Below are 72089 nucleotides of genomic sequence, written 5' to 3' on the forward strand. Positions count from 1 at the left end.
TTGAAGGTAAATTTATATATTAGTATAAAATCCTAGCAAAAGTTTATCAAGCTAGTTTTTTTAGTTGATAAAATATGGTACACTTTTGTATATTTTCTTTTGGATTTTGAAGTAAAAGATGTAGATCCTGGCAAAACTTCAAAAATTTTCACGAAAAAGTTTCAAATCTTGGCAAATATTTCAAACATTTATTTTTATAAGGGCATAGAAACTTTTGACACCAATATAAAAGTCTTGCTTCTTAATGAAAATAACATGAAGAAATCATCCCTGTCCCCAACTAACCACACAAAGTATCCATTAGGACCCCCGTCACATCCGGTGCGCTCCTATGGAGTACTTTGCCATAGTCACACTTGACCAAAATAATAATGTCCAAAGTAAGATATATCAAAAAGCTCTTATCATATCCAGAATAGTACTACTTGTAACTTCAGTTTATCCATTCGATTCCAGATGAAAAGCTCATGTGAAATCTAACTTAGTGCCTAGATTATGAAATAATGCAGTCTAGAAATTACTGCAAAACTTCAAATCTCGATTAGACACTACAATCTTTGGCAATCCATGATGAACAAAGATATGCTTGATGAATAAATGTGCAGCTTGCTGAGCCGTTAAGGTCTTCCTGCATGGGAGGAAATTGTAAGAAAAGAATACAACGTCTGTGCTCAACAGATAATAGGATCTCGTATGCAAGAGAAAAAGCAGATAGTATGGAGAATCAAAAAATTTAATTACTATAGAACTGATACAATAGATGGTGCTGCCTCTCCCAACCATGCGCTCCTGTGAAAGAAGCTTCGATGGCATGTTGGAAACAGTAGAGGACGGAGGCTGGATGCTAACGAATCAGGGTTGTTGTAGCTAGATGATGAAATGGGCTTCACGAGCTTGCTCTTATATAGCCACCAGTCGTAGTCGGTTAAACCCAATTGGGTGACTGACCCAATCCACCCAAAACGGTCGACTGGGAGTCGGTCCCAAAATAGGCCACCGACCACACGATAGAACCAGTGCACAAAATAGAGCAACCAACCTACGGTATCCGTTCGGCCCATAGCCATCCGGGATCATCTGGGGCTCCAAACGGGCCCCGTACCCCGAGAGTGGGCTGCCTCGACAAATGCTCCATCTACCCTCAGTGCGGTCAGTCATGGGATGCCTTCCCACACTTGCATGTAGCCTCGTCGGCAGTGTGCCAACTAATCTAGCCATCAATCCACACATGGCCCCCATCTGGTGTCCAAACTAGGACCTATCGGATAACCGAGCTACTCAAATGCCTTCTCCTCATATGGGGGGCTTACAAGTAGAGTTAGTTGGTTCCTGTGTAGTTACACGAGAGTGGAGCATTGATATCTAACACATGGCCCCCATCTGGTGTCCAAACTAGGACCTACCGGATAACCGAGCTACTCAAATGCCTTCTCCTCATATGGGGGGCTTACAAGTAGAGTTAGCTGGTTCCCACATAGTTACACGAGAGTGGAGCATTGATATCTAACACCCCCCCTCAATGTCCACCCGCAAGTGAACTTAACTTTTCGGTCCAATGCCAAGTCGATGAAGATGCCTCTCCAGCAAGTCTCTTCCAAGAGCCTTCGTGAAGATGTCCGCAACATTCTCTGTAGTCAGACAATACACCAAGTTGACCTCTCCATCCATGATGAGCTCGCGTACAAAGTGATAAAGAATCTCAATGTGTTTTGTGCGAGCTTGGAACATAGGGTTCTTTGCAATCGCCATGCAACTCTGACTGTCACATGATAACTGCGTAGGCTTGTTTTGCACTGCACCCATGTCCCCTAAAATCCTCCTCAACCACACTGCCTCACAAGAAGCAAAGCATGCTGATTTGTACTCAGCCTCAGTAGAAGAAAGAGCAACTCTGGGTTGCTTCTCGCTGACCTATGACATAGCTCCAGATCCAAGTGAGAAGCAGTAACCTATCACTGATCTCCTGCTGTCCACGTCTCCTGCCCAATCTGAGTCACGAAATCTGGTCAAGATGTTGCCCTTGGTATAGGTGATGCCATAATCAAGTGTGCCTTTGATGTATTTCAGCACCCGCATCCCTGCCCTCCAATGGTTCTCCCAGGGCTTATTGGAAAACTTGCTTAGTACACCAGTCGCAAAACTGATGTCCGACCGCGTGTTGCACAAGTAAATCAAGCTACCCACAAGCCTTATGTACTTCACTTCATCCACCAGTGGTGATGAATCCTCGTTTGAGAGCTATAGGGGTACCAACTGTCTTGCACTCAGCCATGCCAAATGCCTTCGGTATCTCTCTAGCATACGTCAGCTATGAAATGAAGATCTGTTTCAGCTCTTGCCAAACTTATATCCCCAAATAGAAATGCATTAGTCCGAGGTCTGTCATTTCAAACTCTCTTCCTAGCAAATGCTTTGTCTGCGAGATCTTCTCTTCATGGTTTCCTATTATGACAAGGTCATCCACATAAAGGACCACGATCATACACTTGCCTCCTTCTCTGAAGATATACAAATTTGCATCACATGGGCTCCTCTCGAACCCGTTTTGTAGAAAGTAGACATCAATCCACTGGTACCATGCTCGTGGGCCCTGTTTCAGCCCGTAAAGTGCCTTCTTCAATTTACAAACTTTACCTTCTTCTGAACTGGGGATCAGAAAACCTAGTGGTTGTTCCATGTATACCTCCTCCTTGAGATCCCCATTCAGAAAGGCAGATTTTACATCCATCTGAAACACAAGCTAACCTCCCTGGGTAGCTAAAGCCAAAACACTGCGAATTGTGCTTAGTCGAGCTGTGGGAGCAAAAGTATCTTGATAATCAAAACCATGTACCTGTGCGAATCCTTTTGCCATGAGCCGAGAGCCTTGTACTTATCGAACGTGCCGTCGGACTTGTACTTGGTCTTGTACACCCACTTAGTGCCGATTACCTTGCATTTTGGTGGTCGATCCACAAGGTCTCTAGTGTACCGGCTGATTCTTGTCCATTCCACTTGTCAAATTTCTTGTGCTCCTTTGATGAGATAACAGAAGTAGTACTAGAGGAACCAGATAAATCTCCTTGTGTAGGAGTTGCAAGCACATCAAGAGGATGAGTCTCCTCTCTCATCACAAATTCCCAAAGACCTTTACCACTGCATAATTTGTACCATCCAATTTGTCATACTCTGAAAAGTAAAAGGAAATCTCCTCTGACATGATTGTGGAGAGACATACACAAACAAAAAATTGTGTACCCAACTAGGAGGAATAATTTAAGATGGAACTGGCAATATAACACTCCCAATAATTCGCAGATGGGACTAGAAATCTAGCACTAGAAATCCACTTCGATTTGCTTCTCCCTCTTCTTGTCAATTTCATTCAGGATGGGGGAGCCGTAGTCATTGCCATCAATAGACAATATCCGGGCCCAACCATGTGTGCTCATGCTAGGGACACGATTATTGTCAAGTTGCAGAATCTCATACCCCTCGAGGGTTTGGTTATCCATTGGCATGAAATACAGCATATTGGCACACCATGGTTTGATAGGACTGTGTCTGTTTCTCAATGTGCCATTGCTCCAGGGAAAACATTCGTCTACAAGTTCTTGGTCAACAAGGCTCATTGATCATGGAAGTGCAAGAGGAATGAAGGAGCCGTTCAGCTATTACTACGACGGAGAGCTGAGTGTGGTGGTGAATGAGTGGTGGCACAAGAACTGTTGAAAGCTATTTCATCACCCACCCGTCTCCATGCACGTCTCTGCCATCGATAAGAACACCCTGATCGACACTCTAGCCATTGCGAGCAGATGAGAAGCTGAGATCTACGACATGAACATGCCATCTAGTGGCATATATGAATGTAATGCGCTTTGTGATGCTAGTTAGGGAACCCCTACAATCAGTTCAAGGTGATGTTTGAAGCTATGGAACTCTGGCTTGCAGATCACGTCATTCTTGTTATGGAAATTATATTTTCTGATATATCTTGCTTTGGACATTATTATTTTAGTCAATTGTGACTATGGCAAACTACTCCATAGGAGCGCACCGGGGACGTGACGGGGGTCCTAGTGGATACTTTGTGTGGTTAGTTGGGGACGCCTGACTAGCTTGTGTTTTGCCATGCTAGATGGTCGGTATTGTGGGTGATTCCATGTTAATACTGATGTCGCTAGTGTTATTGGTGTTGTGCTTGATTATTGTGCTTTGAGCACGGTTATGTTGGGATCGGTTGATTGGGTGATTCGTTCAATTGATTGCTAATAACTAATGTAATTGGCGGCTTGAGTACAAGTGATGGAACTCATAGTGAGGATTGGAGTTAGTGCAAGGGTACCGATTGAGGTGTCTCATAGCGCATTATATATGGCCATGGGTCAATTTTTGTATTTGCTTTATTATTGCAACTTTGAGCAATATATTTTACAGTGGACATAATTCATTTTTGGGACCTAAGAAGGCTATGTAAAGCAAATCCATCATTTTTGGATGAGAGGGATAATTTTGGCTCCTTGGTGCTTTTATGAAATATCATAAATACTCTAGATGAGGAAGCGTGAGCCATTCATCTAGGGGGGAGATTGTACGCAGTCTGCTGTCAATCTCGTGGTGTGTTTATGCTCTTCTTCTCCAATTGATTAAGTAGTGAATTTGTGTGTTGAAAAGAATACCTTTTGGTTTTAGTGGTATCAGAGCGCTAGTATGCTCCAAAACTTGGGGAGAAGGAAGCTCCAAAAGAAAGTATGGTTTCTGAGAAGGGGGAAGCTCTGCATCAAAATTTGAACGAGGCTCAAGGTTCACTTGAAGAGTTTAATGCCCACAAGCTATATATACGGATTATTCAGTGGTACTTTGAACCATCAAAAGAATCTCCTTGAAAAGAAAAATCGTGAACAAAAACCCCCTTGACTCTGTCTCCACTGTTGCTCATTATTAGAGCTCTTTGGTTTGCCCCGCTATAGCCAACTATCTAGTCTCCTGCTTCTGCTCAGTACTAGCTCTCCAGTCTGCTGCCACATGCAGAGCCATAAACTCCTCGGGCGTAGAGTAGCAAAGACTCTCTTGGGCATCGAAGAACTCTACCCATCACCTCCAGCCCTCCATAATCTACACAGCAGCCACCTTTGGAAACGTTGTGACTCAAGAGTTTTTCATTTGCGTGCCCGTTTGTAGCCTGCAGACCTTCAGTTAAAGGTAGTTGGCTCATTAAGATAGACCGTTGCCCACGCATAGTCCCACACTCCTTCACCCACACGTAGTGCAACCGTTTGCATAGAGGCCACCTCTATTGCATCTTCCTACCTTCAGTCGCCGGCAGTAGCAGGTTCTGGCTCACGGGCCTCTGTCAACATGGTGTAGCCCTGCAGTCTCATCATAGCGGCCACCTCCTTTGTCTCTATCATCGTGCAACACAGACGCTTCACTGTTTCAAGCGAAAGTTCCTTTTGATTTTTTTCTATAAAGAAAAGGACCCCAAAGGTTCAAAGGCCCTCTAAGGATTTTTTTTTTTTTTTTTTTTAAAAGAAAAAAAAAAGAGAGAGCTCTAAAGTTCAAAAAAGAAGCTTTCTTCTTGGCGATCTGCAACGCAAAAGTGAGAGGCCACTCCACCAACTAGCAAAGGCATATTAAAAAGAAAGAAAGAGAGCGCAAAGCAAAATCAGAGAAAGCTCGAATGAAGAAGGCGATTGGAACCACGAATTACCGAGCAATTAATTGGAGATCAGTCGAGCACAAAGACGACTACGAGCGACATCATTGGTCACAAATCTCCCACTCTAGTCCTTTCTACCTTCAATAAAAGAGCGAGATAAGTGATTTCTTTTGCTTTATATTTCATAGACTTAGTATCTTTCACCATCCATTTCTTACCATACACTCGAATTACACTTTCTCATTTGTTTAATTCTCATATACTTAGTATCCTTATTTTCCTCCGTTCCACTTTATTTGTACTTATCGCATTATCATGGCACATCAGCCACAACCACCCACACTCCAAGAGCGGTTAGACACACTTCAGGCACAGTTGGCCAATGAGCGTGAGCACAGGGAGAGATTGGAAAAGAAAATCAATGGTAAGAAAAGGAAGAGACATTTATCTGACGATGAGTCATCCGACGATGATTCCAACGATGATACTATTATCAGGACAGTCAAAGCCACACTGAGAGCACAAGATTCGAGAAAGGAGAGTAAGATAAGTAGAAAAGCTTTCTCATTTCAAAATTTTGATGGAAAGAAAGAAGCATGCACTGTCTTGTCCTGGATTAGTTAGCTAGATGATTATTTTTCAGGGGAGAAATTCTCTGAAAAAGACAAGATTAAATGTGCTGCAAATCATTTAGTAGAGAGTGCTGCACTTTGGTGGAACATCACTAAGCATAGTAAAAGGCGACCAAAATCTTGGAAGTCAAGAAAGATTTTCTTCCCTCACACTTCAAAGCAAAAGCTAGAAAACACTGGGATACTTTCAAGCAGTTCAATAAGGAAACAATCTCCACATATACTGATAGATTTTGGCAAACATTGATCTAATTACAGTCCTTAGAGAAAGTTAATGAGTGAGATTTATGTAGGAAGTATGTGGCAGGTCTAAAGTCTAAGTTGAGAGCCGAGATTAACATGTTTCATCACTGAGCTCTACAATTTCTCTTGCAATGAATTATGAAAGAAAGAATGGGATCCCAAAAGAAGGGAAAGATTTGGAACGGCATGTACCTTTCCATAAGAAAAAAAGATTTGATAAAAAGCCTTTCTTTGAATCTAAAAATGGTTTTGTTTCACAGAAGACAGAACCTTCTTCGAAGCCGAATGGTGGAAATTTTCCAAAGAAAGAAATAAGGTGTTTCAAGTGCAACAAGGTGGGACACATAGCCATTGAGTGTCCCAAAAGAAAGAAGACCCTGATGGTGAAAGTGCACATGATTAACGATGAAGCAGCCAAGCAAGAGGGAGGTAAGTATAATTATCATGCTCTTCTAAAGATGAAAGGTTTCATTAATGGCAAAGAGGTTGTTATTCTGCATGACAATGGTAGTACACATGATTTAATTTCGGAAAGAACCTTACCAAAGCTAAACCTAGAGTCTTTTCCATCTAACTATAAGGTCAAAGTTGCTTTTATCAAAACAAAGTACAATTGCACTAGAGAAGTCAAGAACCTTGAAATCTCAATCAAACCCTACAAGGATACACGAGACTTTCTAGTGGCACCCCTACAGGGAGTGGACATCATCTTAGGAATGCCATGGAGGCATCAATATAATCCTAAGATAAACTATGATTCACATCAGATGTGGATTGAGAAGGACAGACAAGAAATATGTCTGAAAAGCTCAATGAAACATGAGATCAATCCTTTACTCAACCACACACAAGCCAAAAGAGCAATTAGAAAACGTGAGAAGACATATCTGATTTTGGTGAATATGGTAATAGCTACTCAGCCAAACACTAAGCCTACACACCAAAGGTTTCTTTCTTAATTTTTTGATTGTTTCTTAGAGGATTAACCGCTTGGACTACCATGTTCTTGACGTGAAGATCATAAGATAGAAATCTTACCGGGCAATACTCCACCTTGCAAAGCTCCTTATAGAGTCAATCAGCTAAAACAAAAGAAAATTCAAAAGCAAATGGAGGAACTGATAAAGAGAGGATTGATAAGACCCAGCAGTTCTCCTTATGGAGCACCTGTCTTATTAGTCAAAAAGAAAAATGGAACCTATCGAATGTGCATAGACTATCGTGCACTAAACAAAATCATAGTGAAGAACAAATATCCAATCCCTAGGATTGATGATCTTTTGGACAAATTGAAAGGGGCTAAGGTCTTCAGATTCGGCTCTCATCAAGTTTGTATGGTAAAAGAGGATATATACAAGATTGCCTTTAGAACTCAAATGGGACATTATGAGTTCCTTGTTATGCCTTTTGGGCTAACTAATGTTCCAGCTACTTTTAGTAGAATGATGAACTGAATCTTTCTTAAACATCAAGATTGTGTGGTAGTATTTTTCGATGATATTCTGTTGTTTAGCAAAGATGTTGAGGAGCATAAGGAACATCTAAAGCTAGTCTTTTCACTCTTGAAAGAAAATCAATTGTACATAAATCCTAAAAAAGAGCAGTTTCTTTCAAGATCAGATAGAGTATTTGGGTCACATTGTATCCACAGACGGGATTCGAGTAGATCCAAAGAAGATTGAGTGCATAGTCACATGGCCTAAACCCTGAGATATACATGAATTAAGATCATTCTTGGGATTGTGTAGCTTTTACAAAAAGTTTGTCAAGAATTTTGCATACATTGCACATCCATTGACAGACCTTCTTAGAAAAGCTAAACATTCCTTATGGTCCGAGCGTCAAGATAAATCTTTTACAATTTTGAAAGAAGCTCTCACACAAGCTCCCGTGTTGCAACTACCTGATTTCTCTAGACCATTCTTTGTAGTTGTAACCGATGCTAGTGGATATGGAATTGGAGATGTGCTTATGCAAGATGGACATCCAATAGCATATGAGAGTCGAAAATTAAAACCAGTGGAATGCAATTATAGCACATATGATAAAGAATCAACCGCTGTTATGCATGTGCTACGAATGTGGAAATATTATTTGATGGGAGCTGAGTTTCTTATCAAAACCGAAAGTATCAAGCATTTGTTGACTCAGCCACTAATATCCGATAGGCACATCAAGTGGGCATCATTTATACAGAGTTTTCAGCCCATGATTCAATATCAACCTAGAAAAGAGAATGTAGTAGCTGATGCTCTTAGTAGAAAGCCAAGTATTAATCACATCACTCCTATGGAGACCCAGCCTTTTGAAGGAATGAAGAATTATTATCAAGGGGATCTAGACTTTTTCGAAATATGGAACAAATTAGAGGATAATAATTGGAATCATATGTTGGACTATTCATGCAATGATGGATACCTCTTTTATCAAAAGAAATTATGCATCACTCGACCCTTTAGACAAATTGTAATGGAGGAAATGCACCAACCACCATATATGGGACATAGGGGAGTGACTGCCACTTTACAAGTGATAGAAAGAGAATTTCATTGGCCTACTATAAGAAAAGATGTGGCTAAGTTTGTGGCCGAATGCATCACTTGTCAGAAGATCAAGAGTTACAAAGGAAAGACCCCAAGATTGCTAATGCCTTTGCCTATTCCCACAACCTTGGGAACAAATATCTATGGATTTCATAACAGGTTTTTCTACTACAGCGAATCAAAATGATATGATTTGGGCGATAGTAGACTGCTTTAGTAAGCAAGCTTATTTCTGTTAGATATCAATGCTCCACTCTCGTGTAACTACGCGGGAACCAGCTAACTCTACTTGTAAGCCCCCCATATGAGGAGAAGGCATTTGAGTAGCTCGGTTATCCCGATAGGTCCTGGTTTGGACACTAGATGGGGGCCTTGTGTGGCCTAATGGTTGGACGGAGTTGGCACACTGCCGACGAGGCTACATGCAAGTGCGGGAAGGCATCCCATGAATGACCGCACTGAGGGTAGACAGAGCATTTCCTAGGGTAGCCCACTCTCGGGTTGCGGGGCCCGTTTGGAGCCCCAGATGATCCTGGATGGGGCCGAATGGAGACTGTAGGATAGTTGCTCTATTTTGTGCATCAGTTCTATCGTGTGGTCGATGGCCTATTTCGGGACCGACCCCCAATCGACCGTTTTGGGTGGACTAGGTCGGTCACCCAGTTGGGTCTAACCGACTACGACTAGTGGCTATATAAGAGCAAGCCCGTGAAGCCCATTTCATCATTTGGCTACATCAACCCTGATTCCTTAGCATCTAGCCTCCGTCCTGTACTGTTTGCAGCATGCCATCGAAGCTTCTTTCACAGGAGCGCACGGTTGGGAGGCAGCGCCATCTATTGTATCAGTTCTACAGTAATTAAAATTTTTGATTCTCCATACTATCTGCTTTTTCTCTTGCGTACGAGATCCTGTTATCTATTGAGCACAGACGTTGTATTGTTTTCTTACATGGTATTAGAGCCTGGACTCTAGCAAGAAGATTTGGTAGTGTGTTTTTGTTTGCAAGCAGATTGTGAGAGATGGCCCAGCCCACAAGACTGCGAATCCCACTATTCGGCGAAAGCGGAAAGTTAGACGACACTAACTATCCACTCTGAAAGTTCAAGATGAAGACCATCCTAAGCGCATACGAGCTTTGGGATACCGCTACTGGTGTGGATCTGAAAACGGTTCCGAGATCGAATTCGGCCAATGCAGCACAATAGATAGTACCAACTGCGAATGAGATTCTCGCGTGGACAAGAAGAAATGCAGATGCACTGTCTTCTATTGTCTGCAGTGTAAGTGACTCTGTCATGGCGTTAATTCAACATGTCACCATAGCGGAGGAGGATGGATGGTCTTGAAAAATCAGTACGAGACCACGAATCAGACGCGGATTTAGAATCTGGAGACTCAACTCGCCAACAAGAAACTGTTTGAGTCTGAAACGGCAGAGAAGTTCATCACCAGGGTGAAGAATCTGTGCGATCAGATGACTGCGATTGGCATCACCATCACTAGCGAGAATCTAGCACGGAGGTGCATACGGATTCTCCCACCAAAGTACGACGGTCTTGTTACGGCGCTGAATACGCGGAATAGAAATCCGCCCCTCAACTTTGAGGATTTTAGCGCAATGCTTTTGGAGAAGGAGATGCATCAAAAGACGAGGATTGGAGAAGATTCGGCTTTCTATGCTGGATCAAAGAAAGGTAAGGGTAACGACTCTGGTAACCCATCTTCTTCTGATGATAAAAAGATAAAGAAGAAGATCAAGTGCTTCTATTGCAACAAGGCAAAGCACAAGCAGAATGAGTGCCAGAAGAAGATTGCACATGAGAAGAATGGAGTAAAGAAAGAGTCCAGCAACAGTGCGCAGGCAATACCAGTAGAGTTGTTCGTAGCAATTGAGGAGATTTGCACGGAGGTAGTTCATGTACCTGCGGATGAACCGTGGATTATTGACAGTGGTGCATACGCCACATGACCAGTCGGAAGGATTCGTATACCTCTCTATAGCCGGTAGGGAATGGCATCCTGGTAGCAGTCGGCAATGATGCAAAATGTCCAACAAAAGAAAAAGGTACGATTGCTCTCAAGTCAAATGGAGTTGTAAAACAGTTGTCCGATGTTCTTTATGTGCCAGATATCAAGAGGAACTTGTTGTCTGTTTCTGCGATCACGGATCGGGACCTCAAAGTTCAATTCGATAAGAATGGTGCACAGATTGTGGATCTTCAAGGGAAGGTAGTTGGTAAAGGTACATGGCGCAACAACATCTACAAACTCTCAGCTTTCAGTGCTCGAGCCGATGTGAAGAACACTAAGCTGTGGCATGAGAGGTTTGGTCATCTAAACCTTAGTTCTTTAAAGGAGATGCATAAAAGTGGAATGATTGCAAACCTACCAGAAATTACAGATCTACCCGATGTATGTGAAGCTTGCATGATGGGCAAGCAGCATCAGCATCCCTTTCCTAAAGAGGCCAGTAGGGCAAAGGCTCCTCTAGAGCTCGTTCACACAAACCTCTGCAGAAAGATGGAGACGGAAGCTTTGGGTGGTTCCTACTACTTCATGACGCTAATCGACGACTATAGTAGAAGGATATGGATATACTTCCTGAAGACTAAAGACGAGGCTTTTAGTAAGTTCAAAGAATGGTATGTAATGGTCGAGAAAGAATCGGGGAGGAAGGTGAAGAAGTTGAGATCGAACAGAGGTGGAGAGTTCACATCAAATGAATTCGAAAGTTACTGCAAAAGTCACGGGATCAAGAGGCAGAAACCCCTGCAACATACATCATAGCAAAATGGAGTAGCAGAACGCAAGATGCGCGTCATTTGCGAAATGGGCAGGAGTATGATGAAAGGGAAAGACTTGCCAAAGGCTTTTTGGGATGAAGCATGTAACACAGAAGTTTACATTATGAATCGTAGCTACACGAAGGCTATGAACGAGATGACTCCACTGTAGGCCTTTTCTGGTAAGAAACCTTCAGCTGCACATTTCAGAGTTTTTGGATGTGACTGTTTTGTGCATGTCCCTGATGCTAACAGGACGAAATGAAAACTGAAGAGCCGGAAATGTATTTTCTTGGGCTACAGTGAAGAGCAAAAGGTTACCGTCTCTATAACCCTGTTACCAAGAAGGTAATAGTAAGTCGCGATGTGGTCTTCTCAGAACAGCCGCATCAATTGCAGGAGGATGCTTCCTTCCCAGACAACCAGGACTAGGATATCCATCCAATACAACCACCAACAACAAACTGATCTCCCCCAATGGTGCTTGGGAGGATTCAAGATAAAGAAGATGAAGAAGAGCCTGCAGAACCACAACGGCAACGGCCATTCCCGAAGTGGGTAAAGCAGCTTTTGGATGGCAGAGAACCTCCACCCATTGAGGAGGAACAGGCAAATGTTGCTATAGCATTTGATGATGTTTAACTATCACCTGAGCAAGCACACACTGTCATACATGACAAGGATTATGTGTTTTTGTTCAAGAAAGAGCTCCTATGCAGGGGGAAATGACTCTAACAGAAAAAAACCCACCTGAGATACCAAAGGATGCTCATGATGCACATCCAACAAGTGGTCAAGTCATGGTTGTAGTACAGGATGCTGATGACACACATGCAACTCGTGGTCAAGCCATGGTTGTAGTGCAGATGCCTGATGTATTGATAGTGGAGCTACCAAACACATGACTCCCCGCAAGGAGTGGTTTGAAGACTTTCTCCATCTGTGGAAAGATTTGTGACATGTGCCGATGATACAAAGCAAGAGGTATCTCGGATTGGTGATATTCTATGCGGTTGCCCAATGGCAAAGCACAATTCATTCGCAATGTGCGACATGTGCTAGGACTTAATACGAATCTTATTTATGTGCCTACACTTGCTGTTCAACAATGCATGCTAGTTGAGTTTCACGATTTGCAATACAAGATCAAGGATCCAACCAAAGATGTGGCCATGGTTTCCATAGGCATAGATACTGATGGTGCGCATACACTTGATGTTGAACCCATTTCAGCTCAAGCTATGGCAACTACTGTTACAGTTCCAACATCTCTTTGTCATGCATGGTTTGGGCACATAAATATTCGCAACTTGCAATACCTATCTAAACATAACATGGTGCAGGGTATGCCCAAGCTTACATGCACAAAATCTAAATTTGGTGAGGATCGTGTTATGGGCGAAACGCATAGACAACCCTTCCCTTTGGATGGAGCAGTGAGAGCTACAGAGAAACTTGCACATATACATTCCGATGTCAATAGGGCCAGACATGCAAGGAAGAGATATTTTGTGACATTCATTGATGACTTCTCACGTGTATTCTTGATGCAAAAGAAGTTTGCAGTGTTTTATTTCTTTCAAGAATATAAGCAATCGATGGAAAACAAATTGGATGCCAAGATTGCTTTCAAATAATGGAGGCCCGAGTATGTGTCACATGCCTTTAATGACTATTTGAGACAGTAGGGCATAAAGCATCAGTTTATGACTCCATACAATCCTCAACAAAATCTTGTGGCAAAGAGGAAAAATAGGTCTCTCTTGGAGTGCATGCTTTCTCAAAGGAATTTGTCTAAATCTTTTTAGGGAGAAGCTGTGGCTACAACTGCATATATTCAGAATAGATGTCCCACCAAGGCTTTGGTAGACATCACACCCTTTCAAGCACTATATGGCAAGCCTCCCATGGTTGGACTCTTCTGTATCTTTGGTTCAGTGGCATATGCTTTAGTGAAGGACAAAAACAGGTTTGAGTTGGAGAACAAAGGGACTAAATGCAAGCAAAGGCTACAGGTTCTAGAATTCCGCCACACGAAGTATCATTGTCAGTAGAAATGTTTTCAATGAAGCTGAGGGCTTCACTGACATGAAAGATATTTCAAATTTGGATCCAACTACTTTAGTTGTCATTGACTTTAGTGAGGCTATAGATGATGTGTTGCAACTCCAAACAGAAAACTCAAGACAACAACAGATGTGCACGCAACCGGATGAAAATGTGGTTGGACAGCAAATCATCACTTATCAAAGGAGACCAAAGTCTCAACACTTATCAAAGGAGACCAAAGTCTCAACCTGCTCCAGTAGCAAAAAAACCAATAATTTTAGTTCCCAGATGGGCAAAACCCACTCTCCAAGATGTTGGCGATCAACCCACTCTTGGCAGGACCAGGGGTGCCGCAACACAAAGTCAACTATGCATTGATGACCATAGTCATGGAAGCTCCAAAGGAGCCTGCTAATTTTTAGGAAGCACATACTAATTCTCTATGGTTGGATGCAATGAAATAAGAAATAACTTCTATCTAGAAGAATGCAACATGGAAACTAGTAGATCTACTAGTGGGTAGATCCATCATTAGCACAAAGTGGGTATACAAGGTGAAGTGGTAACATAAAAGGCATGCTTGGTTGTACAAGGATATTCACAAGCAGAAGGCATCGACTACGAGGAGACATTGGCTCCTGTGGCCAAGATGACTACTAATAGGTGTCTTGTGGCCAAGATGACTACTATCAAGTGTGTTGTGGCCATGGCTGCCTCATATGGTTGGCCAATATATTAGTCAAGATAGCCTTCTTGAATGGAGACCTCAAAGAGGAGGTATACCCCCAAGCTTTAGTGTTGCAAGACAAGAACACAAAGTGTGCAAGTTGCGAAAAGCATTATATGGTTTAAAACAAGCACCATGTGCTTGGTATCATCGCATACATGTTGTGCCTACTATCACATTAGTTTTGCAATACTCCAGGTTAGTCCAACTTGTATGTTTTGCAAAAACATGACTACAAAGTCATCCTCATTTTATATGTGGATGATATTATACTCACAGGTAATAGTGCAGAGAAGATTGCAACCATCAAGACCATGCTATTTTAAGAGTTTGACTAATCTAGGACTGCTACATTATTGTTTGGGACTTGAGTTTTTGCAAAAGGCACATGGCATTGCAATTACTTAGCCTAACTTAGCAAGTATGATACTACTAAGAAGCTTATTAGGTAGCTGGTTCTATTTGTGCTCTACTGGACAAGATCTTTCTTATGCCACAGGCTTGCTATCACAATTTATGCAATCTCCTACTGTCACCCATTGGAATGCAGCCAAGACGGTCCTTCGATACATATGTGGGACTATTCACCGTGGTTTGCATTATGCTACAGGTAATGATGTACATCTCCATGGTTTTATTGATCAAGAATGCACACGAGATTGTGATGACAGAAGATCTACATCGGGATAAAGTTTCTTCATGGGTAACACTTCTATTTCATGGCAAAGTAAGAAACAACCTAGGAACTCACTCTCATCCAGTGAAGTGGAGAACAAGGCAACAGTTGCAGCCACTACAAAATGCATGTGGTTGAGGAAACTCATGTATGACATTCATCATTCGCAAAAGGATGTTCCCACATCTACATGATGTGGTAGTCAGTCATGCATCACCATTGCTCACAACCCAATGTTTCATGCTCGCATGAAGCATATTGAAAACTACTATCATTTTGTTTTGATGATACAATTTCAAGAGAAGCTAGGGATGAGGGACATTTCCACAATATCAAGAGGGTAGTCAAATGACATTATGACCATGTATACACTACCCCTAGGTTGCTATATCCTTTCATGGATCCATGTGTGCAACCATGGTACTTTAGGACCCTAGGTACTTCTGAGACATTTCCGAAGTATCACATTCATACGATTGAGGGAGGGTAGGTAGGATATTTTATGTCAATGGTATGGACATGTAGGCTAGTCTCGACTTTTTCTTGTTATGTGACATTGTGGGTCATATATATTACCCAGAGGTCACTAGATGTATGGCTACTCATAGTGTTCATTCATTATCCACACCGTACGCGCTCTTGGTTCTCTCACGCATTGTGTTCCTACATCACAAAGACTACCCCAAGATAGATGTACGACTGTACAATCTCAACCGGATCCCCTTGGTAATTGAAACTGTCAGTGAAGTACTACCCGTGCCATGTTAAAGATCATAACCTTGATCTTACCAAGGTTTATTGTTAGGTCTCTCTCTTTGTAAAACACCTCTAGGACCTCTCCTATTGTTGAAGAGGAAATTAGGACTATCATCTGCATACAACAATATTTGCATCATTAGACCACCAAGCAAAGATCCCCTCTTCCATGCGATCAATGAAAGTCATGATCTCATCAATGTAGAGCCCAAAGAGTATCTATGAAAGGAGACATCCTTGCTTCACTCCGATCGTGCTCTCAATCCAATCTAACAAGGCTCCAAGTCCCGCACTCTCCCCCTGACAGACTCATATAGACTCATCACCCCCTAGATCATGTCCCTTGGGATTTGCATCTCTTGGAGTCTCCTAATCATCAGGTTGTATTAAAGGCATTCTAAAAGTCTACAAACTATGTGTAGGCTTTTTGGGATCTCGATCTCACCTCCTTGATGATGGCTCGTAGGGTGAATATTTGATCAAGAGTGGAATGTTGCCTCCGAAAACCATCATGATGTATATCTAGCATACACTGAGATTTTCAATTGATGTAATTTCGGCTGCCTTGTTGTGAGGTTGCTAATTTTGTAATATAATCAATCAAAACTTTTCACTAAAAAAGTGTGTGTGTGTGTGTGTGTGTGAGAGAGAGTGAGAGAGAGAGAGAGAGAGAGAGAGAGATGAGATGATATGATATGATTGTATTAAAGTCCGTGTGAGACCCTTCAGGATCTATGGGACTGGTGTGTGTAATTTAAATGGTGTTAAGTGGAAAAACAATTTCCAAGAAAACTGAACAGATTTTCATTCAGTCCATTTATTGTATTCTAAATCCAGGCCACCTAAATTTTTATAAAAGCTGAATCCATGCCTCTTCCCCCCCAAATGAGGCCAGCTTTCCGGAAGGGTGCCTTCCTCACCCTCTTCTCTGTTGGATCCCAGCAGCACATCCAGCTGTGGCGTGTATCCTTCATCCTCTAATAATCTTCTTAATCTTGTTATCTTAGCAAATATCACATTGCCTGACTTGTCAGTTTCATCACTCACAACAAATTCATGCACTTTGCTGCTAACCTCAATCAAAGCTCTCCCAGGCTTCTTCCATGCATTTATAAATCTTTTCAGCTCTTGTATTTTGTAGGCATCTTTGCACATCTGAGCATCAACGTAAATATTGGACATGAACACATATGCAGCAGCCACATCAGGATCCAAGCGGACAATTTGGTTGAAACAATGCCTACCTATCTCAGGATTGCTAAATTTCCTACATGCAGTAAGTAGAGACATCCACCCTGCAATATCGGGTGGAATTGGTATAGTTTCAAGAAGCTCTGCAGCCTCATTCAAGTGACCTGTCCTGCCAAGAAGGTCAATTATACAATTAAAGTGCTCTATGCTGGGTGTGATGCCATGATCTTCTTTCATAGCTTTGAAGTACCGCCGACCTTCCTCTACTTGTCCTGCATGACTGCAGGCTGCAAGCATAATGGTGTAGATCCTATCATCTGGCTTGAGACCTTGGCCTTGCATATCTTGCAGACATTGCCCAGCAAGCCCCCAGTTTCCATGCTGAGCATATCCAGCAATCATTGCACACCATGACACCTCATTACGAGTAAGTAATGAGTTGAACACTTTGCGTGACTCCTCTAAGCTGCCACATGTGGCGTACATATCAACAAGGGTGGTTCCTACAACCACATCAAACTCCAATCCTTCTCTGAGTATTTGGTCATGCATCAGCCTGCCCTTTGCTGTGGCTCCCAGGCTGCCACATGCTTTCAAGATGCATGAGAATGTCATTTTGTCTGGCTTCATTCCCTCTTGTTGCATTTTTGCAAAAAGTTCCAGTGCAGGAAGGCCATGCCCATTTTGAGCATATCCTGCAATCATTGCATTCCATGAGACACTGTCCAGATTCAACAATTCATCAAAGACTCTGCGTGCCTCTTCCAGGCTCCCACATCTAGCATATACTACAACAAGGGTGTTGCCAATGACCACATCTGTTTCAAGGTTATTCTGAATGACCTGATCATGAATGAGCCGACCCTGGTCTATGGATCCTATGCTTTCACATGCTTTCAAAATGCATGAAAAAATCACATTGCTTGGTTTTATGCTCTCTTCTTGCATTTCATTAAAAAGTTCCAGAGCTGGAAGGCCAAGGCCATGCTGAACATATCCAGCAATCATGGAGCCCCATGACACCACATCTCGGTTTTGCAAGGTGTCAAACACTTTCCGAGCCTCCTCGAGGCCCCCACATTTGGCATACATGTCAATGAGGGTGCTCCCTATGATCACATCTGATTCAGATGCACTTCTGATGATCTGGTCATGTACCAGTCTGCCTTGCCCTATGTCTTCTATGCCACCACACCCTTTCAAGGTACAAGCAAAGGTGACAATGCCAGGCTTTTTCCCCTCCTCTTGCATTTTGTGAAAGAGGTCAAAAGCAGAAAAGCCATCACCATGTTGGGCATAAGCTCCAATCATTGCACTCCATGTCACCACATCTCGATTCAGTAGGTTGTCAAAGACTGTGCGTGCCTCACTCAAGCTGCCACTTTTGGCATACATGTCAATCAGAGTACTCCCAATGACAGCATCTAGTACCATGCCAGTGCTGATGATCTGGCCATGTATCAATCTACCCTGCTCTATGGCTCCTATGCTCCCACATGCTTTCAAAATACACAAAAAAGTGACCTTATCAGGTATTATCCCACCCAACTGCATGCTTTCAAATAGTTTGAGAGCAGCAACGCCCTCTCTATGTTCAGCATACCCTGCAATCATAGCGCCCCATGATACTATAGTTCGATTGGAAAGTTCGTCAAAGACTTTTTTGGCCTCCTCAAGGCTCCCACACTTCACATACATATCAATGATTGTAGTCCCAATAATTGCATCTGATTGAAGTCCAGTTCTGATAATTTGGTCATAAATTAACCTGCCCTGCCTTATGGCTCCTATGCTACTACACGCTTTCAAGGTGCTTAAAAATGTAACCTTGTCTGGTCTCATGCCTTGCTGTTGCAACTTATTAAATATCTCGATAGCAAGAGGACCACATCCACGATGTGCATATGCTGCAATCATGACACCGAACGATACCACATCTCTATCTGGCAACTCGTCAAATAGTTTGTGAGCTTCCTCCAAGTTCCCACATTTAGCATACACATCAATGAGGGTGTTTACCAGCACCACATCTGCATCCAGTCCACTTTTGACGATCTGTTCATGCATCACCCTGCCTTGCTTTATGCCTTTTTCATTGGCACATGCTTTGAGAATGCCTAAGAAAATACATCTGTTTGGAATTATTCCCTCTGATTGCATGGCATGAAACAATTCAAAGGCCCTATCAGTTTCTCCGAAAGTGGCATGTGCCGAAATGATGGCTTGCCAAGAGTAAGCAGTTGGTCTTGAGATGTTACAAAACACTAGATTTGCTTCTAGTAAACTCCCACAGGAGGCAAATAGCCGAATAAGGTGATCATTTAACATGTTCACGGGCGTAAGTCCACTGCTGATCATTAGGGAATGCACGTGCCGGCCAGTTGCCAGATCTTTCGTTTCAAGGTCCCCCTTTAAAAGCCGGTTAATGATGTCTCTTGACACATGCATCCCCCGGCTTTTAAAGGGGGACCTTAAAATGAAAGATCTGGCAACTGGGCGGCACGTACATTCCCTAATGACGTCTCTTGACACATGCATCCCCTGCAGGAACACCACAATACATTTCAGAATACTGTACAAATATATTTTCACCCATGGGCCCGAATGAAGATAACTCATACCCACATTTAGAACATACATGTAAGAGTCTAATAAGAGAGCCTCCCCTGTCAAAACCCCCCTCATTTTTTCCCGACAGCAGCACTCCTGTTAAATGCTATCTTGCTACAGCCCAACCACGCAGCAGAATCACGCAACATGCAACGTCTCACCCTAAGATAGACACAAGTATACCCAAAGAAGTCACACACAAATCTAGAGGATAACACACAATGCAGACAGAAAACTGAAGTCTTTATAAAGCTCTATAGTAGTGGACTAAACCAAATATAAAATCAACCTTCTAGGTACCTCACACCTGCAGCCACAAGATCAGTACAAAGACGTGTGCCTGATGCTGCTACTCAGCTCTTGTCTTCCTCTATCTCCCCCGTGCCTTTCATTGGGGCTTCAGTGGCTTGCTAGCTTGGGAGTACAAGGACTCAAGACCTTTATTTTTATGGAGGGTGGGCTGGTATTTCTCCCTCCTCTGGTTCTAGTCAACTGGGTTTTGTAAAGCAGACCGATTGGCCTCGTTACTGGACCCCACTGCTCTGGTGGGCCTATCCCCATACGGACCCCCTCCTGGGCCCCCCAACCTGTCTTGGCCAACCCGAATCTCTTGGCTGACCAGGCCCTGGCCCAACCTGGGTCTGTTTCTGACAGATGTAAATGCTCTTCTTGCTGGCTCATAAAAGCCCCTCCAGCCCTGCACACTAGCCCCTCTGCTGGGGCACCCCAGTCCTCATGGATGTGGCTATGAAGGAAGCTGGTCATATGGCAGCCAAATCCCACATGGATGCGCTGCCCTTATACAGTCCTCCATGTACTCCTTCATGCAGCCCCTAATGCTGCTTATGTGGCAGCGAGCATGTTGCCCACATAACAGCCTCTTGCTTGTCAGATCTGCTGATGTGGCACCTTGTACACGTGTCCACATCCAGATAGACAGCCTAATCATGTGTAAGTATGGTCCGAATTGGGAGTACGAAAGTAACCTCTCAATCATGATTCATTACCACATGGACAGCCAATGCTGCTCGACTGGTGTCAGTATCAAGGCCTCCAGATGCTTCCCTATCTGCTGCTCTCTCAAATAGAAGGCTTCATTGGCCTTAAAAGAGTCCAAAAGGTAGCTCAATTCTTCATCTTGGAGCTGATCTACTGAGGCTATTCTCTTCCATACTAGGAGGAGGCTCCTCACTATTAGCTCTCCAATCCCGAATCCAGTCACTTGCCTTCCTACCCCCTTATGGTCTGCATATGAGGCTCCATAATAGGCCCTTCAAACAGACTCGGGTAAGGCTGATAAGAGGTGGCCGACCCCCCTTTGGATCTGATCTGACTTTCGGTCTGCCATGGCCAACCAGACCTGGCCGATCAGGTTTGCTGGGGTGTATAAAATCCCCCACCCATCCCTTAGTCCATTGCTGGTCTTTGCCCCAGCCCTTGTGCCCATCCTTTGGGCCATCTCATGCCCTACCTCTATGCCCTTTCCCATTCAGGAAGCCTTAACAGCCAAGTGTTCCCTTCCACCTCCACCTTCCCCTTTTTTCTCTTTGCTAGCACGAGCAGGTCTTGTTTCGATTTTGTGAATTGTAATCTTGGTGGTGACTTTTTTGATCTGGATAGAGGGGCTTTGATGGCAGCTCCCTCAACCTCCCCCAACCGTTCAGATTTACCTCTCCCCAGAAGACAAGCAATAGGTGCAGACATGCAAACCGTCCCTTCAAGGCAGAGCAATGGTGGGCTGCATCCACTCAGAGCTAACTTCGTGATTGTATCCAGGCCAGTTTGGCACTGAGGGTGACCACATCTAAGACATCACCATCTATGGGAGAGGAGTCTTCCTTTTCTAGCTGAGTTCCCCTTTCACCACGCCCTTGTGGAGAAGAGCCCCATCTTCCTTGGCCTGCATATGGTTTTCTCCATACCTTGGTACCACAGTTTTACAGTAGATGACAGGGAGATAACGCAAGTGCCGAGGTTTCTAGTGATACTATGCTTCTCAAGATTTCGATGGCACATCGTCCCATTTTGTCTTCAATTGGAGCTTGCTTTGAAACCGTGCTGGAGTCCATGCCTGTAGTAGACTGGATCCTTGCACATCATTGTAACTTACGGCTCAAGGTCATCATGGAGTTTCTAGATTCCTTGCCAAAGGCAATTCTTCTAGAGACCTTGGATGGGGGCAAGGTCGAGGTCTCACGCCTCCTAGGGCAATGCTTCAGGTGCAGATGCAAGAGTTGTGCCCTCGCAATGTAGGTCATGCCTCCACCCAAGACAGCATTGAGAAAGTTGAGAGGTTAGACCTCCCCACATAGACAGACAACAACACAAGTCATAGACCACTTGGGTTGAACCATCCAAGGAGGTTTGGACTTTCGCGGACTACAAGAAGCCTAGCAAGCATAGTTACCAGGGAACGGGAACGATCTAGAAATTCAAGTGTTGGAACGGGAACGTTTCGAGAAGGGGGAACCGGAACCGGAACCGGAACACCACGTCATACACGACATGTCATCATATAACATTAAACTATGTTAGAAAATGAAAGAAACTAACATTTTACAGCTTTAAACTTTCGATATAAGCTCTAAAATACCCATTTAAAACTTTCAAACAACTTTTTTTTAAAATTAAAAAAATTGGAGAACATTTTCGAGGCCGTTCCAATTTCGGCTTGCTTTCTAGAACGGCATTTCCACATTCCAAGAAGACGGAATGCCGTTCCCTGTTAACTATGCTAGCAAGAGAACTACAAAGAACCAAAGATGCAATGCAAGTCGATGATAGCAAACGAGCCCAAGGCCTCCACCACTCCTCCCACCCAAGAGTAGTAGACAAAGCAAGCCCCTCAAGAAGACCTCCAACACCTGACGGAGAGATCTTTGATCTCCCTTAGACTTTAACCCCCCAGTACCTCATGATTTCTAGCCACCTGAGGAGACACCGTGCATAAAAGGTGCCCCCCGGCTCTCCCATTACCATCATCCACCCCATCCCTTCTCCCTCATTACAAACCTCCTTCCCCTTCTAGCCCCACCCTCAATTGCCTTTCTCTTCTTCTCTCCTCGCCATCTGAAACAAACGTAAATGGATATAACATGCAACGGTAATTTGATCATGTAATCACAATAGGCCTTCTTTAAACCTATAGCGAGGAATTAGCGTTATGCACCATAGAGAGAGTAAGGAGATGAGGGTAGAGAGAGAATAGAGTCGATAATCAATTGGGTCCCTATACCCACTGAGGGTACCCTCCCCCAATCAATGGAGAATTTGGTTTTTAGTTGGAGAACTGAAAGATATAAATAACACTCTTCGAGAGAGCACGGAATCATGCATCTGAAGAGTATACTATGCACACCTATTGCAGGCCCAAAGACCTGAGAGGCAACGCCAACCAATACCGAGACCTTGATGCTGTCCACATTGATGATGTAGGGCACTTCTACAAGGCAAGGAAGAGGCTTGTGCTGTCCATGGGAATGCAGGGTTACTACGTGAGTGCGAGAGTGAAAGCTAGGAGTAATATATTCCAAAAGAGAGCTGAGAGCTGACTCAATTATAGAGCTGAAAAGTGAGCTATGCAAAACTGTAAAATATAACTGTAAAGAGCTGCTGAAACAGTACCCAAACCTTCCTCTGTTTGCTGGTCCAAATCCCCGACCGTTGTGCTGCGTAGACACCTTCCAAGAGGGCTGAACTGAGGCCAAAAGCTAAGGCTGATCAGAGGCCAAACTCTAGAAGTGTTAGGGCTGCACAGGAGGGGCTGAGGGGAGCTGTTTGGAGTGCTGAAGGCTGGAGGACTGAATGAGGAATGAGGGCATGCTGGAGGGCTGAGCCAACCTACCCAAACTGGCCGACTTTTCAGTCAGCTGTTTGGGGCTGGTTGGTTGGGCCTTTGGCCACATAAAAGCAGCCCTTGGCCCCATAAAAGGTGGCCTAGGGAGGGGTGCAGGGCAGCCTATAAAGGCAGCCCTTCGCCAGCCCATTTCCTTCACTTGTTCCAGCCCTAAGGGGGCCCAATAGGGCTCCTATCCTAGGCTGGACCTAGACCTATCTATAATCCTAAGATGAAAACACTACCCTACTATTCTCCAGTGGGACCAGTGAACAAGGACTAATATTTTGACTTGACCTAAAGATGGACCTACGTAGCTTGTGCCTGACTGTCCCTAGACAAGGGCTCACAAAGAGATCACAGCCATTGATCTTTTGGATGACAAGGAATGGTCCAAAGCACGTGAAAGACAACTTAGGGCATCGCTTGCCCACCTGCTTCAATCTTTCCTTGATAATTCGTAAATACACCCATTGACCCTCTTTATATTGGACATCTCGTTTGGATTTGTTAATTTGGCGCGTGTACGATGCTTGAGCTTTGGCGATGCGGGTTTTCACTGACTCCGTAATCTCTGACATAGATTCCGTGGTTTTGTTGGCTTCAAGAGATGGAGACACCATCCTAGTAAGGAGTGATGTAAACCGTCTTCCAAACGCCGCTTCATAAGGTGTGTGACCACCCAGTCAAGGAGAAGCATACAGCCAAGGATACAGACAGAGGAAGACATAAGGATCAGCTCAAAGGAAGGAAAGAAGCCACAGCCCCATTGGTTTCACAAGTGTGGATAATTATGTTGCAAGATTATGATGGGGATGAGGAAAATGAGGATGAACTTCAGGATGTGATAAGAAAAGATCACTCTAGAAAGACATCAAGGAGGCCCTAAAGATTGGAGTAACCAGAGATGTCAAGTTCATCTCGGGACACTTACAAATGGCATTGACCCCCTGAGCCTAGACAGAAGATCAAGTTGGGAGAGAAGCATGTGCAGATGTCAAAGTATGATGGAGACCATAAACCCGAGGTTTTGTTTGGATGATTCAAGAGCCTAGACACATACTTTGCATGAGAGAGACCATGGAGCAGGCCAAACTGAATTTTGCTACTTTGCTTCTCAGTGGATCAGCCATTTTACAAGATATGATGTCCAAGCTTGGCTGGAATTTAAAAGACAAATACAAAAACATTTCCTACCACTTCAGTTTGAGTCAGAGATACTGATTGATTGGGACAGCGTTAGACACAGACAGGAGAGTCTATTTGGGAGTACACAGAGCAATTCTAGATGACACTCATGAATATGCAAACTTTCGAAAAGAAGTCAAAGCAGGAACAAGCCGGTAAGTATCTTAGTGGCTTTGTATAGAACTTTTCAAACTGAAATAAAATGTTTCAGCCTTAAAACTTCAAAGGAGATCAGGAGAAAAGAGGAGACGGTGGAACGTTTGCCTCCAAGAAAGCCACAGTTTAGAAAGAAAAGAGAGAGATTTCAAGTGAATAAACCAAAATTTTCCACTAGTAGCATCGTACAGAAGCCCGCCCAACCTTCATCCAAGTACGCTACGCCGCTGCGGATGTAGGTATTGCCAAGACCTTATTGCGAAAGTTCGGGGCTCCAAACACTGTAGCCCCGGTAAAAGCTGCCACAAAACACTTATCCTTGCGCTCATCCACCACAATTTGCTGATATCGGCATTCAGCACAACGGAATGCTCGATCACCCCTGCAATCCAATCCGAGAGAAACAGTCTAGAACTCCAGCTAAAGAATGCCTGAAATCATTATTGAATACTTGCAATATTGGGAGAGCAACGTGGAAAACAAGTCAAAGCGCCGATACCTCTTCCTTCAGAGTGCTCACCTCCCTCCATAGCCAAAGCCTGCCGATGAAGCGCTTGTTTGGAAACCTGACAAATGTAGAGCTTGAAATGGTTGTAACTTGGAAGGGGCTTATGTCATGGAGGGGTATAAACGTTCGAAATAGGGTTTTTATTAGCACTGCCCCGCTAGGGGCAGGCTATAGCAACGAGAGAGTTGCCCTTTGAGGGCCCATCTAAAGCGGACTTGTTAAGGTGGATTTTTGCATTGGAAAAGGAGACTTTCCACACAAAAAAAGGTAAGCTCTCCGCTCCCTCTCTGCCTCTCTCGCCTCTCTGTTGGCTTCATATGCAAGCATGCAAACACCAAACAAGTAAGTCGTGTGTCGACCAGCTGTATTAGCATCCAAACACAGAAAAGCGGATTGCTTCCCTCTTTTCCATCAACACCGGAACATGGTAGCTTCTGGTCCGAATCTGTTTGGCTCTATCGGCCCAGTGTAAGGTATTTTGAGTCTCTCCAAAAGATAAATTACTCAGGCTGACGTTTAGGAAAATACAAGTTTGACAGGTACCCGTGTAAGTCCCACACCCAAAACGGCCTCATACTTATGTCAGCAGCAGTGCCAAAACTCGAAAGTCAGATGCTGCAGCGTGCTGATAAATACCTTTAAGAGCTGGAAGGTCTTTCTCTACGCTCTAGTTGGATGTGCAGCTGTGGAGGCCTGCATTGAGTGCTCTTTCGCTCATCCGTTCTCTTCTGCGCTCAGTGGATTCTTCTTCGTATCACTTTATAGTAGCTATATACGCCTTTCAACAACACGCTCAGTGATAAAATGTTGCACGGACATTTATAGATCGAGATCGAGAGAGAGAGAGAGAGAGGACTTTTTGGAAAGTGCTTTCTGCTAATGCATGAAGGCTTTCTCACTGTAGTATTGACATATTTTGTGTTCTTATGTGAAAATTTTCACCTCCAGGTTCTGTCTTTTGTATTATTTTGTTGACTGTCGAGAAAGTAATGTGCCTTTTGCCCTCTAACAGAGCATGGATACAGCTGCTGAGGACTAACAAGGATCTGTTGATGTTTGCACCCTCTAGTGACCTGATAGTGCGCTGATCCGTTGCTAAAGCTCTCTCTGAACCAGCCAAGTCAATCAGCGATAACTTTCCAACGCGAGATGCCAAAAGGGAGTCTTCTCGCAGTTGCACTATGTACTCTACACTAACCTGTGCCAGCCATGTTCAAGCAGAGTCTTTACCCCCAAATTCGAATTCAAAATTGACATCATGAGAACTCGATGTCAAGTATACCTGCAAGATCGCAGGGGAACGGGGAGAAGTCTCGTTCACTCTTGTTGGTTCTGTGGTTCTATTTTGATTGCCCTGCTGAAGCAATGCCATTACCTGTGTGCATCCATACCCTATGAGATCTTCTCTCTCTCTCTTTCTCTCTCTCAGAGGTCCCATAGGCCGGTTTTGGTCTTCAGAGGACGATAATATATTCTTCTTCTTCTTCTTCTTCTCCACATATGTAATGGTAGCAGTGTTGTGCTACAAGAGCACCAACCTCATCGGCGGAACAGGCTGAACAGGCTTGATATTGTGTGAGCGCTGCCGCAATAATGCCCTGCATAGCCTAGAAGTTGTGCGCCAGTATGGTTCTATGCAAACGTTTCCTTGTGTATAGCAAGGTGATGGGTCCAGCCGAAAAGAGAAGAACGGAGGAGGAGTTCTAGCGATTTGAAACCTGCAAAGACTCTTTTTGTGTGAAGAAGCTCTTCCCACGGGACTTTGTTCTTGTGAGTCACGACCGCGCGTCGTTCCGCGAGTTTGATCTTGTGCTTCAGGAGAGAAGCTAGGATTTGCTTGGATGCAATGCAATGAAATGCAGGCTAGACTCTCGGAAAGCGAACGGGCTCCTGTGCTGTAGAGCAGAAGGGGAGAACACTTAATGTTCATCCACAGGTCCCCTTGGTTTTGAAGAACCAGGAAATATGCTCTCTTTGGAAGGTGAACTTTCTTTTATATTTATTTATATTTTCTAATAGGAAGGTTCCACGTGGCACTTAGAGGAGAGAGGTTCTAGGCAAAGTAGGACTCGACTTGGCGATGGAGAGAGAGAGACGAGAGAGAGGAAGCCCATCATAGACGGGTCGATTTACTCGTTTGAAGAACTAGGAAATATGCTCTCTTTTGGCTATAGGGATTCAGGAAAGATAATGTTTTTATAGCACATGGACCGCTTCTCTCATAAGAAACGTCGTCTATCAAATCAAAGTCATTTGTCCTTTATTAGCACTGCTGCCCGCTAGGGGCAGGGCTCTAGCTACTAGAAAGTTGCTCATTTGAGGCCCTTTGAAAGAGGAACAACTCAGCACTTGGGGGCACTGCCCTAGGCAAGTGTGCCTCTTGTTTCCTTCCTATTTTCAACGGGCAACCATTTTTCCCTCCTATTTCCTATGTTCCATAACATAAGGAAACCATATGAAATCCTTAAATGACCCAAAGTTGTCCTACAGAAAATTGAAAGAGAGATGCAAGCATTAAATGTTAGGCTATGCGATGCATGTCTCTAGCTCACGAACAAAAAACTCTAATGAACAGAAAATCGATGCATCTATGAGCTGTGTCTGGCTCAAAGTGGCAAAATGCTGAATAGAAATTGCAAGAGATATGCAAGCATTAATGTGAGGCTATTGGTTGCATCTACGAGTTGTGCCATTCTCAATGTAGCAGAATAAAGAGGAGCAAATAATTTCAGACATGCAGAGTTGAAATGGCAGGTTATGCAATCATGAAATAGATGTAATAGACAACAATGTCTTTTGATTTGTGAATGCCAACATTATTTTTGGTGGAATAAAGAATTTGCAAACTCAACACATCTAGAGATGGACAGGGAAGATTTGAAGATTGTCAACATATCATGCACTCAACCCGTTCCCTCTCAACTTTTCCTCAAGCTCTTGGACAAGCTGAGGAACGTTAGTCTTGTCCTTGAAGACACTGTACATTGCAGTCGAAGAGATTTCACTGTACATTTGGCTTGTGGTGGTGGTGAAGAGATTACATGTTTCTTGGGGATGGAATGATGGGCAAGAAGCTGCTGCAACAGTAAGCACATAAGGGATGTTGATGCTCCAGCAGGTTGATTACTTTGCTTGGGAGGGACGGCTGTCTACAGTGTTGCCTTCTACGGCTATAGTGGACTTTCTTTGTAGGACCTTGGCTAGCTATGCCTACAGTGGATTATGTCTTTTGTAGGCTCTTGGCTCCATGGCTATGGCTATTGTGGCCTATGTCTTTGCAGGCTCATGGCTACAGTGAATACATGTCTTTTGCAGGGTCTTGGCTCCATAGCTATCGCTATGGAATCACGTGTGCCTTCGCTTCAATGTTTTGCACCCCCACCTTGGCTATGGCTATGGCTATGGATATGGCTGTGGCTATGGCCGTGGCTATGGCTGTGGTTGTGGTTGTGGTTGTGGTGGGTCTTTACCTACCTTGACTATGGCTTCAATGTTTTGTATCCCCTACTGAGAATAGCTCTGTTTTGCTTACTACGCACCCCACCAAGTCTATTTGACCTTCAATCATTGCATAACCTGTAATCTTAAGCCCATGCAAAGCATAACCTGCAATCTTAAGCCCATGCAAAGCATAACCTGCAATCATTGCATTCCACATCACCACACTAAGTCTTTTTGACCATCAGTCAATGCATAACCTGCAATCATAAGTCCTACAATGCATAACCTGCAATCATTGCATTCCACGTCACCACACCAAGCTTCCACAAATTTAAAAAAACTCCAGTAGTTGGACAGCCTCTTCACATTGCCCATATTGCACACATCCTGTAATCAGACAAAAGAGAAACATTTGCTTGGTAAGCCCTCAACACTAATCAACACAACAATCATCTTAATTTTGCACCTCAGCAAACCTACTATGATAGGTATAAACAGAGAATGAAGAACACTCACAAAAGGCTCTCAAGGTGACCTTGAATATACTGCATGATTGGTTATCTTCTTACCTTGCCATGTATATACAATTGCCTTGTAGTGTATTTACAATGGAGAAAATAAGCAAGCCTCTCCGAGATGTTAGTTAACCCTGTTTTCATCGCAAACAATCACTACTAAGGTAATAATTCAAAATGACAAGTAGAAATAGAACAATTTATTTATTAAGTCAACATCATCCAAGGTGAAACAAAAAGTAGTATATAAATTACCTGAGAGCTATCCCCACCATCTTTTTGCTTCAATTTTTAAATCTCCTTCCAAATGTGCCTTGCAGGTCCAACTGGGATGAGAAGCTCACTTCGAAGGTCTTCCTCTTTCAAACACACCAATGCTGCCCAATCCACCTCCCCCCTTGCAAAATTGGCGGCATACTTTTCTCTCCCTATAGAAGCAAACCAACTAGAGACTTTCTCATCAACACAACTTTCTTGTTGCATGGGAGCATTTCTTTCCTCCGATTCTTTCACTAACTGCCTTGCTAGTGAGGAAACAGCCTTGATGGCTCATTCATCTCCTCATGGCTTTGCCGTGCTTCAAACTTATCCATTACCTTATCCATTGCATCAAAGACAATGGACTAGATATGAGTGCTTCTCTTTGGTCTCTTGCCACCCATCCCCGAAACACCTTCCTCCTGCAACTCCTCTCCACAAGTGGGTCCTCGTGCCCCTCCTACTACACTCTAACATCTAGATTGTGAAACAATCTTTGGCCTTCTGTGAATGACTTTGTGTATTGCATTCAAAACTTGATCCTTGAACAGTATATATTCTGCACCTTCTGCCTCATTATCATCTCCAAATCCAGATTGACTTAGCAAACGTTTAAACTCGGCATTGTACCTTTTCTTGTCTCTATAACTTTCCCATTGCCTCACAGGATACCCCCTGATCCCATCTTGATGGCAATTGTCACCCACAACTCATGATGAGTGGTTAGAGTCTCAAATTTGGGTTGCATCTCTAGGCGAAAGTTTACTAAATCAATTAGCTCACTAGCTAAATATCTCTTTCCCCTTTGTGGATTATTGTCTTCATATTAAGCTCCTTCAGCTTCAGAGAAGGCCAATCTTTCATCTTTACTGACTTCCCGTTAGAAACCTATTGGCTGTCATCGAAGGGGTTGTGTGTTTCCGTAGAGCTAGGATAGGGCGAGGGATTAGCAGTAGGGCATTGAGTGCTCTCCCTCCAAGATTCAATACTATCCAATTCTATGCGGAATCCCTCTTCCTCGTGATAACTAGAGAATGATGACATCCGGGATTGCTGAAGTGTAGCTTGTGGAAATGCATGTTGTGAGAAATCTCTAGGATGAAATCCATAAATTCCCATTGATTGATATTGCAAAAAAGGGGTGTTCATTCTATCAAAAGGCTACTAGAGAGGGTGTGGAAATGAGGATAGAGGTGGGTGATTTAAGCTTGGATAGTATTCTTGTCTAATCGGCAAGCCTTGTTGCTGCTGAACAAATTGTGGCCTTTGTTGCTCACATGAACTCATACTTGGAATGCTTTGGTAGGGAGCTCTAATTGTAGGATTTATTGACACTTCCATTCTCAAGAGATCCTACTGCAAATAAAACCAATGCAAATTGATTTTAAAAAATGAGAAGCTTTGATTCACAAGAACGATTATTTTAAAGTAATCATCAGAGCAAACATTGACAATATGAGTACCTCTACCCTGCTCAACCATGATGTGAACCTTTGATTCACAAGAATGATTATTTTCAAGTAATCTTCAGAGCAAACATTAACAATATGAGTACCTCTACCCTGCTCAACCAGCATTGCATAGGAATGTAAATGAAGAGATAATCTACATCTCTTCGTTCAAGCACATTTTCAAACAAAATAAGCCTATCACTAAAACATACAAAGAAAATAGCGCAGTAAGGCCACAAGATCACAAGGTGAAATTTACATGTCTTTGAATATGGTAGGAGCAACTTACATTGCTTAGTTAGCTCACTAAAATACCTACGTCATCTATTTGGTCGTATTGTCACAACATCATTTCGATGGATGGTGTGATTGTAACCCTTTAACCAGCACCATGCTATGAATCACCGATCAAGGGTAGATCATAGTTCAGATTTGTGTGCTCAGAACTTCAGATTTCTTAACACAGCTGTACAACATACCTTTAGATTACTAACAACCAATCCATGTGCCTGCTAAACAAACATTTTGTCCACATGGAGTAGACATAAAATGGGGCTTTTGCCTATCTGCTCTTGCCTTGTAAGTTGTCACTCTGCAATAATTGTAATTTAGTAGAACATAGCTAGACCCTCTAGCTAGTACTAGAGTTGGAGAAAGAACAATAGTAAAAGCAACCCTTTAATGGAATGCACATTAACCCTGTACTTTCTTTCTAAGATCAAGACAACTGCAAGCCCTCTAAATGCCAACATATGCACGATATGACAATCATCATTAGGAAAAAGCAAAGCTCATTTTGGGGCCATGTAAGAAATTCATGATCTTCTAATTTTCTTGGCTCAAAATTAAAAATTTCTAAAGTGAGAAGCACAAATTTATACGGTTGAGCATTCAATTGGAGATATAAATCATGAAACAGATAAACTGACATTTTGAAGTTTCCGTTTGAGAGTTTTTAGTATGATATAAATGCTATTTCCAAGGACTCAAATGCTTTTCTACTAATTTGGTGTGGAATTTGGTGGTTTTGGCATCACCATTGCATTTGGAGCAGGCAAAAACCCCCAGAAATGACTTTTGAATCACTAAATTTGGCCTTCCGGAGGGGTAAAAAACGACCAAAACAGGTGCCTGACAAGAGTGCTTAAGAAAGTTTTCTTAAGCACACTCTTGTCAGGTGCCTAGGTGCCATTAAGCACACTCTTGTCAGGTGCCTATCATAAATGCTACACCAAATCTCGAAATAGATAAACTAATATTTTGAAGTTCCCGCTTGAGTATTTTTGAATGTGTCATAAATGTCTTCCTGGAGAGGTCAAAATCACCAAAAATGTCAGTGTGTCGAGCATCTCTAGAGAGATAAAGTCTATTTTTTTGAAAAAAGAAAAGAATTTCCAACATAACGTTGGCCTCTCTCTCATTGGAGGATCTCTATTTTGTCTCTAACCTAAAAGGCCCCGAAATGAGCAATGTTGTTGCTCCAATTATGTACACAAAAGCAGGAGTCTAAACGTCATTTTGTCGTGAATGAAAGATTGCTGCATAAAACTTATCAAAACACCCGCATTTTGAGATAAATCAATGTGATCAATTGGTTTACGAGAGAAGCTTAGAATGAAAATCTTCTTATGTGTGGATTCCTATAGAAGCATCCTATGCATGATCAATCCACGACTTTGCGATATTGCCTTATATCTACTTGAAAAGAAGATACAAAGTTGATCGCTAAATAGATAGAGTTGACAGGACTGGGCAGGCAACTCATGGCAAAGCTGCATGGCAGATGGTGACTGGAAAAGCTGGTAGGAAATACAAGATGCTTGAGCTTGCTTCCTCAATTTGAATTAGTTACAAGCCTCAGAAATCTTGCATGAAGAATGAGAAAGAGCTACGGTCAAGCCCGGCTTTGCAAAGAATGGACGAGCAAAAATGACTAGAGGAGAAAGGGAGGGAGGGGGGTCTCTAGATGCTCCAGACCCTAGCCGTATCTCTTCATTGGGTCATCCCAAATGAAGTTTTACCAAATACCACTTTTTTAAATGTAAATTTTATTTTCCTTTCCTTGTTCCTTTTTTTTGTGCAAAAGACCATCATCGGGGACAATTCTCCTAGAGAAACTTCTTTCTTGTTAGTCTTTGGATTTTGTTGAGCTTGTCGAGTCTTATAACCAAGTTGATAAGAGTATTGGCAAGCTAGACTAGCATAGGCACTTGACACTTGATTTCATATGTTGATTTGCATTTGCCAAATGTGCAACCCCTACATTTTGAATGAGGGATGCTTGGATTGTATTCCGTCCATCAATTATGCATGCCTTTGTAGTGTTGATTCTTCTTTTTGTATTGATGCATGTAGTTTTGTATCTTTATGCTTTGAATCACTTGGGATTGATTCTTTAGTGTTAAAAGTAGTCCACTTTGTCTTGGGATTAAATGGAGCTCTTTTTGTTGAGGAAAATTTGTCTTGGATGACTTCATGCTTAGTGTGTGCCTTCTTTTTATGGACATAGAGTAACTCTCTACAAGTTCCACACATTGTCGTGTAGGTACCCAAAGTTCCTATAGCTCATTGCATGCTCTTTAAATAGTTGCAAGTTTTGTTGGAATAGGGGGATTCTCAACTTGATGAATTGTTTGGGGATCCATGCCCATCTAAGCTTCTATCAGATTGCTGATGTTTATTTGGTACATTTGGTACAAAGCAGTGCACATATTTCTTTTGTATCCAGATAGATTTTATCCTTGGTTGTTTACATTACACCGAATTATATGGGGTGGAATGCTCATTGTGTTTGAATGACCCTTTCCTTTCCTGTCGATGGGTCCATGTTGTCATTTTCTTATGTTGTGTTTTGATTGTGTGATTGTCTTTGGAGTCCTCTTTGATCTTTATTATGGAGCATATCTTGCCATGGGATGCTTCTTGTTGTCTTGATATTATTGACTCCTTCTTTTGAATGCTGACAATTGGTGTAGGTATTCAGTAGCGGCCGGTGTCGATTGCGAGCATTTGTTGGAGTTGAGTGAGCTCTTCCTTTAAGTCTTGGATCTCATTGTTTTGCTTTGCATGGCATGAAGTAAGTTTGTTATTTTGATCCAGTTCCTCTTGTAGTTGTTGCATGAGCTATTTCAACTGTTGTTGCAAAGTATTGGGATTCATGCATTAGTTAAACATGTCTTGGAAAACAGCCTTGAGTTGTTGTTGCAAGTCTTCTCGTGTCCCTATTCCCTCTTGTTCACCCCTTTTGAATACATCAAGAATTGGTCCTTGAGAATTTTGATAAGAGAGTGGATCTAAATATTGTACCCTTGTTGAGGAATCCTTCGTCGGTGCATGAGTAACATGCAATTCCTCTTCCATGGCTGGCATCCATATTTGAGATTTGCAGAGGATGCTTTTTACACTCTTCTCATGCAAAAGTATTGCACTTCAAGAGCTTGGGTGATCGAGATGTGCTTGCATGCCACATGGTTTTGCATCATGGGATAGACATGTGTGACCTCTTTTTGATGCCATCCTTTGGAGTTCTTCCTTCTTTGTGCAATCTACTTTTGTGAGGTTTGGTTCGGGGTCATCAGTTGATTGCCAATTCACACTACCTTTCTTAGCTCCTTTTTTCTTTTTGTTCTTTTTGCTTGTTGGTTGACTTTCCATTGCACAGATGTTAGTGATACATGTTTTGCTTGAAACCATTGTCAAACCACCCTCATTACTATCTAGTGCATTCGATGATTCTATAGGGTTGTGCTATGTGTATAATTGGAGTTAGAAACTACTTCAGTTGTATTTGGAAACCTATCTTTCTAATATTGCTTCAATCATTTCCCGATCCTTCTCAATTGATCCTTCAATCATCATTGTGGCATCATATACCTCTATTATGGTTTTGCAATTATAGTGATCCGATTGCTCTTTAATTTGTTCATGGAAGCTTTTGAATAACGAGTGCTCTAAGTGTGGGAGAGGAGAGCACACACAAAGGGATGGGGAGACACCAAAAGTGGTGGAGCAAAAGCTACTCCAGCTTATTCCTCTATCATATATATATGAGTATACATGGGCATTGTACAAGTGGGTGGGCACACTGCCCTTTACCCCAACAACCTCCCACTTAAAGGCAGTGTGCCTTTAAGGGAGTATAGTACACATATAATACAATCAGCCATAGGCTGAAAAACAAGATGACCACACCGTCATCCTATGCCCATCGGCACTTTACAATGTGCAAAGTGCATAGAGGATAAGCTGCTAGCAGACATCAGGTTTGCAGGATAGAAAATGACAAGCTGTAGATGCCTGTCAACCAAGATCTCATGCCAGATCTCACTGGGAGAGTGAACTCTCACCACCACGTGCTCCTGTGCTAAGTCCATAGCACCCGAACTATCACTGTGTAAAGAAAATGTCTCTGTACCACCTGTGACCATAAGCACATGCCCAACAATAGACCTCTGTTGGTCTACCCAACCTACATCACCTACATGCTGCTCCTGGAAACAGAAGGACCTGATGTCCACAACCGCTTCCCTACTGCCAAAATCTGCCATAATCATGCTACCAACTCCCACTGCAACGGAAGCAAGAACCGGAAGTGTAGCCCCAATGGCAAACATGTGAGAACCAAGTCTCAACACAGTCATGGATGCATGAAGTACTATGGCTGCCATATCAACCATAACTTGCTGCTCAACTGATCTGTGATCGTCAAACCTACTGTGTTTCAAGTATGGAGCCAATACAGGCAATGGAGTACTCAGTAACCTCCCTCTCTCCATACTGAAACAACCAAGTATCTGAGAAACATCATCAAGACCATGCAGCTCCCACTGCAAGGCATCCCTATCCATAAGGAACCATATGGCAAGTAACCTCAAAAGGATAGCAACCTCCTGAATACTGAGACCATAACCTGTCTCACTGCGCATCACATCCTGAGCTCTCATAACGGTATCAAACCTATGAAGCCAAGCTCGAGGGGATTGCTTCTGGCCATGGAGGCACTTATTGAGTAAACATATCAATGATTCCTGCCCATGCGCAATATGACCCGAGTCAATAACTGCAGAAACCACATCTGTCCTGGCATAACCAGCCAATGGGTCATACCGGGCATCATTAGCCAAGGTATCCTCCTCACCATGCATAGCCTCATCCTCATCTGCAAGAGGCACTCCGCATCCTGGGAGTAAAACTGTAACTGTCCATAGAAGATGCATCAACAATCTCCATAGGAGTATAAACCTGTGGAATACTAGAGACATATGACCGTCTCTGACCAAAATCAAGAAGTAATCATGGCTGTCCCAACTTTATCACCTGCTTACTGTGGGAAAAACCTCCCACTCCAAGGGATATGGGCTGCCCTTGCAAAGAATTCGGAGGTATCAGTGCACTTACACCCTCCTGGAACATTACTTTCCTGCTATCCACAATCCTGGGCTGTCTAAACATAGCATCCTCTCTGAAATAAACATTATGGCTGCGTATCAATTCTCTAGTTGAAGAATCCCATAACCTATAGTCCTTATTGGATTCACTATATCCAAGGAAGATACACCTCCTCGATCGGGAACCATGAGCATAAGCCTCGCAACCAAACACACGTAAATGCTCATAACATGGTGCCTTGCCTGTCAAGAAGAAAAATGGCACTCTACCATTCAAAGATCTCCTGGGTGACCTGTTAAGCAAGTATGCAACTGTCTTACATGCCTCAGCCCAATAGCATTCGGTAAGACCTGCATACCGTAGCATGCTACCCATCCTGTCCAATAGAATCCGATTTATGCCTTCTGCTAAGGCATCGTGAGCAGAAAGATGAGGAGTGGTCAACATCCTCCTGATACCAAGTGTATCACATAGATGCTGAAATCTAAGAGAGGTAAACTCTGCATCACCATCAGTCATCAAGCTCAATAGCTTCTTTCTTGACTGATTTTCAGCATTACCCAAGAAGCACTGAAATGTATCATATACATCATGCTTCTGCCGAATCGGATATACCCATATGTACTTTGTAGCAGCATCAATAAATGTCACAAAGTAAGAGGCACCACCTAGTGAAACGGTAGGCATAGGCCCATAAACTGCACTATGAACCAACTGCAATGGCTCAACATACCTCTCACTGACTGTCTTCCTCACAAAAGAGGATCCTGATTGCTGATCATCATCACAATCATGACATAAAATTTGAGAGACATCCATAACAGGAATGTATCTTAATGTTGTAAGGGCTTCCATACCTGCAGTAGACATACGTCTAAGTCTGGCATACCATAAACTAGCTGATGGCTGCTTACTAATCATAAGCATCTTATCCTGGACACCTAATACATGCAATGCATAAGAGAATCCAACCCGTGATCCCCTAGCCATAACCAGATTGCCTCTAGCAATCTTCCATGCATGATCACCCAAAGAGACATGATAACTTGCCTCAACCAATCGTCCAGTACTGATCTTGCTCGTAGCAAGTCCTGGTATATGTCTAACCCTCTGTAGAACAAGAATAGAGCCACTAGGCATAACAAGGTGGATATCCCCATAACCATAGACATCCATAGAATGATCAATGCCCATCAAACCACTCTCCACAATGCATTCCTGATATGCACTGAACCATGACCTATGAGGGGTCATATGACATGAAGCACATGGATCTAACATCCAATCGCCGAGAATGGGTACATCAGTGGCCAAGAAGGAGGTGTCAGACATAGACAAAAGAATGCCTTCATCACTGCTACTGTCAGTGGAAACCCTGGCATCCACGCCTTGAAGCTCAACATGCTTCTTCTCCTTCTTCATGTCATTCTTAACCTTGCTCTTCTTCTTGTATTTTCTCAGCCATTTCCAGCAATACTTTTTCATGTGGCCATACTTTCCACAATAGAAACATCTAACACAAGTCCGAGAGCTAGACTTGCTCCTGGAATTCCCCCTTGAACATGACTTGTTTCTACCAATTGATCGACCTTTGGAGTGCATATCAAGGCTGTATTTCAGCCCATCAGGACATTTCAGCCCATCATGCTGTAACATAACACTATCATGGTCATACATTCGGCATATACGAGTATAAAATTCATATGCATGGTAGTCTACACCCTGTACACCATCCTGTACCTGCAAGTAGACTGACTTCGAGAGTGATGATTGAATGATAGAGCATGCTTGCTCATCCATGTCATCCCAATCACTCTGTTTAATGCTATTAGGCTTGACACCTTTGCATTGAATGGGCTTATGCTGCCTCTTCTGCACTAACACATCATAAATCTGCTCTTTCCAATACTGAAAGTTTGATCCATCCAACCTCTCAATATCAAAGAGGGCACTACCAGCTGTAGATGCCATATCTGTGGCACAATAGGTCACAACCAAAGAGCAGTATAGTGCAATAGGCAACCCAAATGACCAAAAAATATAGTGTTGTCCAGACCAATCAGGTCTCTAAATAAATTGGCTGATCCAATGCTCAAAAGCACTCAGCCATAAAGAGGCATAAACAAGAATATATGCAGCCCAGTAACCTTCCAATGCCTGGCAATTGAAGTAAGAAATGCACTGAACCAAATGAGCAATGCCTGCTCAACCAATGGCAATAGGAGCCCAGCTCAACTATCCATAAACATCATTGCGGAATCCACCAATGCAAATCCATAATGCATCGAAATGGCATTTACTGCATCACCAATGCATCACCTCGAGTGTGCAATCCTTTGGAAACAAAATCAAGCATTCACCACTTGCCAAATGTGCCAAAGTGACTTGCCTAAATGCCAATAATGCCCTTGGACTGAAGTGAGATCCCAATCACTTTCTGTATTTTACTGTGAGTTCCCAATTCACTATTGTGCAAGAGAAATTCCTACAACAATACCTCACAGCCACTTTGGGCAAAATAACATGCTGTCCCTGCTTTTGAACAGCGATATCTTTTCACTGAAAGACCGGATGCCAAAGCTGTAAACAGCAAAGTTGTAGCTGGTAGAAAGATCTACAACTTGTCAGTTGATCTCAGGAGCCAAATCCTTGTGGATTCTCAGATATTCTCACCTGAAAAATAGCTTCCTGCACATTGGTCACAAGTAGACAGTAGACTGCAACTTTTTGTGGTTTTGCAGAGGCTGTAACTCCTGCAGCTTATACCGGATCAATTTGCTTCCAAAAGCAAAGTTGTAGTATGTTCTGTGATACCAACTATCACATGTGAGTGATCCTTCACATACTCAAACATGGGTACACAAGGTGGCTCTCCACTTGGTAGCATTGGCCGGATGTCTCTTCCACAACTCAATGCCACCTTCACTTGGTTGCCAATCTAATGATCATGGATGCACTTTATATTGCATGATAGGAACTTCATTTCACATAAAGAACCGAAATTGGAGAGGCTTTGAGTGTCCCACTAAAGCATCTTGCCCATTGCATAGGCATCCATCAACATAGCTCTTGAAATCAGGGACTTCCGTTATCAAAAATGGCATTGGAGAAGACTCCTCACATTGTCTAAAAGTATCCATGAGATGTGCAAATGTCAATGTTTGGCTAGTTCTTAACCTCTCTGAAAACCTGCTGAACATTGCATCAATATCCTCATGTGTATGCCCAACCATCAAGAATCCCAATTGAATTGACTTGAAAATCCCTCGAGCAACAAGTAATGATAGGTAAGCAAACAAGTACCTATTCGTGTTTTCATAACCACAATTATCCAACTGCAACAATAGGTGTTCGGGTAGCTTCTTATAAGGATTTTCTTGACCATGCCACTCTAGCCTCGGTGTTCCGTGTTCCATCCGAGTCCACCTAGAGGAAGCTGTGCACCATTCTTCTGAGTTGTCCCATGCACCTCTTGTGGAAGCACTGGCAGGATGGAATGTTCCAAGATGTAGCAAGCAATACCTGGTTGACAACTAGATCCATGCCTATAAGGAAGAGTTTGGTTGAGTTCCATTATAGAAGCTTGTGCTGAATCCTCTCTAGAATCGGGGAAAACTGCTACTCTGCCATGATATGCAAACCCATATGACACCCTAGGTATCTCATTGTCTATCCATGTGGGATCCCAGCTGAAGCCATGATCTGCCCTCCAATCATGGATCTCTTGGACCTCTTCCATGCTCGTGAAGAAACTTACGGATTTAGTCCAGTTGATTGCCAACAAGGCAGGATAATAATGAAGAACCAACCCAAATACATATAATAGCATACTTTACATTTTTGAATATTTCAATATAACATGAAGTAGAGCATATGCATTTATGTACATTTTAATATAGCATGCAGCAGTATAATAAAAAATGTCATTTTGGCCTTGTGTATATGGTACAATCATCATCAGTCACATTGAGTAAAAAAATATCATTCACTTCGCAAGCATATATGTCCCCACTCTACCTCCCCTTTATATACTATGTTCTATGAATGACCCCAGAACATAGGAGATTGTGCCCTCTCCTCCTCACAATCCTCCCCACAAGGTGACTTGATGGACAATCATCTTGGACATCCACATTTGCAATCTCTCTTAGGCCATACCCTGTAGCCACATGATGCTAACAATTTCATCAACCCTTTCTATAATTCCCCTTTGCCACTCTAGTCCTAGATCTACATAAATGAAAATCCAACAATCATACCCATAATTGAAATTGCTACTTCAAATTAGGAAATTGTATTGCTACTTGCACACCCTAACCCCAATCACTAACTCTTCATTAGAAATTTGAATTACTACTTGCAATTTTCACATTGTCTATAAGCCTATGAAAGATCATCATAAACATGTATGCATGTAACCATAGATGTATCAAGTTAGCTAAGAGATGCATGGAAATAATTGTTATTAGTACAATTCTAGAAAATGTTAATGGTACTAAATTTAGGAATTCATGCATAACTAGAATCATAACATCAATTGGACAGTCAAGTTCTCTAAAATTGTAACATCAATGGGACATTGTATTATATGAAATGACTTTTTTGCAAAGGACTATAGCGCACCTCTATTGAGGATTGGAGCTGTTTACAAGACACAGACTCAAGATTTTTTAGAGGGCCTAAAGGCCAACCATTGCCAATAGCTTTTCTTTAATTTGTCTTTACAAGGCTTCTATATTGAGAAAAATACTTGTACCTGCAAAGTATCTACAAGACTACTGCATTGAGATAAATATAGGTACCTAGAAAGTATCTACAAGACTACTATATTGAGATAAATACATGTACCTACAAAGTATCTAGAAAACTAATGTACTGAGATATTCCGAAACACTAAGGGGAAGGTTTCCTATTCTATTGTAGATCTCACTCCACTCATTTGGAAGAGGGTCTACAAAAATCCAACAAAATTTTTTTTCATTGCACTCTTCCTGACCAAGTAATGTCTTTTAAAGAAGTTCTATGGGATGTATGGCTTGTACCTTTGCGGCAAACACAAATCTAAAATAGTCATATGGTTAAACCTTCACAAACTCTGACATTGTGCTAAGAAAATGTGCCAATTCCATGAGATATGGCCCCATGATGAGTAGCAACTCATCATCTATCTGGGCTCCATTGTAGGGTTGTGGTGATATACATGTATGTGGAGAGTTGCACAACCCTTTCTCCCAAGTATCATCCAATAGCAATGTATATTTGAGATCAGAGGTGATACCCATTTCATCAAAGGAGAAGTAGCTCTAAGTTGCACCTCAAGTGGTAGATCCCTTCCTTCTTAATGTAACTAGACTGAAACAAGTGAATGTAGCATTGTAATAGACAAAACGTAAATAGTAGTGACATAGAAGCTCCAATACATAGAAAGTAACAAATCAATTATTAATCCATATCAAAAGCTATTGAGAAAGGTCCTATGCAAACACCCTTCATCCTATAGTGGGTCTGTGCTTCTAATAACCTACATAATGCTGACCAACATGTGGGAGCTCAGCTCAGCTCAAATAATGATAAGGTGTAGCACAAATTTTGGAGAGCCCCAACCTACCCCATAAGGATGAAGAATCAAAGTTTGTAGAGCTCAAAGAGGAGATAGTGCCTAAATTAGATAGTTGCTCCCCAGAAAGGCAAGGATATGAACATGATCAAGAGAAGCTTTTTGAAGATTGGCAACTTATAGATGTTTAGAATTGCACATGCTCTTGTTGATGGAATATTCTACATGTCTATAGGGGGTCCCTCGATTTATTTTTGTTAAGTTAATTTTTGAATTTCTTCCCCTTTCAGTCATCAAACTATGGTGATAGAATTATTCATTGTTGTTTTCTTCCCCTAGGCCATGGCATGCATTTTTTAGAAGTGTACAATGGAATTGCTTCTCCTTCTAATATGTAAAGTACCTAGGTGTGGATATGCATCATAGTTTCTTCCCATTGTCCCTCTTCTTGGGAGCACCTTTGATAGGGGCTTGGAGCCATGACTACTAATTTCTCCCTCAAGAAATATCTCCACAAGGTATGGGCCTTGCCTAGCTAGAGGCCATCAAGATTGGCATTAGAGTCATCTAGGTGACTAGCCGAGAGTGGGGGGTTAGCACAGCTTGATAGGCACACATATCCAAATGGTTCAACATACAGATGGACCACCTCCCCACCTTTTAGTAAAGCTTGGATGCCCCGTCCCTCCAAATCCTATGAGATAAGATCAACTTGGTTGGATCTACTCTAGCTCTATACATCACAAACTTGGGGTGGGAACTAAGAGTTCCCACCAAAATATAGTTCTACCATGATCACTTCTTGATAGTATAAGAGAATGGAGTGAGTACCAAGCCACAGTGTCTGGAGGACAAATGGGTCTCACATGCACTGAGGATTGCCATCAGACGCATGCGGGTCTTGTCCAACCAGCCAAGTTTGAGGTAGGGAGAGCCACAAGCATATCTAGAGAGAAACGGACTTGCATGCTATGCACATTGGCAGAGGTAGAGACATAGAAGCACTTCTGATGCACTTGTGCTGCCTATTATGAGGCTCGAGGATGGTCCCACTGTCTCTTTAAGGAGGGACATGGGTCCGGGCCACTCTCTCGGCTGATCCATTTCCATGACCAGGTTTGTGTTGGGCTCTACTTGATGGAGATGCGATGATACATAGGCCTTATTGTAGTAGATCAGACAGCAAGAGGTGACAATACCCCAGGAGACAAATCAAGCACAGTGACATGTCATCGACTTCTATGCCTTTGAGTCACACACTAGGGTTTTGGGCTAAATGGTTGAACCAGAAGGAAAATGTAAGCATAGTTCTAACTACTAGCAGATAGTTTGACCACAATGGGCATCAAGCTAATTGGAAGCACACACAAATATGAGCCATCTACTATAGACAGTAAGAAGTCAAGTACCTTTTCTACACCCTTCTACTGAGCTGATAGGTCTTTGATATAGGCTCCCCAAGCTGGGTAGGTATCTTTTCCACTATCAGCTATACCACCTATCTCACAAAACCCTAAATTTAAGTAGTCAGAATCTGGTGAATACCAAATGATCCCCATGCCAAATCCCTCTAGTGAGGATATAGATTAATATACGAGCTTCATTTCATATGAGGGAGTAGCTAGATCTAATGGTGCGATTTGGAGGTAGGTCACCTCTAGTTAGGGTAGGTCTATGAGACACCCTAGAATTAAGGGATAGACTCCTAGAAAGAGGGAAGCTGCCACTGTCAGGTTAATGAGTTCAATCAATGGAGTGATATTACTTGCCACTTTGTCATGTCATGGAGTGTCCACCATTACATTGGTGTAATGCGGCTCATCATTGTGGTCATCCTCCATTACAAGTGGGTTCATTAAGGAGTTTGGTGCTAACTAACTAGACTATCTAGCTTGATTAACCTTATTATGGTGTAATGTGACTCATCTTTATGGCCAAGTGGCAAGGTCTCCATTATTAGTGGGTCCATTGAGAAATCTACAGGTAGCTAGCTAGACCATTTAACTTGAGTAACCTTATTATAGTCAGACGCATGACCCAACTAATGATCTAAACATGCCTAGACACGAAGAGAGGGCTGAATGTGAAACAAATCATCATAGGCCAGCAAATAGATCATGAAGGTAGGCCTCTATATGAACTAGCTTAAGAACTTTGAAAGATCCATATCTAGAAGGTTGCACCTTAGCATGTGACTATTTTGCGATCATGTTGCATGTAGCCAAGATAGGAGTCCTAAATCTTGAGCTTATGTTGGTAATAGAGTTTGATAAGTTGAATCAATACCCTATGACCACCTCAATTTTGCTATCAATGGGAGGATGCCAAGTTCTAGAGTGCTTGAGTTTGTGTGCCCATGGGTTGTCACAAAATGGTTCAAAATATGGAGAGGAACTTGGAAGTTCTATTAGAGACAATAGAAGAGGGCAGCCCAAAATGTACCACAAGTTGGAAGAAAAGATGGGTTACTATGACTATATTACATTGCTTGGTGGTTGCTATCAATATGGTCATTTTGGAGAATCTATCCTTTACCACATAAATATAGTCATGTCCCTTTATAGTGGTGGGAAGCCTAGTGAAAAAATTCTTAGAAATATGCTCCCAAGACCTCGAGGGAATTGGGAGAGGGAGTCCAACCCACACGATTACTTTTAGATACTTGTTTTGTTTTGACATGAACTACATGCTTTAATGAACTTATCCATATCATGTCTAAGATGTGGCCAATAAAGGTGCCTTTGAAAATGAATTACTTTCTTGATCACTCCAAAGTGCCAATCAATGAGCTCGAGATCTCAAAGGATGAAAAGCATAGCCGTTGGTTTTTCCCAAAATTTGACCACTTGTGTATCCAAAATCTCATTTGCATGTGCTAGCAAATCCTAAATAAAGTACACAACTCATACCTATGTCTTGCCTAACCTATGCAAAACATTCTCGTGGCATTCTATGACCTACCCTTTCATGCTTTCTATGTATTTTGAAAATTGTTTTCCTCGCACCATATTTATCTTGGCTTCTTGCCATATGTGCATCTTTCTCTTTCAAAGACATTTTCCCTTGTGCTCTTTAGGCTCTCTTGGAACATGCACAAATTTTGATTCTCATCCACGAAGCTTTGGGAAAGTCCTTGTCTCAGCTTGTTTAAATTGTTTATCATTTCTTGGTTTGCTTTTGTTATTGAATTAAGGTATCACATGATGCAATGCAGTTTGTCCTAGGTTGCAAGAGAACTAGAGAGACTATGAGATAGGAAACTTGATAAACTTAATCAAGGTACAAGGAGAAGGTTGTAGGCCATGGAAACCAATGATACAGTATCCAAACAATAACGGAAGACACTTTTGCACAATGAATGTAGAAGGAGAAACAATGCCAAGAGAAATGCCTCCTCGGTGAGCGTCTGGCCTTAGAGGTAGCAGATGCACCCATTTGAGCAATGCCATTAGAACAAAGAGCATGAGTTTTGGTCTCAAAATTGGTGGGAGTATTCAAGGTAGCAACATCAGGTCATTTTGCGGACTAGTAGGCTTGTGTCCTTAAAAACTTTACCCTACACTTGAGGATTCATTGAGTATCCACTCTTCCAATGCCCCAAGAGTTGCATGCCCAAGAGAGCAACTCTCTAGCTTGAGAGATGGTATCAACAAAATGAAAGGGGTGCATAGCTTAGATCAGCTATGTAGCTAAAAGAGGGAAACATTGCTATTTTATTTTCCCATGAAACAAAATGAAATGGTTTTAAAAAGATTTCCATTAGAAGGACCAACATGATTCCAGCCTGATTGGCCATCGAGTGGAAGCAATTCAACCAAATGAGAGAAGCTTGTATTCATCAATTGAATGGAAGAAAAGGATAGATAGCCCAAATGAGGAAGTTATTTCTATAGTGACATTGTTTTGGCACAATGCTCTAAACAAGAAGGACATCTATAGGCTATGGAGGGGATGCAAGCAATGCAAGGAGCATATCACACACATGCTTGACTCAATGTAGGTTAGTAGTCAGACTTCCAATGCTGTTAGACGCTATCATTTTTCCTTGAAAATCATTGAGAGAGAGAGAGAGAGAGAGAGAGAGAATCTTCTTTTGCAAGCCCAATGGTTGTTCTAATTGGGGATCCATGTAACCTAACTTGAGAAATCCAATCGAGTCATTGTAGGATCGGGTCTAGCCATGAATATGTATGCTAAAATAGTATCTCAATAGCAGGCCCGGTGGGCACATATAGTGTGATACACAACTCATACACTGTGTAATGGCACATGGTGTGTAATATAGCACATTCAATATGATACAATGAATGTGCTATGTGTGTAGTGCGCTATATTAATGGTCACGGTGGTCTAAAGCCCCAATCCTAGCACATGAAAACAAACCCCCAACCTACCCACAATGGCAAATCATTTGTGTCACATGTTGGCCTTTAATGAAATTATAGGTATTTCCCAATACATTGATGCCACGTCCAATGGAGCAAGATCAATGCTATCTCCAAATTATAATGAGACTGTAATGGGTGATATCTATAAATCCATGAAAGGCGATGCAATGCAAATGATTTTCAACTGAGTTAAGGTTGAGTGTTTCTTTTCATGTGATGAAGATGTGGGAAACTGTTAGTTACCATTGTCAGATGCTAGGTACCAATCTTGACTTTGCATAATAATTCTTTTATAATTGTTGACCAATGCATGATTTTGTATAGCCATTTGTGTGTGTGTGTGTGTGTGTGTGTGTGTGTGTGTGTGTGCATGCATGTGCATGCATGTGTATGTGCATGCGTGCATGTGTGCATGCGTGCATGTGTTCATGCGCGCGTGCGCACGCGCGCGCGCGCGCGCGTGTGTGTGTGTGTGTGTGTGTGTGTGAGGGGGAGAGAGAGAGAGAGAGAGAGAGAGAGAGAGAGAGAGAGAGAGAGGCAATATTTAGTTTACAAGAAAAACCACCATGCTGGTTGCATCAGCTGGTACTTTTTACCTCCCAAATCAAAATGCTGATTTATTTTCTTTTACATCTTTTGAAATTAGGGTTTGTAGAGAGAGATAGAGAGAGAGTATTGTTTTGCAAGTGATTATCATGGTGATTGAAATAATAACGACAATTCTGCTAATTGAAACCATGTGCTGGTGGTTGTAGCTACTAGTGGTTATAACTTGCAAAACACCATGTTGTCGAAACCATGTGCTAGTGGTTGTAGCTTGCAAACATCATGTTGCCAAACATAGGTTTTCAATGTATTTCTATAATGGATGAGTAGACGAAGTTGTATTGACATTTAAGGTTGAGACCCCTAACATAACACACATAGAATTTGACCCGGCCTGGCAAGCTTCAAACCTGATATGTGGCCATAGTGGAGCATTGCTTCATAGATATAGATGCCCACATCTTGCATGTGAATGTCTCATCTATTAGCCACTTTGATTCTTGTCATGTGTTGCAAGGGCAAGCAAGTCTAATAGACTACATTCTATCTGTGAGCCAGTGATTTTTTTAAAGAGAGATTCTGAGTGGCACTAAATTGACTACTTTTATGGCAAATGCCCACAGTGTCATGCAAAGGATGGTGTAAAGTAGAAACAATTTATCTATCCAAATGAATTTAAGAAAGACAACACTGTCATTATAAAATGGAGGAGATTTGAAATAGCTAATCCATATGTTTGCAATCCTCCACTAAAACACATGATCCCACACTTATTCTATGCTAACACCTCAAAGGACAAACATAATGACTACGTGTTCCACACACTTTAAACAACCCCTTATTTCTTGAAAGCTCATGAGACGATGCACAAGACTTGTAGCAAAAATATACTGATCCCAAATGACCCAAGGGAACCGTTGGATTACATAGAAAACTATTCTTGAAAGAGGGCACAGTTGTCAAAATATGCTCGAGCAACCTCGACATAAATGATGGGCTCGTCAATGGAGCGGATTGAATTTTCAAGCATGTAGATGTAGGCATTGAACCACATGTCTTCTGAATAGAATTCTTTTCAGAAAACACTGGGAAAAAAGCATGATTACAAAACACATACCTTTACAAACAAAACACACCATTGAGAGAAGTGGCAAGAACCATACATCGTTCTCAAGGACTATCCCTAGACTTCTCTAGCTTTTGATCCATCAAAAATCAAGTCCCATGAGCTTGTTTACACTGCTTTGTCTCGTATTCGTGACCCCAAAACTCTTTACAAAACATAATAGAGTAGACGAATAAGAAACAAGTGAGTATGAGTACTCCAAGATGAATGGACGACGCGACCGCTTGCAAATACAAAGAGATTTGCAAAGTGTGTGTGTGTGTGTGTAAGACAAGACAACAACCCCTTTTGCATAGTGGAAATACAAAAGAGTTAGGGTAAAGGATAGAAGAAGAACATTAAAGAATTAAGGAAGCATTTGCATATGTAGGTAAAGCACCAATGAAATTGCATAAAAAGTATATAAGAGCTTTGATAAGAAATGACAATAATGTTTTTGAAAAAAAAATAGAGCTTGGTGAAGTCCTAATAAGCATCTCTTTTATTGAAGAGGAGAGTCTCCATACCTGGCACCATCCAATAAGAAAACATGGTGGGAACAAGCTTAACTTGGTTGGGAAGATAGGTGTCATAAACACCCCTCCCTTGTTATCGGCGGGGTCACAATAAACTAGAAGCTTAACAACAAACTTAAACAACTCGATGTAGAATTGTAAGTGAGAAAAGATCCGTTTAAAGATTATGGAGTGGGGTCAACATCTTAGAGGGAAAATCAACCTGATAAAAAATGGAGGGAGAGGGGAGGTTTAATAAAATTAATTAATCAAAGTGATGAGTCCATAGAAGGTGCAGTGTTGTGTGAGGGAAAATATGAAGGGATTTTTAATAAGGGAAGATATGAAGGGAGAATATAAAGGAGAAAACAGTGTTTTTAATAGATGAAGAAGGGGGAGGGGAAAGGGGGGGGGCACAATAAACGAGAAGCTTAGCCACAAACTTAAACTGCTCGATGTAGAATTGTAAGTGAGAAAAGATAGGTTGGTAAAACAAATTTTATATCGATATTGCAGTAGTGCCTATGTGCACATGCATAGAGAAGCCCTTTGAAGTTGATTAGTTGGAGAGTGATGAGAATAAAATAAAGCATTTGAGTAGATGATGTGGCTATGTTTTAGTATTCTAGCTAGTTTCCAAGATGTGACTATTGGGCACAACAATCAAAAGTGTGATCACTAATGTGATTGGTAAGGAAAATGTCAAGAGATTCAAGCTAGTGCCTTTAGTTCTATCTCATTTCTACAAGATTTATCTTATTTCTAGTTTGATTTGTGTAGATGGATCTATCTATGCCAAGTTTATTCATTTGAAGGGCAAAATGCTCTTGTACTTGTATTGGGTTTCTCATCTCACATAATATTATTTAGAATATCCATGGTAATTATTAGATCTTTATATCCTTTTCTACTACAAGAAAGTTAATATTGAGTTTTATCTCAATTGTTGGATCTTTGATTTTGAAGGAGGCAAAATTCTTTTTGGATTATAATCTCCTGATTGGGTCTCACAATTAAAACACTTCATAATTAATGAATAACAATTCATGCACAGTGGTAAGAGCCAGTGGTAAATTTTTGTAGAAAAGGCTCATGTTGAATATGATATAAGGATTAATCTACCTTTCATTGGGCTTATACGACACACTATTGTATTGCTTTTTTTTAACATAATTGTAATAATAGGAAATGATTGTCATAATTGTTTAACATAATAGGAATTGATTGGCAAAATACTAGAAAGTTAGACTGGAGAATTAAACATGTAATCATTTGAAACTCATAAATCAAATCTTTTATATAGCTCATAGATTTATGGTATAAGTATGATTGTTAAAATTTTAGATGACATCTTGTATAAAGATCATCAATACCAACAAGCTTCATTCTTAACATTTTGATAATAGCTATGCAATTTTGCATTTTACATTAAGAGACTTAGAATTGATGTATGCAATAGGTTGGAGAAGCCTCTCCTCTTCGCAACCACCTCTTCCCCCTGCTTTCCAACCTTATGCTCCACCTCACTCACCACCTCTCCTCTCTCTACGTCCGCATCACCTTCACCATTGCCCTCTCCACTATCCTCAAATTTTTCTTTCTTTATTGCAATTCTTTTGCTTTATACAGGGCCCAAAACCCTAATCTTTAAAAATATTTGTTTTCAACATAAACTCCAAAAGCATAGAATTGGCGCAACCTAGAGCTAGAAGCCTATAATTTACATCGAACAACTCAAAATTTTCCTTTTCATAGCCTTGATACATTGACTTTATTGCCCATCATATAACTAAAATTACAAATAAATTTTTAAATTTATGAATGGGCATCCACATTGGAATAGTCTACACCATCAATTTCATCTAACTCCACCCATACGTGCCCTTCTCTGTGACGGGTTGCATGCCACCGTGCATGATTTTTTCTTGCATTTGATGAATTGTATATTCTTCTTCTACGCTTAGCGTTAACATCTCGTACTGCATGGGACATTGAGGACTCTTTGAATGCTAGTGTTGCACCTACTCTTATTTCAATATGCGTGTACCACCATTGAGCCAATTCAGTCGTCGTGCTTGACTTAGTTCTACCATCTCCATGTTGGGTCTCTCTGTTATGCACATAACATGCTTGCCAATGCGATATTTACATGCCCTAAGTGGACCACATTCCAATGCTTCCAAAATGCCATGCCATGTATGGTGCATGGGCATACAAAATGTGCTGCAAAACAAGAAAACAAATTAATAAGTATGGGACCAATCAATATGTACATCTTAACATGTAAGTTAGAGATTACTATGTACTGTGTGAAATGATTCTTTCCCCAAGCGATCTCCATATTCTGGCTAAAGTCATTCACAGCATTGATGAAATGGTGCACATCATCATCTTCAAACCTTTTCTTTTGTATCAAAGGTACCAAGCTATCAAGAGCTAACCAAACTCAAGCTTTTTCCAATCTTTTTTCCCCCTCCCCCTCGTTCACAATAGGCAATGTGTAGCTTTTGCCATACATCAAACTCATCAGAACGTTTGAGCCTATCATCGATATTTTTCTTTGTAGAAAGAAATTTTAAAGCCTTGATACCTCTAAAACTTGGCTTACAAGGAACATTGCCTATTTTTCTAGATCTTTTCTCATCTTTTGTAATCTTGACTTGCCTAGAGTGTAGTCCCATATCTGAAAGCACCTTTTCAATTCTTGCACAATCATCCTCACTTTCTTGTTGGGGTTTTAAGTTATACATATCATTGATATACAGGTGCACCAGCTTTTCAATTATTCTGACAATAGCATGAAGGGCACAAATGTATACTCTCTCAAGAGGAATTTCAAGGATTGGGCTCCATGATGGATCTTTCCCTGGAACATCATGATCCGGTGCCTTAGTCTAATTGATCTCTGCAAGTTCACAAGCCCATTGATTTTGGTTCTTTTTACCTACCTACAATGGTACTCTTGTTTGCATGCACAATGGACAAGGATGCCTTGTATGTTCTCCATGTACCACATTAAACATACATTTAATAGTCTTGAGGTCAGCACCAGCTGGATGCCATTCTATGCAGTAGGATCCATAGCCCTCACCTTCAAGCAACTTACCATTGTTATGACCTTTGATCACACTTGAGATATCGATCTGGTCAAATAACCACTTCAAAATTGAACGTGACTCCTTTGGAACCTGCAAAACCAACTCACATTCTATTTTAAAATATTCTAAGCATTTTCCATTACCAAATCAAAATTCGAATTTCCATGGTACCTCAAATGCAGCCAACCATCAAATCTCATGTTCTGATTGCACACTGAACTGCCTTGCATCATCAAGCTCAACTTGAAGGTCTAGTATTCTATTCATCAATGTCAACTGACTCTTTCTAGTTTTTAACCTTTGACAACCTCACTTTCATCAAGCTTCAGTATAATCTTTAGTTGACCATTGCATTCTTCCACAGGCATATCATAAAACTTCACCATCGCTTGCAAAACTCTTCGAACATTCATCACAAAGTTGTTGACTATGAGTTCCAGTTCTTTGGACTCTCTAGCCTTCCCTTTCATAGTTACCATACTACATACATGCCGAGGCTCACCAACTAAATCAAGTACACCCAAATTGAGAGCATGCCTTGCCTTATCGACATCTGTTGGTTTTGGAAGCAGGGCTTTAACTTTTGTTCCTACAAAAAGGCATGCTTTCTTTAAGCTCTTAAACATGAGATAGTATGCCCTCCTACTTATTCCGGCAGTATCACAGACTCCCTGAGCATTAGTTGCATTGAATTGCTCCACAAATTTACTAATTAATTCACATGTTATCTTTGATTTTAGACTTTTGAATTTGGGATGTTGTATAGCAGACTCCAACATTTTTTTGTAAACACTTCATCCATACCACTGGAGTGTTCATCATGGACATACATAAGTTCTGAAATAGTCCTGCAAGCCCTTACTCGACACTTCCAATGGCCATTTTTCTTGGATATTTCATCGATTGGATGCAATTTCCTCTTACAAAGTCTTCGACCCATAGGAGTATCCTTCATCAATCCTTATTTTTTTTCCAATTTCTTGATCTCATCTTTAAGAGATGTGCTTTGGCATCTGTAAGTGAGCATCTAATGTTTGAACCTTTTCCTGTAATTCTTGATTTTTATTCTCTATGCCATCATACCATTTTTCTTTTGCAACCATTTGAACACTTGTAGCTTCCATAGATGATACCAAATGCTGATTCCAAGACTCTAACATTGCAATCCTTTTATCTCTTTTGTTAAGCAAAGATTCATAGTGGGGTTGAAGGCTCCTTGCTCTATGAGCAATCAACCTTTTGCAATATCCTAACAAACCATTCTCACCTTTAGAAAATTTGTGGACAACCCATGAAATTGAGGGGCCTGACAAGTTTGTGGATATACTAGATATATCTTCCCATCTAAACACAAATCCATATGTGTTTTTCATTGATTTCGAAGAGCTACCAAATCACTTTCACTTGCTAAGGAGGATTCAATCCTCATAGAAATGGTGCATTTTTTGAATCAATTTGAGAATGGATGTCCACCTTTTTCTTTTTCCTGAGGGCCTCCATGGTTTCATACACTTTACATCTAACATAATAAAATATTAACATCACCAAACAACATATATATTCAACACACAAAACTAATACCACATATAGAGATCACATAAATAAATAAAAACATAGTAAGATACTTAACTTAGTAGATTACATAATTTGAAAACAACACATAATACAATTTAATATCACAAACATAGCTAAATAATTCAATAAATCAGAATTTAAAACAAACTATATCAAACACGCTTTAAAAAATAATGAATAACAATAACATCAGCACATACACATGGTAAAATCATAGAAAACAAAACTAATATCACATACAAAGATATCACATAAATAATAAATAAATTTGCTTGCATTGAGAAAATTTAGAGGCACACTTGACTTCATAAATCATGAATAAACAACACAAATCACATGTGAATACTACAAACATTGTTAACTATCAAATATTTTTTTTAAAAATAATTGAATGAACAGTACTCGATTCTTAAAACAAGGATCTTTGGAGAAAAAATGTGATCAAACTTGTTCTCCTCAGTGGCCTTTCTTGTATTTTAAGAGGCTGGAATTTAATGGATCTTACTTCAAAGCAAATCATATCCTCCGCAACATCTCCAAATCTATTTTAAACAATCTTTTGTAGAAAACTATACATAGTAAGATTGTAGCGACTGCTCTTTTATTGTTGCACTATTGTTTCTTGCAAGAAAGCCTTTACGAGCTCACTTTTCATGAAGTTTCTTTCAAAACAAACAAACCTTTCAGCATTTTCAAACAATATAGTAAAAGAAAACAACACAACTACACAAAACTAAGTACAAAGTAATAGTTTATTCAAAGTTGCATCATTAAATTTAAAATCTCATCATTTTTACTATCTTGCATTGTTCCAAAGGATATCTCACCTCAACCTCCATAAAAGCTGTTTAGATAGATCCCAAAACTTCACAAGCTCTTCAAAATCATGTTGCTCCAACCTTAACCTCCATAAAAGCTACTTGGATAGATCCCACAACTTCACAAGCTCTTCAAAATTTAAAATCTCATCATTTTCACTATCTTGCATTATTCCAAAGGATATCTCACCTCAACCTCCATGAAAGCTTCTTGGATAGATTCCAAAACTTCACTAGATCTTCGAAATCATCCCCTTTTATAGAGCAGTGTTGAGAGATAGGCTAAAGAAAGATTGATTTTCATGCATAAGTAAGTGTAATACCTGAAAATCAATCTTCTTTCGTCCTTTCTCAAAGGATCTCATCCAGTAGCTCCTTCTAAGCTCAAAACACCTTGCATCATTCATGGTTCATCCATAACATTTATTGCCTTGAGTTTCTGCACGAAAATGATTTGATTGCAAGAGAATCTTATATGACAGAAGAAGTTGTAGTATTTAAAAGAAAAGTGCCCAAGATAGAGTTAGAAGAAGGCAAGGTAAGGTGAATCTCATTTGAAAGTCTTCAAAGTTTTGAAAGAATGAAAGTGAAATGGGAGGGAAATGAAAGTAAAGAAGGAAAATGGCATGATTTTGGCATGAGATTCCCTAATAGAGAGATATAGAGAAAGAAGCTTCCCATTCAAAAGAAAGGCAGAGATTTGAAAACACAATTGGAGCAACAAAAATTTGAAATGGAGCTTAGAAATGAGGGAGAGGGAAGAGAAATGAGAGAGAATGAGAGCAGTGTGATAGTCAGATGGGAGGATTTGGTTTGAGGACAAATGGTGCAAGTTTGGTTGAGAGACTAGCTTTTCCAGTTTGGTTATTGTTCAAAAACGTGATGGGAGAGTTGAGGCAACAATTGGGAGGTCTACATCAATCTTTGGTCCATTGAATAAAGAAATAGGAAAGTCGGGCCATTTTCAATATTCTACTTCCCTCCACTATCCAATATTTTACTCAAGTTTATTCACCTCATCCTTCCATGTTACCAGCCCAAGGGATCTCTTACAAGGCCCTTTTTGAGTCCAATTTTTTTGTAATGAGAATCCCTTAGGGTTTGGCTTTGACCCTATGCCCTTATGGTATGGTGCATTTTACACCATCCTTAAACATGGGCATGGTAGTGACTCAAATGTCCTAATGTTACTACTTGGAATGCTCCCACTAGGTTTGAGATCCCAAGTCATGTTTTTTGTTCTGAATGGCAATGCTTAAATGTGTGCATGTGTTGTCTCCAAGTCTATTTCTCTACAAGGAGTATTTTTCATGGCCTTGTTTCTACCTCTGTAAATGTTGTTAATGTGTTTTCCATTGTTTGTTTGAATATTGCAGAATCCATTTCCTCTTTTTTCAATCTTTTCCTTGTACCTTGACAAAGAGGTTTTCAACTTTCCTACCTCGCAACATCTGTCTGCAATCCATGACAAGATGCACATACCATAAGATACCTATTTTAAGAAAAGTGAACCAATAACACAAACCAACTAGTTTGTGAAAGTAGCAAACATGGAAAGATGAGGACTCACTTGAAGAAATGATCAAGGCACACCTTGTAGCTATGCTAATTCTACATCGAATTGCACATTGAGGGGGGGAAGTGGTACCAAGTCAAAGTACATGGAGAGGGAAAAGGGAATTGGTACCAATTTCCAAATTATATTGCACATTCGGAGTTAAAATGACAAGAGCATGGAGTCTAATGCAACGAGAAGGAAAAGGAATTTCAAAAACAAGTGGTATGATTGTAATTTATTTGGGATCTACAAAAGCAAGACCTACGAAATTCCAAATCTAGTGCAGCAAGAGATGTAAACTTTGGCTAAACCTGGTGGATGTGGTTTGCCTCTTTCAACCTTGCACAATGGCATCCTAGATAGTAGAAATTTTGATGTTATGGATTATGAAATGTAGGACCCTTTAACATGTTCTATGGAGTCCATCGCAAGGAAGTGCATGGAAAAGGAAGCAATGTAGAATGACAAGTAATATTGGAATTAATCAAAGGATATTACACATGTATTAATTGAATATTTTCTATTACATCCATTCTATGAATATCACCAAAAATCAATGTTTTAAGATCATCACATAGTAACTCCATAAGTGTGGAGTCCATTTCCTCAAACATTTCTAGTTGCAAGCAAAAGTAGAAAATTTTATGGGCCATGCTTTCAAATGTGTGCTTGCAATTCTAGTGTAGCCTTTCACATCGTATAAGCCATATCAAATGCCCATCAAATGTTTTCAATTGGCTATCTTCTATAGTTATAATAAAGTCAAGTAATGCACTTTCGGATGGACACTTGCTTGCATGTATGTGTAGGACAAATTCTTTTTTTTTTAAAAACTCGTTAAGTCCTACATAGTCTAAGCAGTGTACTTCACATCAAAATTGCATTTGACATGGTTTAAGCATTTCATTCAAGAAGACAATTATGTAATGTTGTGGTCTTGTGTTCAAGGTTTGGGATGTGTAGATAAGTATAGATGCCAAGTTTGTCAAATTCCATTGAGCAACACATAAGTCATGGATCGAGCAAGTTAGCCATATGAAATTTTTTCGATAAAGCTCACAAAAAATGGCTACATTTGATCATGCTTTGGTTGATAAGGCTTTATTTAATCTTCTTCCTTGATGATTGATGCATTTTTTTAAAAGGCTACTACATAGAGTATTGCACTTGACAAAAGAATTTTATTATCTACTTTGCTATTAAAAATGTCCCTTCCCTATTAAAGGCTAATTATTCTAATCCATGTAACTAGCCCGTAACTAGTAAGAGAGAACAAACTTATATTTAGAATTGTCTCCCAAAATCTAATATTATTATGATCCACTAACAAGAGACTGGTATCCTTGGATTGCTTAATTCCGTGAAGCTAATGGATTCTCTGACCTTCTTCGCATAGATCTTTTGCCTAAGAAACTTTAACCATCCTATATCTCATGCTGTTGAAGTAGGATTTTGAGGTCCTTAAGGGACCTCCAGGACTCCACATTTTGATCATTGCATCCTTGTTGGAAAGTGATGTTTTCATCATTTGGACAACCTTATAAGGTCTTTCTAGGGGCTTCCATAGAGCTCCTATCTTTTTAAATCAAACATATTGGAAGACATATGAACCTATACCTTCTTAAACAGGTGCCAAAATTTTGCAATCTAAGGACAAAGAATACATTGTAATCTTTTGGATCAAACTCAATAATCTTTTCATTCCATATATCAAAGAAACTCTTCCCAAAAACTCGAAAGAGACTTTTGAAAATAAACATTTTTGTGTGAATGGGTTCTTTGTTCATGTAGAGGTACATCCATAGACATTATCCCACTGTTTGTTGACCTTTTTTTGAGCCAAATGTTGGCTTGATTCAATCAAGGATAATGTTTACCATCTTTATTCCATAGGCTTTAAGTCTTTGTATGGGTGGAATAATCCATTTTGCCTCCTATCAAACTTAAATCTAGTTTATGTCCCATAGATTCTATATTTTTATGATGGCCTTGTAAACATGCTCTTCTATTTGTAAGACTTTGTCCTCATATTCTTCTCCAATGTCAACATTCCAAATATCTTTTCATCGACCTATTTTTTATGCTCTCCATAGAGATCCAGTCAAAAATAGGTTAACAAAAAGATATTTGGCAAGAGAAGGCACATGTTTAGAAGATAGAAAAGATTTAAAGAAAACACCATTGACAAACCATTCAAAGGTAGCACCAACTGACAATGTCAATGAAATTTTAGTTCCTTATCTTCATGGTTTCAACTATGATGCCTTGTATATGTATTGTACCCTGCCACACAATTTCTTTTTTCTCAATTTGAAAGCAACAGTTGAGGAACAATCCTTCCTCTTCATAAAATGTTGTCCAACTTTTTTTTCTCCACTTTTTGTGCTCGGCCTCACTGTGAGGAACATTATTACCCATGACAATAGGCCTAACTTAATTGGGACTAGTTCCAAGTGCAATGCAAACACTGTGTATTGTAAATGGATCAAAGAAAAAGGTGAACAATTTTAACTCCAAACCTCCCCCTAATGGTAAGTTACATAACCAAATACATCTACCCCACTATCATCTTAATTACATCAAGCATTCACACAAAGTCAACCTCTAAACCTTGAGCAACATGCCATTTGTGACCCTTTTGTACTCTAATGAGCATATGATAAATAATCAATGTGATTTAATGTGGGTATATTGTAATTCATAAATCGATATGCTAAAATGAGAGAGAGAGAGAGAGAGAGAGAGAGAGAGAGAGAGAGAGAGAGAGATCAAAGAGTAATTTCCTTTTCCATTTTTAAAGGTCAATCTCATCAATTGACATCTCTAGTGGAGTTTGTTACATTGTGGCCTAGGCACTAGGCTTCTTTATTACAAGAATCTATAATGGAACTTCCAAACAAAACTTTAAACCTTGAAAAACAATAGTAGCTATGAATTAATTACACCTATACAGAACACATTTATACCACATATTTTAGTTCTTGATAATTGTGGATATTGCAAGCCCATATATATATATATATATCACTTAGTTCTCATGGAACAACAAAGAATTTGAATATTGTTTGGTTTTGCGAGTATGTTGCAACCTTTTTAAATTTGACACAAAAGTCTCTTGATCAAGTTGTATGATAATCAATCAGTACATTTTTCTAATAACAATTGTTACAAAGTTAAACTTGAAAAGTAGAAAGTAAATACATCCTTTTTACGGCTTAATAACCTTATGCTAAGTGGGATGGGAAACGTGATAGAACATGGCATGATGTGCTTTTATGCAAGTGACATTATGAATAGTAAAAAGTAGCAATAAAATGCAATTTTCTAATTGCGTAAAATTTGAGAGAGAGAGAGAGAGAGAGAGAGAGAGAGAGTACACACAATAGGAAAGGTTGCAATCAACAAAAGGATGGTAAGATGGATGCACATTTGATTAAAAGAAATATTACAAATGGGGGTTCTGCCAAGAGAGGCCACATATGGTCATCAAGTCACTCACCAAATTGGGAGATAGCAATTGAGTTGGGAGATATAAGTGAAGCACTTGAGGATATCATAGAGAGTCATGAAGTCACCCACCATCTTTTGGGAAGTGAATGGGGGAGAGAGAGAGAGAGAAAGAGAGAGAGAGGGGGGGGTGGGGGTGGGGGGGGGGCTTTTAAATAAAGAAAAGGCAGCAATAATGGGGTTGTGGGGGGACGAATCATATGGAGAGACCACGTGAGGTAGCGTGGGAGGGGAAAGTGATATTAAAAAAAAGATGGTGGTAGGTTGTAAGTGGGCGAGACAGGGGGAGGTCTTTTCATGTACAGAGAGCACAAGCTGGGAGGGGACAAAGCAAAGGGACTAAAATAAACACAAAAACACTACTAGTATCCAAAGATCTACAAGTATTGAGGTTTAAGAGCGAAAGCCAAAGCGGTCCAAGGCAGCCTCCATGTCAGCAAGAAGGCACATAATGTCTTGGGGCACAGCATTGTTATTAGGGCAGCTAATAGCGGTATTAATGCTTGTATTAGTAGTAATATGAGATGGATTATTACTGTGGTGGCGGTGCTGGTGCGGCGCTCGCGGGGTGTGAGAATAGTAGTGGAGACTTGGCGGCGGCTCTACAAATAGAGTGGCCGCTACATTTGGCGGGGGAGTGGGACGAGTGGCTAAATTTGGCGGCTGAGGTGGCGCTGAGATGGCGGAGCGGCAGCACGGGCAGCGCGGCACGTGGCGCTGCTGCGCCTGGCCCTGCTGCAGCCACGGGGACAGGCAAGCGGAGTGGAACACGTGGCGGCACGGCAGGCGGAGCAGGGCGTGAGTTGGCAGCAGGATGTCCAAACAGACAGCGCAGAGGTCGGGGACGTCGCCGTCGTCGTCGGCGCCGCCGCCAAATTGGTCCGCCTCCAGATCTAGAGGCAAAAGGGCCAGATCTAGAGGAGCGGCTATAATACGCTTGGTCTGGCCATTTTCTTCGTTATCGTCTTCTTCGTTATCGTCGTCGTCGTCTTCTTCATCATCTTCTTCGTCTTCTTCATCTTCATCTTCTTCTTCCTCGAGTGCTTCCGTTGTTGCCCCTGCTCTTCTTTCCGTGGCTATGGCGCTCCTGTAGCTGCACTTCCTCACCACCATTGACGTCTCCTCTATGTAATTTGCTTGCTCCTGTCGCCTCTGTTGTTGTTGTTGTTGTTGTTGCTGCTGCAGCACCTCAGTGTTTTCCCCCCCCTGCTCCCCTTCCTCCCTCCGAGCCAACCAGTCCCTTATCCTTGCCTCCATCACCCCTCCATGCCTCCAAAACTCCCCATCGTCCCCCAGCAAATACAGCTCCTGCCTCCCCCCGCCAGCTTCTTCATTGTCGACGTCTCTTTCCCTGCCACCACCCACCCAACCCAACAACAACACGCAACCACCACCAGTACTCAGAATCGATTCTCTGAGTTCAGGTCTACTCCTGCCCAACACCTACGAGCCTCACACAGTATCTCTCCCTTTCTCTTGCGCAACAACTCGGTTGCAGCTAATTCGCATGCCGAACAGAAAACGCAGTCATTCGTGGATCTATCGAATGCCGTCCCGCCCCCCTCCCAAAAATAAAGAAAATTCCGTTCACGAAAAGCAATTCGATTGCCGAATACAAAAAAGCACGAACTAAGGGTAGAATTACAACCGTGAATCTGCTGCTCCCAGCGTCTCGTCTATTAGCTCCCATACGTCCAGCGTCTTCCCACGGTTGTCTCTCTCTGCGAGCTGCAAACGAACACATTACAGTCAGCCTAGCTCTTCAATTCCACGCCGCACTGCCTACAAACTGTTAACATGACACACTCCATGGTACTAACCATCCTACCGTTCTACAGTGGCGCGATTATACCGTTCTACAGGGAACTTAGGAGTTCCCAAAGCTTTGCTCACAGTCAAATTTGGAGCGGATCTATAGTATCACAACGCAGGTATAATACTTCAAAACTTTCCTCTGGACTCGCGAGTCACTACGTGAAATGCACTCACTATTTCACCCAGGTGCAGATTGTGCGCCAAAATACTTACAGGCGTACAGCGCCCCCGCTTATAGAGTCTAATTGCGCTACCTCTCCCTAATTTCTGTGCCTAGCTTGTCACCACTAATTCCCAGCAAATGTACCCGGAAACCGCATCACTCAAAATTTCTGAGCAGCATTTTAGTGAAGCCCAAGATCGGGCACAATCAGCTACAAGATCGAGCTCCATCTCGCATGAGATCCCATCTAAGCTCAATTAGCACTCAGCTGCCATGTCCGCTTGGTTCAAACATGATCCAGAACAGAGCTGAATTACCTCATCTGGACGGCAACCAAGTGATTAACCAAAACCAGGCAACGAAGGACAAACTACCCCATAGACCAACCGAACACGACAGTAATTTGCCTCTCAAACGCAACCTAAACAAGCCACTGACCCGTGACAGCCCCAAACAAACCAAAACGAGCCAAAGGAAGCGACAATCTCGATCAAACACGAAAGGGAAGCAAAGGGCAAGCGAGCTAACTCTGGAATGCAGGATTTGCCAAGGGCGGAGGCTTCCCCAGCACCAACTGCGCTCACTACTGAAAGCCATGAAGGAGAGGCCAATTCTTCAAGCTGAGAAAGGCCGCGAGGGCATGGGAGGAGATGGATCAGAAGGAGCAAGAGCTCAAATGGGCGTTGGTTGGGCGAGGATCTAGGGGGTCCCGAGGTCTGATAAGCCACGGAAAGAGGCTCATCGACAAGACCTGGGAATTCAGGCTTTTCTATATGGAGTGCGTGAGTTGGAGAACTAGTAATAGTGTCACGGTTTCAGTTCCCTTTCCCCATAAACCGCCGACAAGTATAGATGTAAAGAAGCCCAGCTGTTTTTCGTGCTATTGAAAACACAGATATCTGACGAGCATCCCCTGCATTAGAACTTTCTCCCCCTTCTTTGCTTACGATCGAAGCCACATTGCATGTGAGCTCTTCTTGGTTTCCACAACCACCCTCTCTCCTTAAACACAGGGCAGAAAGTTCTACTACCCTCTCTAGGCATGAACCACACACGATGATGCACGCCCTCTCTCTCTCTCTCTCTCTCTCTCTCTCTCTCTCCTCGTTGCTAAAATGTGGGTTGTGTGAGCTTGCATGCACGTGCACGCGTGCCTATGGACTACTCGCCTTGGACAAAGGAACTTGGGGTTTATGTTATGATGTGAAAAAGCCCCTCATCTCTACCACAATGTGTGTGTGTGTGTGTGAGTGAGTGAGAGAGAGAGAGAGAGAGAGAGAGAGAGAGAGAGAAAGACAAAGAGAGAAAGAGAGAGAGAGTCCAATGCTTAATATAATCTTAAAGTTAAAATGGTAACCACATTGCAATCTGTCGGCACATAGATTGCATAGTTAAATGTATCCTTGGAGTAACTAGTCGGCTGCCAATTCAAGTCCAAGGATACATTTAAATGTGCAATATTCTCTCTCTCTCTCTCTCTCTCTCTCTCTCTCTCTCTCTCTCTCTCTCTCTCTCTCTCTCTCTCTCTTTTATACGTGATCATCTTACCTAGGAATAATTGCTTACTTTTTGCATCGACATTGTGGCTTGAACCTAGCCCATGTTCCCCATAGAAGGTTCCTTCTCGTGTACTTGTACATGATGGCCCTATGAGTTTGTTCACCATGTTCAATGGCAGGCTTTTATGTGACTAAAATATATTTATATAATATTTTCATTTCAAAATTTGTGGCCATATCATATTTTTTGTATATATTACTCATATATATATATATTTTAATGACTACCTATGTATATATTACATCGTGTAGCTAAAAACGTGCATTTAAAACGCAACCTATGCTAGTTAAAACGTGCATTTAAATGCAAACCTATGCTAGTTAAAACAATAGATGTCATAATTTATGGAAGCAATTGATTCCAACTTTTATTAGTACCACTTATAGATAACTCTATTATAGAGGCAATGTCTCTAGGTAATGGCTCACCATAGACAAGGTAGAAGATTTAATAATTAAAAGAGCACGTTTGCTAATTGCAAGCCAAATTGGTAGTTTTAATAAATATAGCATGCACTCTACATTGTAGGGAAACTCAAGGAAGCTTTTCATAAAATTGTGACATCCTTCAATACTAGACACAAAATTTAAATGTTGGTGCTCTGTTGGTGGTTAAGCACTTTCAAACAGTTAATTTTGTTATTTCTAGAAACTTCTGCATGCACATGCCTACTCACAAGGGTGTGCATGCATAACATATCCACCATACACACACAAACAAACATGTGCGCGCATGTGCACATACACAATCGATGCATGCACGCACACACGCACGCACGTGTACATGTACACACACACGCACATGCACATGTACACACGCACGCGCGCACACACACACACACACACACCCCCCTCCCCTTGGGGACCTTGCAATCTTGGGATGACATTGTGCTATATATGGATCACTAGGTTCACCTAAATTCTGGGGGATATTATGCAAAGGAGTGCATCTTGGTATTGGACCAATATGGCCACACACCATTAGATATTTATGAGACATGAAATAGAGGATTAATGGATAATGTGGAATATTTGCTGTGAAGAAAGTATGTTACTTGAGTACATTATCCTTGGTGTATCCTATTAGGTAGATATGGATGTTAAAACTTCAATGGCAAGGACCAAATTCCACGACAAAATTAGGTACATATGGCAAGGACAAAATTCATTGGTGAATAATTTTATGGTTATAAGCACGCAAAAAGGAGGGTTTACTTGCATCACACATTGGCAATGGTAAGTGGCAAGGAGCAAATTCATTGGTGAATAATTTAATAGTTATAGGTACACAAAAGGAGGGATCCCTTCCCTTGCTCATTGAAGGTGGAGTGTAGGGACCACATTGTCCATTATTACATATATCCATCAAGGGCAGATAATGGAGGCTTGCTTTGAAGGCTCTTACTACCATGGCTTACACATGACTTGGAGGAGGGGAGTTTTTTGATGAGAAGATAGAAGGGTGTCCACATTACTTTGAAGAGAAATAAGTAGCGCCCAACTGAGGGCCATGAACTGGGAGATGTTTGGATTTGGAGCCCACAATCAGCCAGCTTTGATTCACAACATTCCTCATATATGAAGCCCATCGATTTGTTCATAACGACTTAGTTTGTGACTCAACATGCATCTGTACATGACTCTGTGTGGGCAATGATCATCAAGCATTTTTATGTGGTCCTATGTGTCGGTAGCGAGCAAGAAGGATGCCTTAGTGCTATGTTGCACTCACTTTATGGTTTAAGTGGCCGGAGGTATGAATGAGATTGAGGGACAGGTTGATATGCTTGGTATAAGCCACCCTCGAGCTCTCTTTTGGAAACGAGTGGTTCTAGCCTCGATCGATTTTTCATTTGGTAGCGTATATTCTGAGATGAGCATGCTGATGTCAATGTTCCCTATTGCTTCTAATTGTCTACCTTTCCCTATGGCTCTCCTACAGGCTTGGTATGCATGTACTACCAATATATTGTGACAACGAATGCAAATAGTTGTGTTGTGGACTGTATTATCATGCTTGCCTCGTTGCTATTCGACAAAGTAGTTTTTCCTCCTTGCGCTCTCAGACGCATAGTGGTGAGGAAGCACTTCATTAGAATGTTCAAAAGAACACTCCTAAGATTGCTCCCAAGAACACTACGAAAGTGTAGATGGCTTATGTTCGATAGAAGACGAGCTGACCATGTTGGGAGACTAGTCTGTGTAAAAGCAAACGGTAGACGCTTTGTTTGAGCATCCCACTGGACTTCACAAGCCTTATATCTATATGGACATACAGTTCTACTTCTACAATTTTCCTCAGTATGGTTGCAAAAAAGATGTCAAGCGTCACAGTAGCCTCAATATCTTACATTGAAATGCTTTTAGAGGAAGGGGTGACACAATAAGGCACTCTGTGAGATATTATATTTTGGGTAGATGGTTTTTAAAAACATTCACGGATAGAACGACTACTATTGTCCAAGGCTATTGAGATAGACCACCACTACGTAGACCATTCCTGGGTATTTTTAGTAACTTAGAGATTCATACTGGAGCTAAGGGCAAGCCCTTTGCACTATGTAAGCTTGAGCGATACCAGGTCTTGAGTCATATTTGCCTTCTTGGCTATAAAGCTTCACAGCCCAATACTAGTATTACATGGCCAGAGATTAAGCTATGCCAGAGATTACAAATAGTAAAAATTGAAAGAGTGGCTGGCTGTGAGGGGGCTTAATACCTATGAGCATAGGGGAGCAACCATGCCCTTCAATACTTTATTGGAAAACAAGACTAGCCATCTAGAGATGAGACGGAATAGTAAGCTGGGTGGTTGCTTGACTGTGGAGATAGTACTCCTGACTGAGAACGCCAAAAGGAAAAAGGCAGACATGTTTGAATATTTCTTGATGAGGGTGCTCAGCTATGCCACACACATTTATATATAATTTGATCAGTCTCTCATGGATATTAGATGTCTGAGAAGTAAGAGCAAGCAGATACAAATGCCTCTTTCTCTTGACTAGCTTTGAATAACATTTCTAATAATAATCCATTGTGTGCCACGATCATGGACTTGCGTAAAAACGTTTAGCTTATATGCCATAACGTTTTGAAGACCCACGCTAGCACAGTGGTTGTACAACTGTTGGGAATTTTTGCATTCCCTAATTTAAAGGATGCTTTGTGCAATTTTGGAATTTTGCATAACCATACCGAGTTTCTAATAGTTTTGGCATCGAATTGCCCTTTTGAGGCTCAGCTCTACATACAGTATATGGACTACTTTTTGAGGAGGTTGATGTGGGTATTTTTTTTGAAAAGCCCTCTCTTTATGCTCTGTTAGCCTTTGGAATAGTAGAAGGAGAGAATTGGATGGCCACATGTGCTGATGACTTATGATGTACTCTTATGAGTTAGTAGGGTCAGTATTGGATCAAGGCATATAGAATTTTACACTTGGAGCTATTAGCATGAATTTTAAACTTGGAGCTACAAGCACAATCTCTGGTAACTAGTGTTTGCAGTTAACATGGCCTTGGCCATATATTCTTTGTTTGCAAGAGTTGGAAATGGTTGGCCCATCCATTTATTCTATTGGAATGCTCCTGAGTATATATTTGGCACATTTAATGCTCCAAGAATTACTGTAAATTGGAGCAAATTGCCCTTTAATTATTTTGGAAGGATATACTATAACTATACCATTATTTAGGAGTGATCAATCATAAATAGTTATTGCCACTCTTTACTAGAAATTAAAACTTACCCCATAGTTAGGCTATTGTATATGGAATGCATTCCTTCATTATTCAGTCTTTAGGAGTATTAGGTTAATGCTACTTTCTGGTATTTTGGAATTTAATGCTTCCCTTATGTCAATTTGGATAATTATTTATGTTTGGGAGAAGCATTATTTTTATGCTAGGTCCTCTTAGAATTGCCATAGATACATCTACTTGAACACGTTAGAAGGTAGAGATCACTAGGTCTCTACACTTGGGATGAGACAGATGGATTAAGGAAGTCTTATTTGGGTAAATGTATAGTAAGGCAGTCTCATAATGGAAATTGTACTTTTGTGGGAATCTCCTATTATTTCATGAAGTTCATTAAACTATTTGACTAATTCCAACCTTTGTGTTTCAAAAATGCCAAGATTTGAGTAATGCCAATCTAAATAGAGTGACATGGATCACAACTATGTGCCGGCATTGCAACTTGGCTTCCACAACTGAAATGAATTGTTCTAACTTTCTTTTGGTTGTGATGGTGCCAAGTGAGTCGGCATACCTCTCCATCGGATTGGCATTATAAAATCTTTGGCATGATTTGATGGAAATAAAAGATGGTGTTGGCAACTTCGAGTAGAACTTTGTGGCATATTATTTCCATCTATTGTAATATGGGAATGAATTATTGGTTGGAGATTACTTCGGACTCTTTTTATATTCTAGACATTTTATTGATATGAATGTGAGTATTTATGATGACTCCCACTTCGATACTCTATCTGAAGGGGTTGAATATTAATGGATTACTCTCACTTTGTTGTTTGAAAAGGGCAATGGCATTTGTTTGTATTTGGTTCACTCTAACATTGAAGACTGGTCCAGTAGTGTAGTATGCTAGATTGTTTGATAGGAAGCACACACACACACACACACACACACACACACACTTTTTTTTTTGGTGAAATTACACACACACACACACACACACATGCATCCACATATCTCTATGTGCACATGTAAACAAAAATATGTGTGCATGTAGACAAACACACATGTGCATGTACCCACAATCACTCATCAAACATGACACACAAGCACATGTGCACACACCATGTTTGCATGAGGCATGCATGTACACACACATATGTGCACGGAACATATCCACTATCACTCATGTGAATGCATAACATGCATCTGTAGATGCACATGTGTGCATCCACATAGATTGATGCACATTTGCAAGAGCACGAGCATGTGCATGCACATGCACATGTCATACTCATGTGTGCAAGAGCGCACGCGCACACACACACACACACACCCATGCATGTGTGAGTGTACACATACACATATAGCACATGTGCATGTATGTGCAACATGCATGTGCACACACCCACACACACAAGTACATGTGCAAGTGCATGCACGCGCATACACATACACTTCCTCTAACCTTGTTCATTTACTTCTTCATTTATACCTAACGTGCATGCACATGCACACAAACTCACACCCATTTCCCTTAATCTCATTTGTTTACTTCTCTAATATCCTAATGATGTTGACTCTTTTGTCCAATAATGTTATGTCCTATAGTTGAAATACAGTAACGATTATAAAATAGTGTAAATATGCTAGCATGCTGAAATTACATTATTTTTCCCCTCCATTTATTAATCATTTCACATTTACCCTAGTTCACTTGTGGATGAATCATAAAATTTACAATATCATAAATATGCCATTTTCAACATAAAACATAGAGCTACATTATAAAATGTCCAACATATCCCAATGTCCAACATATCCCATATGATTCCTATATGCAATGAGAAAGGTGTACCACATGGATTTATGGGTTAGGAGGTTAACGGGTGTGTGGCTACTCATTTAGGGCATTCCTAAATTGAGGATAGGCTATTGGGTGCATTTGTTCACAACATCCTTATTGGGGTTAGGCTTTTGGAGTTAGAATACTCAAGCTTGACATGGAGCTCAAGCTCTCTCAAGGTGAGTTGAGTATATGGGAGAGTTCTGGCTACTCATCTTGTATGCCCCTACATAACAAGATTCTAGGCCCCTTTTATATTTGGTGTGTGTCCCTTTGGTTTTTGTGGTTGAGAGTGCAGTTGCACTCTCAACCTGTGGATCCAGTCCCCTTTTATATTTCGTGTCCCTTTGATGCGTGTGGTTGAGAGTGCATTTACAGGCATGTGAGACTTGGGGGGGGTTTGGGGCTAAGAGCATGTATAGGAGAGGGCTCATTAGAGCTAGGAGGCCATCTTAAGGGAGGTAACCCATGCACTTCACTACATGCGCACGAGGGCCCATAGTGAGGACTATTTGAGGGACCATAACTTTCATGGGCAGACTTAGATTGCAATGCTTCTTAAAGCCTTGAATGGTCTCATCGGGCTCTACAAGCTGAGCTATTCAAATTATTCTTGTCAACTTGCATTGGGATTAATTTTGAGAAGCCTAAAGGAAAGTCACAAGCTAATACCATAAAAAATATAATGCTCACAATAGTACTATCAACATTGTCAATAGAAAAATATTCAAATAAGCATTAATATATTTGTAAAAAGTGCAATGGTGATTTACACTAACATTGTGTTTTTCTTTAAATTTTTTTGGGTAGAATGGCATGTTCTATGTATCTATCCAATATGCACTAACTTCTATAAGGACTCATTTAGACCCCAAAAGGTAGGGGAAGCATAATATATGAGGTGGGAGAGTATGTATTACAGACATGAGGCCTAATTAGAAGTGGACTTGGCACTCTCGATTTTTGTCATCCTCATTGTTCCATTTCTTGGTTCCTCCTCAACCTCTCTATTCAACTCTTTATGCACCTCGTTGAGATGCCGGTTCCCTTGTATCTCCTACATAAAACCAATCCAAAGGTTAGTGCATGAATCTAAGGGTTTATAGAAAAACTTAAAGCTTGAGACTCATGGCTATGAATACTTACATCAATGAAGACGTCTCCCCCATCTCTACCTCCAAAGAGTGGAAGACCTCAGATGCTCCATTGTTATAGACATACTTGCATTCCTCTGAAATCCATTCTTGGCCTTTGTTCATTTAACTTTCACACAATATATCTCTTTATTTTTCACACTAAAACTCTCTTTCGCAAAAAATATCGATTCAAATAGTACATGCATTAATGACATACCACCATTTGAAGAGGTGGGGAAGAAAAGAACTTACAAATCAAGCATGGAATTAATCTACCTTCCCAAAAGTTTATGCAACCATGCTTGCTAACTCCTTTTGCTCATTGAAGTTTGGTGTTAGCAACCATTTGTGGTGATGTTGCAATTAGTTTATCATTTCATTCCATGGCCCTTCATTTGTTTGGGTATGTAGGGTAATTGCCTTTTCTAGATGGCCAACAAGGCGCCACCCTAGTTGAGCCAATGCAAATCAGTTGAAGTCACAAGTGTATGTGTAGTGTGGGGAAAATGGGAAAGCAAACTTAGAGCAAAAAAAATATTGAAAGGGAGATAGAAGGAAGGATTGCAATCGTTAAAAATAGAAGTTTTTTTTCTATTCCTTGGCTGAACTGGCGTGAATATGAAGAGCTCTTACTACCCATTGCATTTACAAGACTTGCACCTTCCTTCTCAAAAGGGTACTGACATAACTTTGTATCTGTCTGAGATGACAGACTTTGCTCAAACTGAATCCTTTGTGTATAGCCTTCGACTACATCCTTAGTCTTATGGGTTGACTTGCTTGTCAAGTCCTTTTTCCACCCCATCTACTATACCTGCCACCATGAACCTCTCATAGTTGAGTTCCTTCACTACCTTGATTCATCATGTAGTGCTACTTGACTTATTGCCTAATGTCGCCTATGGATTGAGCATTTTCCACATGATGCTGATAAGAGGGTTTGAGTTTCTCTTGTTTTGCCAAGTTTTTGGCTAGAAGCTCCATTTATTCTTTGTTTTGGAGCTCCATTTGACTATTTCATCCTTGAATTTGCGAGCTCTCCCCTGTTGAAAGTTGAATCCCCAAACATCAATCCCATGGTCAACATTGGCTTCATTTTCAAATCCTTCAATCGATAGAGCTACATGAATATGATTTAGATCACGGATTTTGGCTGCCTTCCAAAGGTCTCTTTCCTGTGCTTTAAGCGCTTACATCATTTTTATGATACTTATGATTGAAGAGTGTTTGAAAGACTTATACTTGGGCATAGGGAACTTATTCCCTAGCTCCTTTTAGTTCTACTCCTTATGGTTGAAGGAATCAGACTTACCATTGGGAACTCCCTTATCCAACTCCCAATCTTTCTTTCTCTACCTCTTCCTTGCAAAAATCAAGAATCACATCTTTGAATTTAGTAATCAAGAGGTAGTACACGTGGTTTAAGGCAACCTTTCAATTCTCATCTTCCACTATGTCCTCACTAGATTCAACCCTATAATGGAGGGGTTTTGATTGCACACTCAACTCTAAGCGTGATGCTCATGACCATGCCTCAATTAACTATACCTCATCCTCCATTCTTACTTTGTGACAATTTGCCATAAGCATGTGATGCCATGATCCTCTCAATATCCCTCTCTCTACATGTGTGTTGCTTTAACTTAGGAAATAATTGAAAGAGAGGCTTTGGCCTTCTCCTTGATATCTTCCTTAGAGGTATTGCAAGGCCCCTTAAGGTCACAAGATGATATGAATATGTCAACTATCAAAGGAATTCTTAACCTAAAACTCAAGAAATAAAGGTGAACCATGTGTGTGCATGCGCGCGCGCGTGTGTGTGCACACGTACAAGCGCATGTGCATGCATGCATGTGTGTGTGTGTGTGTGTGTGTGTGTGTGTGTGTGTGTGTGTGTGTGTGTGTGTGTGTGTGTGTGTGTGTGTACATTTGCCTCCTCCACTCCCCCTCTCCATCTCCACCTCCACCCCTCCAACCCCCCCCTCCATCCCCTCCACCTACACCCCTCCACTCCCCCCTCCTCCATCTCCGCCACCCCCCCCCTCTCCACCACCCCCTCTTCCCCCCCCCCTCCCTTCCATCGTTCTCTCCCCCCTCCCTCCATCTCCACCCCCCCCTTCCATCTCCCCCCCTCCATCTCCACCCTCCCCCTTCCACCACCCCTCTCTCTCTCTCTCTCTCCACCCCCCTCACTCATCTCTCTCTCTCTCTCTCTCTACCCCCCCTCTCTTCTACCCCCCACTCTTCTCTCTCTCTCTCTCTCTCTCTCTCTCTCTCTCTCTCTCTCTCTCTCTCTCTCTCTCTCTACCCCCTCTCTCTTCTACCCCCCCTCTCTTCTACCCCCCTCTCTCTCTTCTCTCTCTCTCTCTCTCTCTCTCTCTCTCTCTCTCACATCTCACCCCCCGCTCACACTCCCCTCCCTAAAACTAAGGGCTTAAAGGCAGCCCGTAGTGGCACGCACCGACGGTGTAGCCTACCCCGCCTCCTCCAACTCCTCCGGAGCCCCGTGCCCGCCTCTTTCTTCTGCGCCCACAGAGCCACCAGGCGCCTGCCCCTCCTCCGTTTGTTCCCCCCCCTCTTGCATTTCCAAGTCTCCCAACCCTCCGTTCAT

The 72089-nt window shown here is 41.5% G+C and overlaps 3 protein-coding genes across 3 annotated transcripts; all 3 read right to left on the reverse strand.

The window, feature by feature from the left end:
• Positions 1-16857: 16857 nt before the first annotated feature.
• On the reverse strand, positions 16858-19692 carry LOC147904449 (pentatricopeptide repeat-containing protein At5g27110-like). Its single transcript, XM_087391454.1, has one exon. The coding sequence runs from the start codon at positions 19690-19692 to the stop codon at positions 16858-16860; it is 2835 nt and encodes a 944-aa protein (XP_087247580.1).
• A 64-nt stretch (positions 19693-19756) lies between these two features.
• On the reverse strand, positions 19757-27496 carry LOC147904450 (kinesin-like protein KIN-8A). Its single transcript, XM_087391465.1, has 4 exons — positions 27080-27496; positions 26824-26916; positions 26484-26739; positions 19757-19785 (listed from the first exon to the last, which is right to left on the reverse strand). Exons 1-4 carry the CDS (start codon positions 27143-27145, stop codon positions 19757-19759), a joined length of 444 nt encoding a protein of 147 aa, XP_087247591.1. The 5' UTR covers positions 27146-27496.
• A 31680-nt stretch (positions 27497-59176) lies between these two features.
• Positions 59177-62133, reverse strand: LOC147904451 (uncharacterized). Its single transcript, XM_087394393.1, has 3 exons — positions 61768-62133; positions 60910-60989; positions 59177-60612 (listed from the first exon to the last, which is right to left on the reverse strand). The coding sequence occupies exons 1-3, from the start codon at positions 61834-61836 to the stop codon at positions 59655-59657; spliced, it is 1107 nt and encodes a 368-aa protein (XP_087250519.1). The 5' UTR covers positions 61837-62133; the 3' UTR covers positions 59177-59654.
• Between the last annotated feature and the right edge of the window lie 9956 nt (positions 62134-72089).

The sequence above is a fragment of the Dipteris shenzhenensis genome, chromosome 2, assembly GCF_047967505.1.
Source record: "Dipteris shenzhenensis isolate YYH24624 ecotype China chromosome 2, Dip_SZ_1.0, whole genome shotgun sequence".
NCBI classification, from domain to species: Eukaryota; Viridiplantae; Streptophyta; class Polypodiopsida; order Gleicheniales; family Dipteridaceae; genus Dipteris; species Dipteris shenzhenensis.

Coding starts and splice junctions, on each gene's coding strand:
- LOC147904449 (XM_087391454.1), bottom strand. CDS start 19,692: ATGCATGTGTCAAGAGACATCATTAACCGGCTTTTAAAGGGGGACCTT.
- LOC147904450 (XM_087391465.1), bottom strand. CDS start 27,145: ATGCAGGGCATTATTGCGGCAGCGCTCACACAATATCAAGCCTGTTCA. Junction 26,917..27,079: donor CAGCCTGTTCCGCCGATGAG/GTTGGTGCTCTT, acceptor GGATGCACACAG/GTAATGGCATTGCTTCAGCA. Junction 26,740..26,823: donor GTTCCCCTGCGATCTTGCAG/GTATACTTGACA, acceptor TGGCTGGCACAG/GTTAGTGTAGAGTACATAGT.
- LOC147904451 (XM_087394393.1), bottom strand. CDS start 61,836: ATGGCTTTCAGTAGTGAGCGCAGTTGGTGCTGGGGAAGCCTCCGCCCT. Junction 60,990..61,767: donor GGCAAATCCTGCATTCCAGA/GTTAGCTCGCTT, acceptor GTTCGTTTGCAG/CTCGCAGAGAGAGACAACCG. Junction 60,613..60,909: donor CTGGGAGCAGCAGATTCACG/GTTGTAATTCTA, acceptor GGGTGGTGGCAG/GGAAAGAGACGTCGACAATG.